Source organism: Nicotiana sylvestris, chromosome 1, assembly GCF_000393655.2.
Source record: "Nicotiana sylvestris chromosome 1, ASM39365v2, whole genome shotgun sequence".
In the NCBI taxonomy this organism is placed as follows: domain Eukaryota; kingdom Viridiplantae; phylum Streptophyta; class Magnoliopsida; order Solanales; family Solanaceae; genus Nicotiana; species Nicotiana sylvestris.
Genome location: NC_091057.1, coordinates 91498810 through 91570898, shown reverse-complemented (window position 1 = coordinate 91570898; position 72089 = coordinate 91498810). Strand labels below are relative to the sequence as shown.

At 37.7% G+C, this 72089-nt stretch overlaps 2 protein-coding genes across 6 annotated transcripts; one reads left to right on the top strand and one right to left on the bottom strand.

Annotated features, from left to right (window-relative positions):
* The first annotated feature begins 28296 nt into the window (after positions 1-28296).
* LOC104239699 (uncharacterized) lies at positions 28297-32475 on the top strand. Of its 2 annotated transcripts, none has more exons than XM_009794413.2 (5): positions 28297-28945; positions 29050-29601; positions 30319-30558; positions 30707-30798; positions 31416-32475. In XM_009794413.2, the coding sequence occupies exons 1-5, from the start codon at positions 28847-28849 to the stop codon at positions 32200-32202; spliced, it is 1770 nt and encodes a 589-aa protein (XP_009792715.1). In that variant the 5' UTR covers positions 28297-28846; the 3' UTR covers positions 32203-32475. The 2 variants fall into 2 exon arrangements, with proteins under 2 accessions (XP_009792715.1, XP_009792714.1); XM_009794412.2 differs by having other exon boundaries at positions 28300-28945; positions 30319-30576.
* A 222-nt stretch (positions 32476-32697) lies between these two features.
* On the bottom strand, positions 32698-42425 carry LOC104239700 (protein SOSEKI 1). 4 transcript variants are annotated; one of them, XM_009794414.1, is made up of 7 exons: positions 42345-42425; positions 39674-39816; positions 39456-39525; positions 38438-38541; positions 34579-35206; positions 33857-33961; positions 32698-33026 (listed from the first exon to the last, which is right to left on the bottom strand). In XM_009794414.1, exons 1-7 carry the CDS (start codon positions 42419-42421, stop codon positions 32858-32860), a joined length of 1296 nt encoding a protein of 431 aa, XP_009792716.1. In that variant the 5' UTR covers positions 42422-42425; the 3' UTR covers positions 32698-32857. The 4 variants fall into 4 exon arrangements, with proteins under 4 accessions (XP_009792716.1, XP_070019376.1, XP_009792717.1 ...); XM_070163275.1 differs by lacking the exon at positions 42345-42425 and adding an exon at positions 40388-40432 and having other exon boundaries at positions 39674-39819; XM_009794415.2 differs by lacking the exon at positions 42345-42425 and adding an exon at positions 40388-40432.
* Between the last annotated feature and the right edge of the window lie 29664 nt (positions 42426-72089).

Sequence of the window (72089 nt, the reverse complement as noted above, 5' to 3'; positions counted from 1 at the left end):
TCCGCAAGATTGTTCGTCTTCATGGTGTGCCCGTGTCTATTATTTCGGATCGAGGTATGCAGTTTACCTCACATTTCTAGAGAGCAGTTCAGTGGGAGTTGGGCACACGGGTTGAGTTGAGTACAACGTTTCATCCTCAGACGGACAGGCAGTCCGAGCGGACTATTCAGATTTTGGAGGATATTCTCCGAGCTTGTGTCATTGACTTTGGAGGCTCGTGGGATCAGTTTTTGCCTTTATCAGAGTTTGCCTACAACAACAGCTACCAGTCGAGTATTGTGAACACCTAATTTTTGACAACATTTAATTTTTTATCACTTCTTTTATGTAAATATTTTAGGGGGTTTTAACCTACAATTATTTTAGTTTTATTACACTTTTTATTATAGGATAAAAATACCAAAAAAAAATTAAAAGGTGAATTATCACTATTAATATTTTTTTTGTTTTTTTTTATATAAAAAAACCGAAATTATTATTTTTTAAAAAAAAAATAATTTCGGGATTGATTTAAAAAATAAGAAAAAGGGAAGTATTGAATAAAAAAAATATAAAAATAAAAATAGGTGGAATTCTCTTTTAAAAAAAGTAAAAGAATGTAGAAAATTTAAAAAAATAAAAAGTTTTGTGGAAATTTTAAAAAAATTAAAAAGTAAAAGAAGGTTGGAATTAAAAAATAAATATAAAGGTATCTGAAAATTTAAAAAATTTAAAGTAATTGAAAGTAGCATTTTTAAAAGAAAAAGAAAAGATAGTGGTTTGTTTTTTTAAAGAAAAGTTAAATAAAGTGAGATTCTCTTTTAAAAAAATAAAAAGTGGGATTTTAAATAAGATAAAAGTAATTAAAGTTGAAATTTGAAAAATAAAAGTAAATAAATGTGGGATTTCTTTTTTCTAAAAAAATAAAAGCAATTTGTAAGTGAGATTTCTTTTAATTAAAAAGAAAACAAATCTGAAAATTTCGAAAATTTTGCTATAAATAGAAGAGAAAATTTAGGAAAAAGGAGGTTCAAAAAAGAGGAGAAACTAGATAGAGAGAAGAAAAAAATAGGGGGCGGAGAGAGCGATATACACTCGATATACTTCTGGATACACTGGATATACAGGGACAGAATTCATTTGGAGAGAGTAAAAAAGATAGAACCAAATTTTCTGAAATATTGAGAGTGAAAGAACACCATAGAGAGTTCAAAGCTAGAAAAAAAAAACAAAGAGAGATTTTCGGATTATTTTTCTTCTCCATTTTTACTAGTTTTCTCCGTGTTGCTGGGATTTCTGGATTGAGGTGTTGAAGCTACTGTGTTGGGCTTTCTGCTACTGTATGTTGCTATGTTACATACTACTTTGCTGACCTTTTTCTTCTTGTATTGACAATACCAGGTACACAACTGTAACTTTGGCATATTGTAAGCTGAAATGTGAAACCATGAATACATATGAAGAATGGAACTTTGAAGTTTTAATTTAGCTTTTTCTTTGTTTCTTTTACTAATTGTATTTAGGCTATTTCATGTATTATTATTCTGTAAATTTCTGTCGCTTTGCATAACTAGACATCTTGTAGTGATGTATTAAATAATACTTTGCTTTAGCTTGATTATTAGGTAGTATATATTTAAGCATGCTCATTACTGTCAAACTGTTTAATAATTGGAATAAGAGGAAAATAACATAAGTTGGTGTCTTTAGTGAATCAGCTTGGCAAAACTGATTAGTTCACTAGCTATGAAGGTTTTAATATTGTCAACATTAGGTTAATCGTGAACATGTAGCTAAATTTAGTTAAAGCATGTAATTAATTAGGATTTTTTCTCTTTTATATTAGAGACGAATTTAATAGAAATATAGTCACTTTAGGATATCCTTAAAACAAATGAGGCGTGCTTCGCCAAAATAAATACAATATTGCGGGGCCCTCAATAATTATTTATTTTAAAATACTTAGACTTAGGGACGGGCCGTTTAGTCAATTTCACGGCCCTACCCAAAATAATGATACGCTAGTCGCTTTAGGCGCGTCTTTAATATTGTTATACTCTTAAATTCGGGTGCACATTTATGTGACCCAAATCCAAATCTCAACGGAGTTGAAATGTGTCAATAACCACGGGTACATTGATGTGACGTGGTTCAAGATACGTTTTTCACAATGTTATAATTCTCTGTTAAAATAATAATAATAATAATAAAAGCGGTAAAGAGTTTAAAGTTTGTACATAAGTTCATAATTGTATAAAATCAGATAACCAAGCCGAATATGACAGTTGAGCGACCGTGCTAGAACCACGAAACTCGGGAATGCCTAACACCTTCTCTCGGGTTAACAGAATTCCTTATCTGGATTTCTGGTGCGCAGACTATTAAATAGAGTCATTCTTTTCCTCGATTCGGGATTCAACCGGTGACTTGGGACACCATAAATCTCCCAAGTGGCGACTCTGAAATAAATAAATAAATAAATCCCGTTTCGATTGTCCTTTAATTGGAAAAAACTCCCTTCCGCGCCCCTTTGAGGCAGCGCGGGCGAAAAAGGAGGTGGGACAGCTCTGACGACTCTGCTGGGGAATCGAACCGAGAATCTCTGGTTCAGGATTCAGAATTCGAGCTTAGATAAATTGTTATATTTGGCTTTATCTGATTTTTTGTTACATGTTTGGGCCTAATGTGCTAAATGTTGCTCTTACCGCTTTGATATTATCTGAACTGTGTATAAACTGTGTCGAAACCCTTCTCTTCTTACCTCCGGGGAGGAGCTTGCTGGTCGAGACTCCCTATTCTGTTAGTGTCATACCTTGAAATAAGAAAGAGGTCGGACAAGTTACAAAGCCAGACGATCCCGCGGGTCCCCGGTACGTAGCCCCCTCCTCGACTCGAGTTGTCCACTCGGGTACACAGTCTAGAACAAATACCCAGGTTATGAACCTAGAATAACTCAGCTTCATGCCGGATCCCTAGTAGGAGCGTTTGTTTGCATCATGTGCATTTGACTTTGGAGGCTCAACACAAGGGTTGGGTCTGTCTAGGACAGGTGTACCAAAATGACAAAAGACCATCCTGCTGCATCCTGTTTGTTTTGCACATTTATTTGCTTCAGATCCGCATGCTGACCGGCTTCTGAAATCAGGAATTTTTTTTAAAAAAATAAAAAAAATATAGCAGTGTAGGGAGATAACTACTTATTTTTTAGAAAAATAAAACCAATGTCCAAGTAGTGTCAAAACCCTGCCGAAATTTTAAATTTTTTTTTAGTTTGATTTATTGGAAAGGAAAGGAGTATTGTTTACAAAGTTTAGTTTATATGTGGCGAACTACGCTGGTTTGATTCTCACCGGATGTGAGATACGTAGGCAGCCCTAATCGGGTCCAACCTCCCCTTTTGCTAAAATAGCCAAAAAAAATGTCAAAATTTTAATTTTTGTCATAAATAAGTCGGGTGATGTCCAACCTCTCCTTTGCAAAAATAGCCAAAAAAAATGTCGAAATTTTGTCATAAATAAGTCGGGTAATGCCGCTCATGTCAAATATAGCCAAGTGTCCCCAAAAGGGACGCCGAAAGGCTGACTTTGCATAAACGGCCACATTTGGTCATTCTTTTAGAATTTTGACCGGTTATCCACACAGCCTTAAATTCTTCATCCCCGAGGCGCTAAAAAAGGTTGTGTTTACCGGATCTTTCATTTTGATTTGAAAAACAGAAAAAAAAAAAAGAGTCATAAATACGCCGGGTGATGCCGTTTTTGTCAAAATTAGCCAAATGTTCCCAAACGGGACGCCGGAAAGCTGATTTTGCATAAACAGTCACCTTTGTTTATGTTTTGATTTTTGACCCTCACAGCCTTAAAATCATCGTCCCTGAGGCGCTGAAAGGCCGTGTTTGCAATACCGGGTCTTTTATTCTAATTTGAAAAAAAACAAGAAGAGAGTCATAAATAAGCTGGGTCACGCCGTTTTGTCAAAATTAGCCAAATGTTGCGGAAGGCTGATTTCGCATAAACAACCACCTTTGGTTATGTTTTGATTTTTGACCCTCACAGCCTTAAAATCTTCGTCCCTGAGGCGCTGAAAGGCCGTGTTTGCAATACCGGGTCTTTTATTCTAATTTGAAAAAAAAAATAAGAAAAGAGTCATAAAAAAGTTGGGTCATGCCGTTTTGTCAAAAATAGCCGAATATTCTCGAAAAGGACGCCGGAAGGCTGACTTTGCATAAACGACCATCTTTGGTCATTCTTTTGGGTTGTGACCAGTTATCCCGCACAACCTTAAAATCTTCGTCTCCGAAGTGCTGAAAGGTCGTATTTGCAAAACCATGTCTTTTATTATTTGAAAAACAAGAAAATAGTCAGTGGTCAAGTGAATACCGTTTGGTTTTTAGTTAAAATAAGCCGGCCCGACTTCGGTGATGTCTTAAAACCATTCTTGCCGAGATAGCCTTAGAGTATCTTTCAGTTGTCGAAGGGCTATTTTCGTAAAAGAACGAACAAGTTTGTGAAAGGTCGTAAAATAATCCTTCCCGGCCTTAAAATTCATGTGAAATTGAGAAGGGGCCACGTCTGAAAAACAACCATTTGGTTAAAATTGGCATATAGGGGAAGGAATCTGGCTATTTGTTTTTGAGTTTGTAATTCTTTGATTAGAGTATGCGGGTTATTTGATTTTCGAGACCGTTTGTTGTCTTTTGTCAAAGTCTGTTAGTATGGTCAGTTTTTAAACTTTTGTAATCAAGTTTGTTTTATTATGAAAATTGAAAATTCCAAAAAATATTTTATTATTATTTATCTTTTATTGGTCCGAACTACGCAAGGTCTGATTCATGCGGGGACAAGATACGTAGGCAATCTACATAAGGTTCGACCACCGCTAAAAAAGAAAAAAAAAGAAAGTGAATAAAAGAATAGAAAAAGAGAAAGAGAGAGAGAGAGAGAGAGAGAGAGAAAAGAAAAAAGAAAAAAAGAGGGAATAGAGGGTTTCCGAAACACTTGAAAAAGGCACAAATAAAACAAGTCGGGAGGATGCATGCGGTAGGAGAAAAAACATGTTAGAAATGGTTAACTGCCTAAGAACATTGCATCCCCCAACGTGCAATTGCAATATCTGTTAAAACTCTAACGCTAACAGGTTTGTTGTTTGTCCAATTCCAAACAGTTAGTTGTTAAAGCGTACTGGCACCATACCATTATCAAACAAGATCAAAAGGGCCAATACCAGAAAGCATGACTGGCTCAGAAAATAGTGTTGAGTCGGAAAGGACGACACATCAGATGTTGAAGGAGGCGATGGCCAATATAGAAAAAATGAGATTGGAAATACATGAAATGCAACAAGCCATGGATAAGGTGCAAAAAGGGCCCGGACCACTCGTCACTCCTACTCCCCCACCGGGACACACGCAGGAATACCTTTCCCCCGTCCTTTCAACAAGCTTCCCAAGCTACCACTACTATCAGGGGAGATATGCCTATGATTCCCAAGCTCCGCCACCCAATCAAAACCCTCCACCACCAAATGTTACTGTCTTTGTGCCACCTCTCCCAGCCACATTACAAAGATCGTCTAGTGAACCACTGTTCCAAGTTCACGACACCCAATATTTTCCTCCTGAACCCACTTTTAAAGCTCCTGAGCCATACACATATACACCCCAATTTGGGATCCTAGAGGAAGCTGAGAAACCGGTTAAGAACACAGAATATGAGGAGGTGATTCGAAAGGTCAAAAGCCTAGAGCAATCCTTCAGGAACATGCACGAGTTAGGCCACCAGGTCAGTGTGGCCTACAAGGATCTATGCCCTTTCCCTGACGTCCAATTGCCGGCAGGGTTCAAGATGCCCAAGTTCGATTTATACGAAGGGCATGGCGATCCTGTGGCACACCTACGGGGTTTTTGTAGCAAGATGAGAGGAGCTGGTGGCAAAGACGAGCTGCTGATAGCTTACTTTGGCCAAAGCCTAAGTGGGTCAGCACTGGAATGGTATACAAGACAAGATCCGAGTAGGTGGTACACCTGGGACGATCTAGCACAGGCTTTCGCAGGTCACTTCTAGTACAACATTGAGATAGTCCCTGACCGTCTCACATTGCTAAAGTTTGAGAAGAAGCCCGAGGAGAGCTTCTGGGAATTTGGGTTCCGGTGGAGAGAAGAGGCAGCCAGAGTTGATCCTTCAATGAGGGAAAACGAAATGGTGGACTATTTTCTGCAAACTCTAGAGCCAACGTACTTTGCTCACTTGGTGACGTCAGTTGGCAAATCCTTCAATGAAGTAGTGAAAATGGGAGTTATGATAGAAGAGGGACTTAAGTCCAATAAGATCTTGAGTTACTCGGCAATCAAGGCAACGACTCAGGCCATTCAGAGCGGCACGGGAGGTGCGCTTGGAAAGAAAAAGAGAGAAGAGGTCGCGACAATAGAGGCAGACAACTGGTCCAGATCGAGAGGTCCTTCCCCTTGCTACCAATCCAGACCCCATCACCCAAACTGCCCTCACACTCCAAATTACCCTCCACAACCCTACTACCCGCCACAATAACCACACTTCTCCGTACACCAAGACCAGACATACACTCAGCCTCCGGCTCTCCCGCAATGGCGCGCGCCGGCTCCCCAAAACACATATCCACCTCCACAAAATACTTACCCACCTCCACAAAACACCTATCCGCCGCCAAGGGCCTACAGGAACCCTCTAGGGGCAGGTTTCTGGGGAAATCAGGCTTTTAAAAATGAAAGAATACAGAGAACATTCACTGAGTTGGGAGAAACCTATACTGCCATGTTCCACAAATTAAAGCAGTTAGGCTTGTTGAGTCCTGTTGAGCCCAGATTGCCAAATCCCCTTCCCAAAAATATGGACCACTCGGTAAGCTGTGAGTATTGTTCGAGGGCTCCCGGACATGATACCGAGAAGTGTTGGAAGTTGAAACATGCAGTGTAAAATCTTATTGACACCAACAAGATTGAGATTCAGACACTAGAGGCACCCAACATCAATCAGAACCCGTTGCCGGCACACCATGAAACCCACATGATCGAGCTATTGCACGAAGGATGGGAGCTAAAGAAACCCTCACAAATAGTGATGATGATCCGTGCCGGTTCAAAAGAAAAGTCAACCAGTGGAAAAGCGGTGGTATAGTTGGAAAAGGTAGATGACAAGCCAGTTATGGTGTTGGGAAAAGGGTCCAGTGAGGCAGATGTACAATTTGTGGGGCTGAAAGCGAAAATCAACAATTGAATGACTACTCCTCTTCCTATACGAAGGGAGTCTTGGTAGTGGGCTCTGATTTTCTTTCTTGTTGTCTGGATTATTCCAGGGTTGTAATCCAGATTTCTTTTTGTGCTCGCCAAAGTGTGAAACCTTGCTATCCCGTATTTTAATAAAGTGAAAGTTTTTTTCCTCATTCCTTATTTTGTTTTATTTTTTCTTCTTCTTTTTCTCTTCTGAACAGTTCTCTTTATACTGGTTCTAATGACATGGCATGCACGACGAATCTTCAACCTAGTCTAAAAAAAAATCTGATTTCGAAATTATAGCACAATATTGTGATGATAAGTCGGAATACGATGAGGATGAAGCCTTCGAAGAAATTAGCAGACAGTTGAGCCAATTTGAAAAAAAAAAGAGTCCAACTCAAATGACACGGAAACCATCAGTCTAGAGGATGTGGATGATATCAGGGAAGCTAAGATAAGCGTCCACATTGAACCAAATATCAGGGAAGAACTAATCAAAGCACTTACTAAATTCAAAAACATTTTGCATGGTCATACGACGACATGCCGAGTTTAAGCACCAATCTAGTGGTTCACAAATTGCCCACTGACCCGGCATTTCCTTCCGTCAAGCAAAATTGAGGAAGTTCAAAACCGACATGAGTGTGAAGATTAAGGAAGAACTAACCAAACAACTGAATGCTAAGGTTAGTCGCTCGATATCCTGATTGGTTGGCTAATGTGGTGCCAGTTGTCGCACCTCCTTTTTCCGCCCCGCGAGGGTACAGGAGTTTTTTCCAATTAAAGGACAATCGAAACAGGATTTGTTTATTTATTTCAGAGTCGCCACTTGGGAGATTTAGGGTGTCCCAAGTCACCAGTTTAATCCCGAATCGAGGAAAAGAATGACTCTGTATTACAGTCCGCGAACCAGAAATCCGGATAAGGAATTTTGTTAACCCGGGAGAAGGTGTTAGGCATTCCCGAGTTCCGTGGTTCTAGCACGGTCGCTCAACTGTTATATTTGGCTTGACTATCTGATATAATACGTATTATAAACTTATGTGCAAATTTAACTTTTAAAAACCGCTTTTATCATTATTTATTTTATACAAAATTGCAACGTCGTGAAAACGCATCTCGAGCCACGCCACAACCAGTGCACGCGTGATTTGTTGACGCATTTTGACTTCGTCAAGATCGTGATTTGGGTTACATAAATGTACACCCGTATTCAAGAAAATAACCTTATTAAATATGCGCCAAAATACTACGCGTTATGATATTATTAGGTAAGACTGTGAATTTTACTAAATCGCCCATCTTGAAATCTAGGTATTTTCTTATATAAAAATAAATAAATAAATAAGATTGGAGGACTGCAATTTTTTGTATTATTTATATTTATTTATTTATTAGCGAGATCTTCCCTTATTTTATGAATACCCTTTAATGACTACATCTTTATTATTACTAAGTTTGTCCATAATTATGAAGTCAATCTCTACATACTTAAAAATAACATATTAATTACTAATTCAAAATAAATATTAATGGAAAGTAATATTACTAAAATGATAATTACGAACAACATGGAATTGCCAAAAAGTAAAAAAAACTAATTATCCCATAGTTGGATTAAAACATATTGTTAGTATGACTTAAGCTTATTGAAATTAATTATTTACAAATACTGAAAATTAAAAAAAAAACTTGATTACTAAACCATATTTCTAAAAGTTAAACAATTTAAACTTAACTAACCTTGTTTTAATTCACATCATGTCCTAATACTTGATTCGCAAACTAATTCATGTTTTAACTGAAATTAACTACATGATTCCGATTAACTTAATGTTGACAAAAAACCTTATGAATAAGGAATTAATCAATTTTTGCCAAACTGATTCAATAACGCCATTTTTTACGTTATTTCTTCTATTTTGATTATTAAACAGTTTTAATTAGTAATCCGTCTTGAATATATTTCCTAATAATCCGGTTAAGACGTTATTTAATATATCGCTATAACATGTCTAATTATGCCAAATGACAGTGATTGACAGAATAATAATACATGAATAATCTAAATACAATACAAAAAAATTAAAACTAAATTAAAAATTTAACACTCTATTCTTCATTTGTATTCATGCTTCATATTTCGGATTACAATAACCAGCGTGTCAGTTGTGTACCTGATATTGGAAGCAAAAGAAAATGAAGATAAGAATCAGCAGTAGTAATGACAATACAGTGCAACAACAAACAGTCCAGCAACAGTAACCCAGGAACCGAATTTGCAAATCGGTGGAGTAGTAATCCCAAAAACAAAAGCTTCAAGCTTTGATGAAACAACAATTAATTCTGATTTCAAATAATGAAAGAAAGCAAAAGATTTTTTTTTAGTTTTTTTTTTGAAAGTTTAAATATTTTTTCGGAATTTTCTCTCTCTTAAATGTTCAGCCTTTTTTCTCTCTCTCTTATTTTCTTTCTGTTCAGATTCGTTCTTTCTCTTCTGTATTCTCTCGTATCTGTTTTTAAATCTTGTTTCAAGACTTCCTATATATAACCCATCCCATAAATCTTTCAATCAATTAAAATCAATACTTTTTCTCTACCAAACCCATTATCTTCCCACTCATCCCCCATTACATTAAATAAACATATCACACTACCCCATTATATTTTGTCCCACATGCCTAACATAAACAAATACAAGATTCCCCCCACTAAATTTTGTCTTGTCCTCCCTTTATATTAAACAATTATATCACAACCCACCCCATTTCATTTTGTCCCCCATGCTTAACATAAAAAATTACAAAATGTTCAATTACCAAACTACCCCTCCGACCTTATTGCAATTACCATTTTACCCCTGAACGTACAACAAATTACCATTTTACCCCTGAACGTACAACAAAATAAAAAGGGTGGAATGGAGGGTTTCCGAAACACTTGAAAAGGCACGAGTAAAAAACCAGCCAGGAGGATGCACGCGGTAAAAAAAAACATGTTAGAAATGATTAACTGCCTAAGAATATTACGTTCCCCAATATGCAATTGCAATATCTGTTAAAACTCTAACGCTAACAAGTTTGTTATTTGTCCAATTCCAAACAATTAGTTGTTAAAGCGTATTGGCACCATACCATTATCAAACAAGATCAAAAGGGATTATACCAGAAAGCATGACTGGCTCAGAAAATAGTGTTGAGTCAGAAAGGACGGCACATCAGATGCTGAAGGAGGCGATGGCCAATATATAAAAAATGAGATTGGAAATGCATGAAATGCATCTAGCCATGGCTAAGGCGCAAAAGGGTCCCGAACCACTCGTCACTCCTACTTCCCCACCGGGACACACACCGGAATACCCTTCACCCGGCCCTTCAACGAGCTTCCCCGTTGCCCAATACTACCAAGGGGAAACTTCATATAATCCCCAAGCTCCACCACCCAAACAATACCCTTCTCCGCCAATCGTCCCCGTCTTCGGGGCACCTCCGCCAGCCAAGCTGCAAAAATCCTCCAGCGAGTCTGTGTTTCAGGCTCACGATACGCAATACTATCCTCCTTAGCCCACATTCCATGCACCAGAACCCCATACCTACAACCCGCACTTAGAGGTACCGGCAGAGATCGAAAAGCCGGTTAAAGTCCCAGAACAAGATGAGGTGATGAGGAAGTTCAAAAGCCTGGAGCAGTCCTTCAGGAACCTGCACGGATTAGGCAACCAGGTCAGCGTGGCCTACAAGGATCTATGCCCTTTCCCGGACGTCCAACTCCCGGTTGGGTTCAAGATGCCCAAGTTTGATTTATATAAAGGGCACGGTGATCCTATGGCGCATTTGCGGGGTTTTTGTAGCAAAATGAGAGGGGCAGGCGGCAAAGACGAGGTACTGATAGCTTATTTCGGTCAAAGCTTAACTGGATCGGCATTGGAATGGTATACCCGGCAAGATTCCAGCAGATGGTACACTTGAGATGATCTGGCGCAAGCTTTCGCGGGTCATTTTCAATACAATCTCGAGATAGTCCCTGACCGTCTCACATTGCTGAGGACCGGGAAGAAGCCCGGGGAAAGTTTTCGCGAGTTCGGGTTCTGCTGGAGAGAGCAAGCGGCCAGAGTTGATCCTCCCATGAGAGAGGGAGAAATAGTGGATTACTTCTTGCAAACACTGGATCCAACTTACTTTGGTCACTTGGTGACGACGGTTGGGAAATCCTTCAATGAAGTAGTAAAGATAGGGGTCATGATAGAGGAGGGTCTGAGGTCTGACAAAATCCTGAATTACTCAGCACTCAAGGCAACGACCCAGGCTATTCAGAGCGGCACGGGAGGTGCGCTGGGAAGAAAGAAGAAAGAAGAAATTGCCACGATTGAGGCAAGCAGTTGGTCCAGGTCTGGTAAACCATACTACAACCAACCCAGACCCCACAGACCAAACTACCCATACAGCCCACCACAGCACTACTATTCACCTCAAGAACCACACTTCTCCATGAACCAAGCCCAAACATACACTCAGCCTCCGGTTCGCTCGCAATGGCACGCGCCGGCTCCCAATAACACACATACACCACCGCAAAACACCTATCCACCACCAAGAGCCTACAAGAACCCTCCAGGGGTAGGTTTCCGGGGAAATCAGGCTTTCAGAAATGAAAGAATACAAAGAACATTCACTGAGTTGGGGGAAACCTATACTGCCGTGTTCCACAAATTAAGACAGTTAGGCTTGTTGAGTCCTGTTGAGCCCAGATTGCCAAATCCCCTTCCCAAAAATATGGACCACTCGGTAAGCTGTGAGTATTGTTCGGGGGCTCCCGGACATGATATCGAGAAGTGTTGGAAGTTGAAACATGCAGTACAGAATCTTATTGACACCAACAAGATTAAGGTTCAGACACCAGAGGCACCCAACATCAATCAGAACCCGTTGCCGGCACACCTTGAAACCCACATGATTGAGCTAGTGCACGAAGGAGGGAAGCTAAAGAAACCCTCACAAACAGTGATGATGATCCGTGTCGGTTCAAAAGATAATTTGGATTATGCGTAAAAGAAAATGTTGAGTTTCCAACCAAAAAGTAAACTGAAATTTAAACTAATAGATTTAAACGAGTAAAAGACATAATTATAATTCTGAACTTCATTTATTTGGCAATGTTGAAGCTTTCCACAGCATGAGTCTAAAATATATACCTGATATTGGAAGCAAAAGAAAATGAAGATAAGAATCAGCAATAGTAATGACAATACAGTGCAGCAACAAACAGTCCAGCAACAGTAACCAAGGAACCGAATTTGCAAATCGGTGGAGTAGTAATCCCAAAAACAAAAGCTTCAAGCTTTGATGAAACAACAATTAATTCTGATTTCAAACAATGAAAGAAAGCAAAAGATTTTTTTTTTAGTTTTTTTTTTGAAAGTTTAAATATTTTTTCGGAATTTTCTCTCTCTTAAATGTTCAGCCTTTTTTTCTCTCTCTTATTTTCTTTCTGTTCAGATTCGTTCTTTCTCTTCTGTATTCTCTCGTATCTATTTTTAAATCTTGTTTCAAGACTTCCTATATATAACCCATCCCATAAATCTTTCAATCAATTAAAATCAATACTTTTTCTCTACCAAACCCATTATCTTCCCACTCATCCCCATTACATTAAATAAACATATCACACCACCCCATTATATTTTGTCCCCCATGCCTAACATAAACAAATACAAGATTCCCCCCACTAAATTTTGTCTTGTCCCCCCTTTATATTAAACAATTATATCACAACCCACCCCATTTCATTTTGTCCCCCATGCTTAACATAAAAAATTACAAAATGTTCAATTACCAAACTACCCCTCCGACCTTATTGTAATTACCATTTTACCCCCCGAACGTACTACAAATTACCAAACTACCCCATCAGCTATAACAATCAATTAATCAAACTTAACCAAAATATAGACAATATGATCAATTTCTAACAATGTTTAAACAACAAATCACATGAACATGATTTCTTCAATATTTCAACAACAAATCACATGAACATGATTTCTTCAACATTTCAACAACAAATCACATGAACACAAATTGAACAACAAAGAACAACTAAAATTTGATTGAACAATATTTTAGCAACAAACAAACCTATTTTCAGATTCAACAACAACAATCAAACAAGTATATTTAGATTTCTAAATTCAATAATATTGAACTTAAAATCAACTCTAACAACATTACAACCAACAATTCCTATATTAAACTTAAACAAGATTATGAGACAAATTCAAGAAATAATCATAAATGATAAACAAGAAATCAAACTATACAAATTTCGGATTCAAGATCAAAGTATGAACATGAATGAATCCATTTTTTAAAACAACAAACATGACGGATTAAATGACTCAAACAACATTAATAATTTCTGGAAAATACATAACACATGAAACAAATTGAAGAAATAATTAATTAGATTTCAATTTGAATCTAACAAATATTAAACTAACAAATATTTATCTAAACAATACTACAAACATGAAAAACAACTAATTAATCTTTCATTTGAAATCTGAAAAATTAATTTAACAAAGCACATGAACAAACTAAAAAAAATTAATTCAAACGATATACATGAACAAAACAAACATTTGCCGATTTTAGATTCGAAAATATCGGACAAAAAATAAAATTCAAAATCTACTAACCGAATCGAACGACATACATACGGACTGTTTTGACGAACCTCGAATGGGAGTGAATCTGTCTGGACTTAACGACGAACTCAATCGACGAGCTCACCTCTCCTTTAAACTTGACGAACTCAAAACGACGCTCAACAAACTCAAACTAAAACTCGACCAAACAGTGTTGGCGATGGCAACGAAAAGAAGATGAAGCAAAGCAGCAGCTCGCATGCTGGGTCCGTTTGGTTCGCTTTAAGCTGAAAGCAGAAGAAGCAGCTACGGCAGCCATGGATGGAGGTCGAAGCTCGAGCTTTGACGAAGAACGAAGAAGATGAAAGCAACCACCATGGACGATGATTAACTCACCAAAAACGTGAGCAACAGCAGCAGTTTGTCGAGGAGATGGAGGATGCAGCAGCAGCAGTCTTGAAGTGAGGAAGAAGAAGCAGCAACATTGATGCCGGAGAAAGACGATGATGCAGCGGCGAGGGGTGGCTTCGAACCCACTGCTTCGACGGGCAGCAGCGGACGAGGCAGCAGAAGCGATGCAGCAGGAGCTTCGACGAGCAGCAGCAGCAGTCTTGAAGTGAGGAAGAAGAAGCATCAACGTTGGTTAAAGCTCGACGAAGAACGAAGGAGGAGGAGGAGCAGCCATGGATGAGATTTTTGAGCTCGACATAGAGAAGATGAAGACGCAACTGGATCGTCCATGGTGAGGGTGAAGATGAAGCTGTGAGGGGTTGTTTGGACGTGATAATGGAGGGTAAAAGGCAGCCATGGGAGGGGTGTTTGGATGCTTGGAGAAGAAGAAGATAGGGAGGGCGGCGGATGAGTTAGTATAATTTTAGGGTTTTCTTCTTCTTTTTTTGTTTTTGTTTTGTAAAAAATGAAAGACAAAAGGGGGTTTGGGTCTTTTGGGTTATGGACTGGGTCGACCCAGTTCGAAATGGACTGGGTCGTTTTTGGAAGATTGGGTATTTTTTTGGGCTTGTGGCTTGAATTTGAAGAAGAGGCCCAATTCCGATTTTTTGTATTTTTGTTTTCTTTTTTCTTCTTTTATTTTTTCTAAAACTAAATTATAAAAATACTTAACTTATTATTAAGAACTAAATTAAGTTATAAAAGCGCAAATTAACTCCAAATAACAATAAACGCATAATTAAGCAATAATTAAGCATAAAATTGTATATTTGGACATTAAATGCTAAAAATGCAAACGATGCCTATTTTTGAAATTTTTAATTTTTGCAAAACAAATTTAATTACTAACAATTGTATAATTAAATCCTACATGCAAAATGCGATATATTTTTGTAATGCACAGACAAACATACAAATATTTACACAAAATATCACAAAATATCACAAAAATTGCACACCAAGGAAAATTATTTTATTTTTGAATTTTTTGGGAGTAATTCTCATATTGGGCAAAAATCACGTGCTTACACCAGTGCCAAAAAAAAAGATGGAAAAATCCGAGTGTGTGTTGATTTTCGCAATCTGAACAGAGCAAGCCCAGTGGCGCTTTATGTTTAACAGATATCGAAGGGAAATGCGTCGACATGGCTATCAATTCTGACGCAGTTAAGAGATATTATGTATGATTTCTTGTAATTGTAATTGTTGTTTGTTTGTACTTAGCATTTATCGGAGAATGAAATGACAGGGGCAATTCTTTCTTTTATCCAAACACTTTAACCTTTGCTTACCCTTTTGAGCCTTATTTATTCTTTCATACCCCTCTTTTTGGAATCAGTAATGAAAATGAAAGAAAAAGAGAAGAAAAAAAGTAATGATAATAAAAACAAAAGAAAAGTCACAAGAAAAAAAACAAAGGAATTGGGAATTACGTTTGACCTGATTCCTCAAAGAAGGATAAGTAGGCGCCTCACGGCTCGGTCATAATGTAACAAAAAAAAATCCCCAAGCAAGAAAAACTAGGGTAGAAATTGCGTTTGTAATTTTGGGAAGAAAGTTCGATTCCAAGAGTTGTAATGTTTTACCCATCAAAATGATTTTTAACCCTCTTGATACCCCTTTTCTTTTGGTCATACACAAAAACCCATATTGATGTCCAAAAAAGACATCCCGATCAGTATCCGAGAAGTGCCAAGTCATGAAAACAGAAGTCGGGAACAACACTCTGATCCCCAGCAGAGAAGAGGATCATAAAACTGGAAATGAATTGATAGCCGAAAAGAATCCCCAGCAGAGAGAGTCATATCGGCAGCACTCCAATCCCCAGCTGAAAAATAAAATAAAATGAGAGAGTTTTATCGGTGAAAACCTTCACAGGCACCATAAGGCTACGAAAGATGAGAGAAATAAAACGAGAGAGTCTTATCGGTGAAAACCTTCACAAGCACCATAAGACGACGGGAGTTGAGAGAAACGAGAGAGTCTTATTAGTGAAAACCCCTCATCCGCCCTCGAATAGGATATTTTGGGTTCATCCGCCCTCGAATAGGATATTTTGGGTTCATCCGCCCTCGAATAGGATATTTTTGGGTTCATCCGCCCTCGAATAGGATATTTTGGGTTCATCCGCCCTCGAATAGGATATTTTGGGTTCATCCGCCCTCGAATAGGATATTTTTGGGTTCATCCGCCCTCGAATAGGATATTTTGGGTTCATCCGCCCTCGAATAGGATATTTTGGGTTCATCCGCCCTCGAATAGGATATTTTTGGGTTCATCCGCCCTCGAATAGGATATTTTGGGTTCATCCGCCCTCGAATAGGATATTTTGGGTTCATCCGCCCTCGAATAGGATATTTTTGGGTTCATCCGCCCTCGAATAGGATATTTTGGGTTCATCCGCCCTCGAATAGGATATTTTGGGTTCATCCGCCCTCGAATAGGATATTTTTGGGTTCATCCGCCCTCGAATAGGATATTTTGGGTTCATCCGCCCTCGAATAGGATATTTTGGGTTCATCCGCCCTCGAATAGGATATTTTTGGGTTCATCCGCCCTCGAATAGGATATTTTGGGTTCATCCGCCCTCGAATAGGATATTTTGGGTTCATCCGCCCTCGAATAGGATATTTTTGGGTTCATCCGCCCTCGAATAGGATATTTTGGGTTCATCCGCCCTCGAATAGGATATTTTGGGTTCATCCGCCCTCGAATAGGATATTTTTGGGTTCATCCGCCCTCGAATAGGATATTTTGGGTTCATCCGCCCTCGAATAGGATATTTTGGGTTCATCCGCCCTCGAATAGGATATTTTTGGGTTCATCCGCCCTCGAATAGGATATTTTGGGTTCATCCGCCCTCGAATAGGATATTTTGGGTTCATCCGCCCTCGAATAGGATATTTTTGGGTTCATCCGCCCTCGAATAGGATATTTTGGGTTCATCCGCCCTCGAATAGGATATTTTGGGTTCATCCGCCCTCGAATAGGATATTTTTGGGTTCATCCGCCCTCGAATAGGATATTTTGGGTTCATCCGCCCTCGAATAGGATATTTTGGGTTCATCCGCCCTCGAATAGGATATTTTTGGGTTCATCCGCCCTCGAATAGGATATTTTGGGTTCATCCGCCCTCGAATAGGATATTTTGGGTTCATCCGCCCTCGAATAGGATATTTTTGGGTTCATCCGCCCTCGAATAGGATATTTTGGGTTCATCCGCCCTCGAATAGGATATTTTTGGGTTCATCCGCCCTCGAATAGGATATTTTGGGTTCATCCGCCCTCGAATAGGATATTTTGGGTTCATCCGCCCTCGAATAGGATATTTTTGGGTTCATCCGCCCTCGAATAGGATATTTTGGGTTCATCCGCCCTCGAATAGGATATTTTGGGTTCATCCGCCCTCGAATAGGATATTTTTGGGTTCATCCGCCCTCGAATAGGATATTTTGGGTTCATCCGCCCTCGAATAGGATATTTTGGGTTCATCCGCCCTCGAATAGGATATTTTTGGGTTCATCCGCCCTCGAATAGGATATTTTGGGTTCATCCGCCCTCGAATAGGATATTTTGGGTTCATCCGCCCTCGAATAGGATATTTTTGGGTTCATCCGCCCTCGAATAGGATATTTTGGGTTCATCCGCCCTCGAATAGGATATTTTGGGTTCATCCGCCCTCGAATAGGATATTTTTGGGTTCATCCGCCCTCGAATAGGATATTTTGGGTTCATCCGCCCTCGAATAGGATATTTTGGGTTCATCCGCCCTCGAATAGGATATTTTTGGGTTCATCCGCCCTCGAATAGGATATTTTGGGTTCATCCGCCCTCGAATAGGATATTTTGGGTTCATCCGCCCTCGAATAGGATATTTTTGGGTTCATCCGCCCTCGAATAGGATATTTTGGGTTCATCCGCCCTCGAATAGGATATTTTGGGTTCATCCGCCCTCGAATAGGATATTTTTGGGTTCATCCGCCCTCGAATAGGATATTTTGGGTTATAAGTAAAGAAATACTAGAGGAAACACAAAGCAACAAGGTAGCAACAATCACATGACCAAGCTCAAGAATAAATCTTTGTAATTCATAGATCATAGCTTAGTACAACTTCTTGTTTTCTTTCTAGAAATGGTGTAATAAGGAGATCGAAAAGCAGTGGTAACAGCATGCAACAGCAGTAACAGTAACATTGCAATCCCAAGATAGTCCCAGCTACCAAAACTTTCTAAACTACACGCGACCTGATTCTCTTATAACCAAGAATATGTAGGATGTCCAAAACCAGGATTCGGTTGCGCCTTTCCTTTTTTATTTTCTTCCTCTTTTGAATAACGATATGATCAAAAATTAGTCGCATTGTTCACTTTATCTTTGCCCGAAATCTCTTCGTGTTTTCGAGCAAAGAGGGGCAGCTGTGAACACCTAATTTTTTACAACATTTAATTTTTTATCACTTCTTTTATGTAAATATTTTAGGGGGTTTTAACCTACTATTATTTTAGTTTTATTACAGTTTTTATTATAGGATAAAAATACCAAAAAAAAATAAAAGGTGAATTATCACTATTAATATTTTTTTTGTGTTTTTTATATAAAAAAATCCGAAAATATATATTTTTTTTAAAAAAAAAATTATAATTTCGGGATTGATTTAAAAAATAAGAAAAATGGAAGTATTGAATAAAAAAAATATAAAAGTAAAAATAGGTGGAATTCTCTTTTAAAAAAAGTAAAAGAATGTAGAAAATTTAAAAAAATAAAAAGTTTTGTGGAAATTTTAAAAAAATTAAAAAGTAAAAGAAGGTTGGAATTAAAAAATAAATATAAAGGTATCTGAAAATTTAAAAAATTTAAAGTAATTGAAAGTAGCATTTTTAAAAGAAAAAGAAAAGATAGTGGTTTGTTTTTTTAAAGAAAAGTTAAATAAAGTGAGATTCTCTTTTAAAAAAATAAAAAGTGGGATTTTAAATAAGATAAAAGTAATTAAAGTTGAAATTTTAAAAATAAAAGTAAATAAAGGTGGGATTTCTTTTTTCTAAAAAAATAAAAGCAATTTGTAAGTGGGATTTCTTTTAATTAAAAAAAACAAATCTGAAAATTTCAAAAATTTTGCTATAAATAGAAGAGAAAATTTAGAAAAAGGAGGTTCAAAAAAGAGGAGAAACTAGATAGAGAGAAGAAAAAAAGAGGGGGCGGAGAGAGCGATATACACTCGATATACTTCTGGATACACTGGATATACAGGGACAGAATTCATTTTGGAGAGAGTAAAAAAGATAGAACCAAATTTTCTGAAATATTGAGAGTGAAAGAATACCATAGAGAGTTCAAAGCTAGAAAAAAAACAAAGAGAGATTTCCGGACTATTTTTCTTCTCCATTTTTACTAGTTTTCTTCGTGTTGCTGGGATTTCTGGATTGAGGTGTTGAAGCTACTGTGTTGGGCTTTCTGTTGCTGTATGTTGCTATGTTACATACTACTTTGCTGACCTTCTTCTTCTTGTATTGACAATACCAGGTACACAACTGTAACTTTGACATATTGTAAGCTGAAATGTGAAACCATGAATACATATGAAGAATGGAACTTTGAAGTTTTAATTTAGCTTTTTCTTTGTTTCTTTTACTAATTGTATTTAGGCTATTTCATGTATTATTATTCTGTAAATTTCGGTCGCTTTGCATAACTAGACATCTTGTAGTGATGTATTAAATAATACTTTGCTTTAGCTTGATTATTAGGTAGTATATATTTAAGCATGCTCATTACTGTCAAACTGTTTAATAATTGGAATAAGAGGAAAATAACATAAGTTAGTGTCTTTAGTGAATCGGCTTGGCAAAACTGATTAGTTCACTAGCTATGAAGGTTTTAATATTGTCAACATTAGGTTAATCGTGAATATGTAGCTAAATTTAGTTAAAGCATGTAATTAATTAGGATTTTTTCTCTTTTGTTTTAGAGACGAATTTAATAGAAATATAGTCACTTTAGGATATCCTTAAAACAAATGAGGCGTGCTTCGCCAAAATAAATACAATATTGCGGGGCCCTCAATAATTATTTGTTTTAAAATACTTAGACTTAGGGACGGGCCGTTTAGTCAATTTCACGGCCCTACCCAAAATAATGATACGCTAGTCGCTTTAGGCGCGTCTTTAATAATGTTATACTCTTAAATTCGGGTGCACATTTATGTGACCCAAATCCAAATCTCAACGGAGTTGAAATGTGTCAATAACCACGGGTACATTGATGTGACGTGGTTCGAGATACGTTTTTCACAATGTTGTAATTCTCTATTAAAATAATAATAATAATAAAAGCGGTAAAGAGTTTAAAGTTTGCACATAAGTTCATAATTGTATAAAATCAGATAATCAAGCCGAATATGACAGTTGAGAGACCGTGCTAGAACCACGGAACTCAGGAATGCCTAACACCTTCTCCCGGGTTAACAAAATTCCTTATCCGGATTTCTGGTGCGCAAACTATTAAACAGAGTCATTCTTTTCCTCGATTCGGGATTCAACCGGTGACTTGGGACACCATAAATCTCCCAAGTGGCGACTCTGAAATAAATAAATAAATCCCGTTTCGATTGTCCTTTAATTGGAAAAAACTCCCTTCCGCGCCCCTTTGAGGCGGCGCGGGCGAAAAAGGAGGTGGGACAAGTATCCAGATGACTCTTTATGAGGCTTTGTTTGGTAGGCGGTGTCAGTCACCGGTTGGATGGTTTGAGCCGGGAGAGGCTCAGTTGTTGGGTACAGATCTAGTACAGGATGCCTTAGACAAGGTCAGGATTATTCAGGATAGGTTTCGTACAGCTCAGTCCAGGTAAAAGAGTTATGCCGACCGTAAGGTTCGTGATTTGGATTTCATGGTCGGTGAGAGGGTATTGCTTCGGCTGTCGCCTATGAAGGGCGTGATGGGATTTTGGAAGAAGGGCAAGCTTAACCCTAGGTTCATTGGCCCGTTTGAGATTCTTGATCGAGTGGGAGAGGTGGCTTATAAACTTGCGTTGCCGCCGAGCATACCAGCCGTGCATCCAGTATTTCATGTGTCCTTGCTTCGGAAGTATCACGGTGATCCATCCCACGTATTATATTTCAGCACTGTCCAGTTGGACAAGGACTTGTCCTATGAGGAAGAGCCAATAGCTATTCTAGACCGGCAGGTTCGTCAGTTGAGATCGAAGAGTTTTCCTTCTGTTCGTGTTCAGTCGAGAGGTCAGCCTGCTGAGGCATCGACCTGGGAGTTCAAGTCCAATATGCGGAGCCGTTATCCCCATCTTTTCCCCGATTCAGGTACTTCCTTCTTCTGTCCGTTCGAGGACGAACGATTATTTTAGAGATGAAGGATGTGATTTTAGAAATAAATCCTGTGTTCTTAGGCCTTAAAACCTCTTTTTTACCTTACCTCGATTGTGTGCATGGTCCAGACCTATATCCGGAAAGCTTTTATGTGAAAATATGGGACTTAGGCGTATGCCCGGAATCGAATTCCGAGGTCCCAAGCCCGAGAAATGATTTTTTGAAAGAAAATTATTTTGCTGAATTATTTATGAAATAAAGAAAAGAAATTATGTTTGAAACCATTAGTATCGGGCCCGTATTTTGATTCCGAAGCCCGGGGTAGTTCTTATATATGATTTAAGTTGAGCTTGTAAAATTTGGTAAGAAACAAACTTGAAATGACGTGATTCAGAACTTTAGTTGTAAAAATTTGGAACTTTGAAAGTTCATGAGATTTCCTTTGATTTTGGTGGTAAAATCATGGTTATTGATGTTATTTTGAGGATTTGATTGCACGAGGAAGTTCGTATGATGTTTTTAGGTTGGTGTACATGTTTGGTTTGGAGCCACGAGGGATCAGGTGAGTTTTGGATAGGCCGCGGAGTGAAATTTAACTTAGAAAAACTGCTGGTATTTTTCAGACCTGTAGGCTTCGCAATTGCGATAAACCCATCGCATTTGCGAAGACTGGATGGGAAGGGAACCTTCGCAATTGCGAAGCTTATTTCGCAATTGCGACCTTAGTAGGTATCGTATTTGCGAACGATTGTTCGCATTTGCGAAGATGGCATAGTTGGGCATACTTCGCAATTGCGAGTTCACATTTGCGAACGTCATCGCAATTGTGATATCTACGACTTGCAAATTCATAACTTAGCCGAAAGTCTTTTAGTTTTTAAACCCTTTCAAAACCAAAACACTCTTGGGCGATTTTTCTAAGATAACGTTTCTTCCAAATCGATTGTAAGTCATTTCTAACTCGTTTTCTTCAATTTTTAATATCTTTTTACTTGATTTTAACTCAAAATCAATAATTTTCATGGGAGAAATTGGGTGTTTTGGGTAGAACCTAGGTTTTCAAATTTTGGGGATTTGGACCTCAATTTGAGGTCCGATTTCAAAACAAATTATATATTTGGGTTCGTGGGGGAATGGGTAATCGGATTTTGGTTCGAACCTCGGGTTTTGACCATGTGGGCCCGTGGGCGATTTTTGACTTTTTGGAAAAAACTTTAGAAAACCTATTTTCATGCATTGAAATTGATTCATTTAGCATTTATTGATACAATTAAGTAACTTTTGGCTAGATACGAGTGAATTGGTGGTGGAATGAAGAGGTAAAGCGATAGTTGAGGCTTGAATTGTGTTCGTGGCATTGAGGTAAGTGTTTGGTCTAACCTTAGCTTGAGGGATTAGGAGTCGAGTCCTGTTTGCTATGTGCTATTTGTTGAGTATGACGTATAGTCATGGTAACGAGTATCTATACGTCGTTGTCAAGCATGCACATGAGTCTTAAATTGAAGTCGTTGTGTTCTTAATAGATACTACAAATGCCTAAGTTGTTGATTTTCTGTGTTGGGCAAGAATTATGATTATTCTCGTGGATATTGCTTATGGTTGAGTATTGGTGCTAGTTGAGGTTTCTTTTGTGAAGTTAAATGTTGACGAGTTGGGTTATAGTTGATTCTCTTGTCGGGACGTATTTACTTATACTGTCGATTCCCTTGCCGGGATATTGTTGTTCCCTTGTTGGGACTCTTTTGTGATTGGTGTTGAATTGTATATTTGGATCGGGTTCCACGCCGCAATAATATTATATTTGGATTGGATTGCACGCCGCAACAATATTATATTTGGATCAGGTTGCATGCCACAACAATATTATATTTGGATCGGTGTGCACACTGCAACAATATTATATTTGGATCGGGTTGTACCCCGCAATAATATTATATTTGGATCGGGTTGCACGCCGCAACAATATTATATTTGGATCGGGTTGCACGGCGCAACAATATTATATTTGGATCGGGTTGCACGCCGCAACAATATTATATTTGGATCGGGTTGGACGCCGCAACAATATTATATTTGGATCTGGTTGCACGCCGCAACAGTGATATATGATATGGATCGGGTTGTATGCCGCAATAGTATTTTTTTATGATTTGGATCGGGTTGCGCGCCGCAACAGTAAACGATAAAATTGGATATTGATCCGTTACTGTTTCGTTATTCTTTCTGTTGCGAATTTTAAATTGTTCTTTATGTTTTTTTCCTGAGTTACTGTTTGTAAATGATATCCCCACTGCATGTCCCCTTCCCATCTTTAACTGCTAGTTTCCTTTATTATTACTCGCTAGGTATATATGCTTTAACTGCACATGTTTGTTCAGTAGTCTGGTCCTAGCCTCGTCACTACTTCGCCGAGGTTAAGCTAGGCACTTACCAGCACATGAGGTCGGTTGTGCTGATACTACACTCTGCACTGTGTGCAGATCCCGGAGCAACAACATTCGGACCTTAGCTTGGGTGGCTGCCTTCAGTCCAGTCGGAGATTCTGAGGTAGTCCTGCAGACGTCCGCAGGCCTTGGCGTCTTCTCCTATCCTTTTAATCTGTTTCTTTTATATATTTCAGAGATAGTGTTGTAATAAATCTTTCAGACTTTTATTTGTAGTATTCCTAGACAGTCTGTGAAATTGTGACACCAGTCTTGGGTAGTTATTGTATGGATTGGTATTAGCATCTTTCTTAAATTATTACATATCAGTCTTCCGCTTATTAGATTTTCACTGTTTATCAATTGTTGATTATCAATTGTAAAAGGACTAAAACGGAAATAAGGTAAATAATTCAAATGGTTGGCTTGCCTAGCTTTCACTAGTAGGCGTCATCACGACTCTCGAATGTGTGAAATCCGGATCGTGACACCATTTAAGATATATGTCATTCCTAGCAATGCATAGATGTATAAAGATTAATGTTTTGCTTGGTAGCAAATTTGCTTATAATTTATGTTATACTCGATCTCTTTCGCCTATGCACATAATCACTCTGGTAAATTATTTCTAAATACTTATTGTTACCCTAAAAATCCTGTTTTATTTCTCTTGATGCAAGATGTGCAATATTAGCCTAAGCTTATATAATATGCTCAACTTGTCTAAAGTTAGGTTATTATTTGAATGAGATACGAGTAACAATGGACGAAGATGGACTGTCAGATTGTGCTAAAAGGGCTAAAAGAGTGAAACCCAATCAATATTTTATTTTGAACAAAACTAGTTATTACTAATTTTCGACATAAACTATCAAAAATATAGAATGGTGATGTTACTATGCTTTCCCTATACCGAAGATATATCTTCACAAGGTAGGAGTAAAGTTGTACACACACTATCCTTCTCAGACTCCACTTTGTAAGATCATACTTTTTTTTGGGTTGTTGTATCAAAAATAAAGAATGGAATAGCCAGATAGAGAAAAAAAATTGACCAGATTATCGGTAATCCAACTCACATCTACTTTTACTTGACGGTCTAAATTATATTCGCTATTGGTGTCAAGAAATTTTTACCCTGTTAATACAGTTTACTTTTGATATAAGATAGCTAACAATTTATTAAATTATTAATTAATGCTTATGGTTAAATTACCTATAAATATTTTATAAGTGACACGATTATATAAATATTGTTCTTGTAAGCTGTTTTTTCGAGAAAAAGAAGAGCATGAGAATGAAAAGCAAATACTAAAGGCTCAAGAGAGGGCAGTGCCCATTTAGAATGAAATGTTCTTATAATTACAGGGGCGGATCCAACCCTTTAGTTAAATCCGGTACTTTCATTGTGGAGTATAAATTTATGTGCAAAAATATGTTAAAATTATAATAAATAATAGATATGAATCCATAACTTAAAATATAATGGTTCAATGCTAAAAATCTTAAAGGTTGAACTATGAATGTTTAACGGGTGGGCTGGGCCGGGACGAGTTGAAAAAAAGGTGACCGACCGGTTTTCAATGCGGGTCGGTTACGGGTTATTCAAAATCGGGCTTAATAGATCCGGGCCTATCCGGGTAAAAAAATGAACCCTAAAGGGTTACGAGTCCAAGGGATCGAGCCGGGTTAGTGTTATTTTTTTTTTTTTTGTATTTTGTATAACTATCGTAATTTATATTAATATAGAGTAAAAATATAAAACATAAAAACAATCTTATAAAAAGAGTGTTTGAAAAAAAAGATGCAAAGGGTTTAAAATCTTTATATTTGAAATTTTAAATATTTTGTTAAGAATTTAAGATAATAGAATACAATGAAGATGGAAAAAAGTTGCACTTATAATTTGCAAGTTCTTTTTTTTATTTCAAACTTACAAATTAAAGTTTACATTTAACAACCACAAAATTAAGGAAAAAGGAGTAAAACTAAATTTTCATTGCATAATAATACTTCAAATTAATCTAACAAACTAAGACATTAAGCATAAATACGTCTAATAATTTTAAATAACACAAATGGTCTCAAATCAACTTAAATACGAATTTCTGAAGGACGTTCAAGACAACTCTTCATATGCCTCCTTAAACAGCATGTGCCCACCCACTTTAGATGAAGATTTAAGACTAGACTACAGTTCTTGCACTTTAGTTTGTGAACTTCTTCATTTTCTTCTACCACCTCAAAGTGTTCTTAAACATTGCGTTTAGTTTTTCAAAGGGCTAAATTAGTAATTGCTAAAAATGTTATTTTTTAAAAAATATTGCCCAAAAAAGGACTATTATTGCAATCAATCCGTTGGGCAACAATCATATGACATCTAAAAAAACAATTTCAGAAAATAGCCGTTGAACCGGTCCGGGCCAATTAACCGGTTCAACAGTATTTTTCATTGATCGGGTTTGACCATCCCGCTTAACCGATTTTTTTTAAACGGACCAACCCCCTAACCTAGCCCACCCGACTTCTTAATTACCGGGTCGGTCCGAGTTACAAACCGGTCTGGGCCGATTCAGAAACGGGTTAACCTGGCCCGTTAAACATGCTTAAGTTGAATCAATAAAATTTAGATCCTAGATCCACCTCTGCTTATAATACATGTATTACTACCATGAAATCAATTTATAAACTATGATGAATAGCTAATTGATATGAACCTTCGTTCTTTCTAAACAATTTGTTTTCTAATGGCATCGAAGAAAAGATTAAACTTTTCAAGAAGATGGTAAAATTGTAGTTTAGAAATTAAAAGGAAATTATATGATATAGATCATAGAATCGTATAGGGTTAAGAGATATGGACGGACTTTTTTAAGCACATGGGAATCATCAATATATTTAACTATTGCTAGCCTTTTTCCGATAATTAAGCTCTGTCTGGATGTAAATTTTGGCTACCTTTTAAATAAAAAAATTTAAAAACATTGTTTGTTCGAGGAAATTAGCCAAACTTTTGAAAAACATTTGAAGAAATTTTTTCAAGTTCCAAAAATTGGCCCTTCCACTAACAAAACTTCACAGTTTTTCAAGTATAATGCATGTTCAAACACAATTTCAACTTCTAAAAAGTATTTTTTAACATAAGTTCAAAAATTCTTTTTTGAGTTTCAACCAAATCTATGTTCAAATGCTAGCTAAATGTTTTTGATTTCTTTTCCTTCATGTTTGCTGGAAATGACACCAGGTAGCTATTTTTAAGCATGATGTTTAAAATATATCCATAATTTATAATTTATTTAAAGATTACTCAATTTTGCTCAAATTTCAGGACATGACGTCCTAGAGTACCTCAAAGCTCAAACTTCAGGACATCGTGTCAGAAAGTTTGAAAATTTTGTCCGAAAATTCGAATCTTATGTCCTGAATTTTAAATTAGTAGTTTAAAAATTCAGGATACTTATAGTCCCGAATTTCAAATTAGCAGCTCAAAAATTCAAGACACTAAGTTTTGAATTTCCAAATTTAGGATACTTACCTGAAATTTGAGTGAATTAACTAATCTTTAAATACATTATAAATTATGAATATATTTTAAATAATGGACTTAAAAGTGGCTATTGATGCACTTTGCCCTTGAGGCCGGAAAGGCCTATGAATAGAGAACGCAAGAATGGTAAAAGAAAAAAGAAATGGGAGGTGTATGCAACTTTTAGTAACTACTAGGGCCAGTTTCTTTAAACTACAACTTACGAACTGACCATCAAGAAGGCAAAAAAAGATTTCAAAATAGTACAAAAATCTTTTGCTATCAAAAACTTCCTGGTATGAATGTAAAAGGATGTCAGGTCACCACAATTGAAGAGTCACTATCTTGACTAGGGTCTATGGTTAAATTTTTTCTCCGTCTGTTGGATAAATCGTATCATGAGTGTCATTTATTGAAGTACCCCTTTGTCCTTTAGTTTGGTTTCATTTCTTATGGTATTTTCCAAAAAATATTTTCTGGCCAATTTGTCTCACTATCTAACTCGACTAAAAATTAGAAACTATTTCATGAATAATCAGAGAAAAACGTAAGTGGGAAAAGTAGTTTTTTTTCCTTTTAATGAAAAATAGTTTCCACAAAAAATATTGTGGAAAATTTTGGCCTAGCTAATAAGCAGCGGTGACTACTTACAAATACGAGTTGTCGCCAAAAAATGAACAACAATGCGCATTACGGCCAAGTTAATATAGGTTTTGCTTTGCTGACTTCAGCGTAGCGTAGTATGCTAGGTGGTGAATTGAAATGAAGAAATTCCTCAGTTTATAAAGTTTTTCTAAAATTGATCCCAAAAACTTAGGATCAAAAAATAATCACATTTAATAATTTAGGGAATCCAAAACCGTGCAGTTGAAACAAACAATAGTTGGCAATGTCACGTAGGAGCATACGACCTTTTTAGTTGAATCTTGTCTTTTACTACTGGGCTTCTGGATGTACTCTCTGATATCCGCGCCCATTCCTGATTCCCCTCTCCTCTCTCTTCTTATTTCTGCAACTCTCTGTCAGCTAAAGACCACATCCCCATTTGACACGTGTCCTTCAGCTCTCCCTCCAATGTCACCGTTTTGAGATTCCCCCTCTAAACTCACTCTTCCCCATACTACTCTCAAATCTTGCAGCTGCAATTCCATTTGTTTTCCCCCCGTTTACCCCTTTGCTTCTTACACTGCCATGTTTGTTACTCTTTCTTTGTTCCTTGTGCTTCAGTTTCTGAACTTTCTTCCTCATTGTAATATTAATGGCGTCTCTAACGCCTGGTATTTTGCTTAAACTCTTGCAACACCTCGATGATAAACAAACCAAAGTTGCTGGTGAACACCGCTCTGCTCTTCTTCAGGCAAGCTCCTTTCAAAAGAATAAATTTTACTATTAGGTTCATTTATACATATCTAACACGTTGTTATGGACATTTCTTGATCTTTTATTTAATGGGGGTTTCAGGTTATTAGTATAGTTCCATCACTTGATGATGATCCATGGAAAAGCAGGGGATTTTATCTAAGGGTATCAGATTCTCAGCATTCAGCTTATGTTTCTGTATCAGAAGATGATGTTGAGTTGATACTGAGTGACAAGATCCAACTCGGTCAGTTCATTCACGTGACCCGGCTTGACTCCGGTTCTCCCGTTCCAGTTCTCCGTGGTATCAAGCCGGTTCCCAAGAGGCGTCCATGTGTTGGAGATCCTAAAGATTTGATCTCCAGTGATTTTTTGACTGCCCGCAACCGACCCGACCCGAAAAGGGGGAAGAAGAATGCTGAAGTGAAACGGGTCGAGGCTAAAACCAAGGTTAACAGAGTGGTTGTCAGTGAGGATAGAGATACAAAATCAAGAAGGCAGTCCATTGGAAATGGGAAGATGGAGGGGTTAGAGATGAGGAGATTGAGTTTGGATTCAGTGAGAAAAGGATGGGACCGGAGCCCCGGTGAGAAAAATGGTGCTGGAGCTACACCTAGGTCCAACTCCAAAAGCGGTTTCTCGGGTTCGGATTCTGTAAGTTACCCCACTTGTAGGTTTTTGATGGACTTTTGGCAGAATGTGACTTCATTTATTTTAGGTTTGAGAAAGTTGTAAAGTTTTACTTTTTAGGTGTTAGTTTTGTGCTTTAATGTTGTTATCAACTGCATTATTATTATTATTACTGCTGCGTTTGTTAGGAGGGACCTTTTCTTTTTTCTTTTCCTCTTTTTAGTTCAATGCGCTGATTCAATTATTAAACCTAGCGCAGAAATGGTTAGACAATAATGCACTAGGTTAATTTCACTGTGCTTGTCTGGTTCTTGGTTTGGTTCTTCAAAGAGATCAGATTAATTAAGTTTGTATCTGGATTAGACTTAAACCCTAAAAATGTAGAGGTCTTTCAGTTTGATAGTGGATGGACGGATGGATTGGTTACTGGATCAATCTGTTCATGCTAAATCCTGATGTTGCAACACAATGTTGTAGCTCAAGTTACCTGGCTATTTCGTCACCTTAGAAATGCTAAGAACTGTATCCTGTAGTTACATGGCTTGCTCCTGTATGGCTTCTCATAGTATCTTATAGAATGCGGATAGTGAATTATCAAGAATCATGTTACTGGTGCTGTTTTTATCTGAAGAATCTGAAATTTTAGTTGGTTATTTTATATTGACCAAGTCCTTTAAAGAAAAATATCATGCCTATGTTGTGTTGATTGTGTTTGAATTGGATGAGTCTGATATTTTGCAGCTTCCTTATGTGAAAAAGCCTTCTTTTGACAAAGTTTCAACACCAAGGCATTCAACTGCAAGTATTTCACCACTTACAAACAAGAATATTATTGTCTCGCCAAGATCAGTTACCAAGCCCACTAGAAAAGATTTAGACCTTTTACAAGATGAGACTCTTCCGTGCAATCTGACTAAGGTGGCACTCAGTTTTAAGAATTGGTCTGACTCTAGGATTTCATGGAGTTCACTTCCATCAACGGTGCGTGATCTTGGCAAGGTACATAAAGAATGAAAGTTGTAGTTTTTTAGTCTACCTTGGCAAGGTACATAAGGAATGAAAGTTGTAGTTTTTTAGTCTATGTTAGTGCTTTGCTCGTTTATCAAAGTGCGAATTATAATCTCTTCAGGAAGTTACAAGTTATAGGAATGTCGTGTTTCTGTCTGCTATGCATGCACTAGAAGAAACTGCTGCTGCTGAAGGTGTAATCCAGTGCATGAGGTAAATGGTTCATCTTTTCTTTTTGATGTCTCTACTTACTTCACATGTATTTATATGGATACTTGACTTGAGACTACTGGAATGTAAGCTCTACCTTTTGAGCAGAAAATGAGATACATCATTTATTGGTGTGTATTCATAAATAAATTCCACGAAATGTCTTGTTTGCTTAGCTCTACTATATGGCTATGTGGCCCAATCTTGATTACATACTTTCATTTTCATTCACTACATTTTGCTCCACCCGAGTGCTCATGCTACAATCTTATCTTGCAACAGGTACATAGTTTATAGATGGGTTCCATGCAAGACTGTGTTATAGATGGGTTCCATGCAAGACTATGTGTTAGGGTCAATGTATACCTTTCTTTAATAGTTTCCCATTGGCTCGTGTTATGCACATGAATAATTACCCAAAAGTAGTCATCAGATTTTAAGGGAAACACTCTTCAGGTGTTGTTGCCAACGATTGGTTATTATCTGAATACTGTTTAAAATTGATATTTTGATATAAAATCTCCACTGCGGTGATAGCTTTTTTTTTTTTTTTTTGAATTATGTTCAGTCCTTTAGACATAAAAGGTAAGACACTTTCCTTACCAGCTACCTCTTTACAGTATGTTTGCAGAACTATGTGAATCATGGAAGAAAGTACCTGCTGGACAACTGGTGGAGCAATATTTGAACCTTCATGAAAACATGCAGAAAGCGGCAGCTGTTGTAAAATCATTGGTGATGAGAAGAACTCCTGAAGCAAAAGGCAGTGACAAGTTCTGTCTGCAGAATCCCTTTCCAGAAGTTTGCCATAATTTTACAAATAAGAATGCTGCCTCTTGGATTCAAGCTGCAATTGATTCCGAGCTTTCCAATTTCTGTTTGTTCATAAAGGAAGGCAAGAAGGGGGATTTAGATAATGAGAAGTCTCATTATGTCATATTAGAGAACAATCGTAAGAATAGTGAAGCAGAGAACCAGTCACCTAAAAACAAGCAAAGCCCTAAAACCAATGGGCCATCTGGTCCTGATTCCGGTGGAAGAAGATCAGTATCTCATTCGAAGCAGCGTTTACCAGCTACGAGAAGAACGAATACTGAAAGAGAACAATGGTCCAAAGGGAGTGGGCTGAAGGAGGCTGCAATTTTAGCCGAAAAGCTGCTTGCTTCGTCTCGTGCTTGGTTCTTGAACTTTTTGGAAGATTCTTTGAACAAGGGATTTGGGCTGAATACCGTGGAAGGGAATTCTGAAATTGCAGGTCTTCTTGGTCAGCTGAAAAGGGTCAATCAGTGGTTGGACGACATGGTTAAGTTAGGAAGCCGAGTAGATGAGAGGGTAGAAGGATTAAGAAAGAAGTTATATAGATTTTTGCTTGATCATGTTGACTCCTCCATTCTTGGAGGTAAGTAATCAGCGATGGTTTCAACTACTGATGCCCTTAGATTTAGATATTTCCTGGAAACATGAATATGGTCATTAACACAATACCTAGTTGATTGTCTCATCTTTCTGACTGCTGTAGCATTAACTCAGCAGAGGCTCTAAGAAATTAAGAGAGAGTTGATGTAGCTAGTGATTCAGTATCCAAATGTATAGAAGTTAGCTTCATTGCTTCTTTGAACTGGGGAACTCAACTTAAATCGAAGATTTTCCACATAGACAAGTTTGCTATGTCTCCAAATATTCATTGCCTCCTATGTACATTTGTTGCCTTCAACCATCAAAATTCATTTGTCATTTGGGAAGTTTGAGCTCTTTTTTCTTCTGTTTAACCATCCGGTATCCCTTATCCATCGGCTCGATTAATTTGGTTTGTATGTAGTAGTTTGAGCTTCAGCAATGAGTATAGTTTAGAACTTGAGATTAAGGTTGAAAACCAGAAATATAACTACTGAAAGCAAGTAAAGGAGACGTGACTTCTACATTCTTGAATTGCATGGAATTTTGCCTGTGGACCTTCTTGCTAAAAAATTTACATAGAAGGCTTGTCAAAGTTTTAATAAAAAACTTAATCTAATTCAAAAAGAAGTTGAAAAAGATAATTTAAAAAAATGAAAGCTGGCACTTAATGAGTCAAATAGGTTCCAGAAACAGAATCCACTTTTGATGCATCTTTGGAAGTCTTCTCAGTAGCAGAGGTAACAGAATTAGCACCCTTTGCCAGAGCTTTCATGCCTTTGCAGGATTTCATGTGGGTATGAAGTTTCTCTGGCTTGAATGGCTTTCCACATTGCCTGCAACCACAGTAATAAAATTAATACTGCTGACATATTCTCCTTTTGTCTTTTTTTTTTCTACACAGAAAAAAAAAAATCACATCCAAAGGATTATTTTTTGTCCAAGTGGACTGAAAAGGTCAAAAGTAAAACTAAAAGGTAGCTATTCTAAAAGGTTGCTATTTAAAAATTAGGACAAAAATGTTTGGAATTGTTATTTTTAGTTTAAAAATCCTGGACAAAATAAGAACTGACTAATCTCTAAATAACATCCCTTAGAACGGCTATAGGTGCACTTGCCCCATTAAGTTTTTTATTTAAGGAATAATACTTAGATGGAAGAAGTCTGCAAGATCACTCCAATCCTAGACAGGCAATATCATAAGAATTACAATTTTTCTTTGCAAGAACTAAACACGCAACTCAGAAAAAGCTAGTATGTGATTTTCTCTTCTATTTAAGACTTGGTCGGCAAAGTTGCTCTATATGTGTAAGTGGGACATAACAAATATTAGGAGGAATAATAAAAGTGCGCTCAAGCTATCGCATACACAAAAAGAAAAAACCTATGTAAACGCTTAAACTCAAAAATATTACTTTGTGTATAGCAATAAGTAGAATGTGTTATGGAACTTTGTGTATTTGTGCAAGAATTGTGCCTTTGTAGATTCACGACATAGAACAGAAAAGACAAGAGGTAAAAGGAAAACTACACGAAAAATGTCGTACTCTTCAATTCCCTATGTACGTCTAATTTTAAAGGCACTCAAACTTCAAAATTTTGACTATGATTTTCGATAATGTAATAAGGATATTTTGTTATGTATAGTTGTTGCCAAGGAACTTACGAGCAGTTGGGTCCATTGACTGGCTTGTAATTAGCAGAAACTGATCTACGACTACCAAATTCATTTTTGTTCTTTGACGAACTGTATACCCCATCACAACTTTTCCTGCAATCAAATTTTAAACCACAATTAATTAATGTTAAAGTACTCCATCATTTGACAAAACATTGATTTTTATAAAAAGTACACCCATATGTTATTATGCTCTCAACCTAAAAATATAATCTATTCATTTAAATACAGAAACTGCCAACCGACTACATCAATGTTCGGAAAGAAAAATATAATGTATGCGAAGAAATATGACATCAATGACAAGGATAATATCATTATTGTTCACGTACAATCGCCTTATACTAAAGTGTGCCAATTGACATCCATTCGTCGAAAAATTGCATTATTTATATAGGTAAAAAGAAAATATTTTTTAAGTATATATAATAGATGTTGAAAAATCTTATTTTTTTTATGTGTTTACTTTTTCATATTTTAATACCCTTTAATAAAACTTTTAGTTCTGTCACTGCTCACGATTTCAACTATGTATTATACATTTCGATGAGAGTCGTATTTTGTGATTATACTCTTTTTATATAAACATTCTGATGATCAAGTGACGGGAAAACATTTTTAATTGCACTTAATTAAACCAATCACTAATTACCATAAGAAATTAAAAAGGAAGTTGATACATAAGTGAAAATGTAAATGCAAAAGATTACCTTCCATTAGTATGTTGATGCTGTTGATTCCAAGCAGTGCCAAAAATCCTTTGAGATCCTCCAACTTTCTCAGCTTTACAAATCTCAGATGAAAAGCTCACTGCTTTTTCACCAGAACTACTAAATGAAGGCCTATTTTTTCGGATTGGAATAATTCCAGAATCATTAGTATCCACAGCTCCGCAAGTGATCAAATTCCTGAAAATACTTGAAGCTCCATTTGAATAGCTTCTACTCTTATCAAAACTTGGATTTTTTGATGGCTTTTCTGAACTAGGAGTAGTAGTAATCTTTTCTCCATTTTCTTTAACATGATCTTCTGTTTTCTTCTTGGTTTTCTTTGAGCCAAATGAAGAAGAAGAGGAAGAAAAAGAAGAAGAATTGTTCTCAAAGTTGTTAACTTTTTCTGGTTTCGTTTTGTTTTCTGAATCTTTTTCTTCTTCTTCTTGGAGTTTTGGTGAATCTGTGGTGAGTGTGGAAGTTTCAGAAGCAATATTTTGAGATTCTTCTTCAATCTCTGATGGGGTTTTCTTTGATGAATCCATGAATGGATCTTGAATATGATCTTCTTGATTGGTTTGATCCTTTTGCATGGTTGCTAGTACTCCTTTTTCACCACATGAAACATCTGCAAAATTTTAAAACATTTATAAAGAGAAATTCAGCTTATACTTTCTTGAATGGAAGGGAATTTTGTGAAAGGGAATTTTGAGATTTGACTTTAAGACTGATTGATTGGTCGACAACTATTCAATAAATCAATGGATTTGCATTTTTGGAAGTGATTGTAATAAGTAAAACACGTAAACTACTACTGATTTTGAATGCCTTTTCCAAAACTAAAATGAACTAAATATATGCTAAGCAATTCATTTAATGAGAAGAGATACAGGAGTTATTGTACTATGTGCTTAATTACATGTATCATGCTCCCATTACAAATTTTAATTCGATTAGGACTTATACATTCTGCATATTTGTACCCTTTGAAAACATTAGAAAATGACTAATTACAAGTGGGAAAAGGAAAAATGGTTGGTTATTTAGCAATGAAGAATGGGAAAATTGGGTGTGTGCGGGGGGGGGGGGGGGGGAGGGAATGTAACTTTTATCCGCTCCCAAAAATAATAGCGTACAAAATATATATTATTTTCTAGTTTGCTGAAACTATATATATATATATTTTATATACTTTTCAACTAGAAAATGCAATTAGTTTCAGTAAACTAGTCAGTTTTGTATTTAGTGATAAAACTAATCGAATCTACACAGTAATGCAACATGCAAGTGAATTTGTGATGAATGTGGAGAGGAAATGAGATGAAGAAGAAAACACTGTTTTATCGATCTAAGAAGAAGAAGAAGAAGAAATACACGTGTGGGCTCTTATATAAACACCCACTTCTAACCGCCTATAACAGCCTTTCCACATTAGGACAAAGCTTTCTAAAGCTGTACACTTAGGCCCCTTAACTTATCCTATATACAATTGATATGTATCTCAATACTCCCCTTCAAGCTGGTGAGTGAAACACATCAAGCACACCAAGCTTGGACAAGAGGAAGTGATGTTGTGCTAATCCTAGACCCTTGGTCAATAGGTTAGCCTGCTGTAAACTAGTAGAGATATATCGTGGTGCTAATTGTTCAGCTTTGATTTTTTCTCGAACAAAATGACAATCTATTTCTATGTGTTTGGTCCTCTCATGAAAGATGAGATTGGATGCTATTTGTAAGGCTGCCTTACTGTCACAATGCAGGGGAACTGGTTGATGAACATGAACCTGAAGTTCCTTTAATAGTCCCAGAAACCAAGTAATTTCTGCTGCTGCTGCTGCTAGACTTCTGTATTCAGCCTCTGCAGAACTTCGACTCACAGTCTGCTGCTTCTTGGACTTCTAGGAAAGCAGTGAATTCCCCAATTTGATGATGTATCCTATGATTGATCTTCTGGTATTTGGGCAGGAGGCCCAGTTAGAATTACAATAAGCTGATATGTTTTCGATAGGACCAGCACTTAACAAAATTCCAAGCCTAGGAGCTGATTTCACATATCTGACTACACGTAATGCTGCATTCCAATGGGATTGTTTGAGGTGTTGCATGAATTGGCTAAGCACTTGAACTGCAAAGCTGAGGTCTGGTCTAGTGATGGTTAAGTAGAGTAGCTTCCCAATAAGTCTTTGATAGCTTCCAATGTCTGCCAGTTCCTCATACCCTTTGACACCTACATGCTTGTCATAGTCAATTGTAGTCAATTTCTGATTAAGTTCAATGGGAGTAGAGATTGGTTTGACTGCTGCAAGGCCAGCTTCTGAGATCAATTGCAAAGAATACTTTCTTTGTGTGAGCAGTATCCCTTCCTTTGATCTCAGAACTTCTATTCTAAGGAAATAACGAAGTTCTCCTAAGTCCTTCACCTTGAAAGAGCTATGTAAAGTCTGTTTAACCTCCTCTATCAACTCTGCATTGCTGCTAGTTATAAGCAAATCATCCACATATACTAGGATTATAACAATGTCAGAACCTGTCTTCTTGGTGAATAGAGAGTGATCATGAGCACTTTGAGAGTATCCAGCTTCCAATAAAGCATCAGTAAGTTTAATGTTCCATTGCCTTGAGGCCTGTTTGAGGCCATATAGAGATTTCAACAGCTTGCACACCTTGTTCTCCCCTTGTTTCTGGAAACCATGTGACAAATCCATATAGACTTCCTCATATAGGTCTCCCTGTAAAAAGTCATGTCCTCTCCCTACTAGAATAGTGAGTGGTTTTCTATGAGTATCAATGACACCTAAAGACCTCTGACTTTCCTCTTGAGTTACTATGACATAGGCCTCATTAACAGTCACAACAGGCCTCTTAGCCAACACATTACTCCTTATGTTGCTATAACTTTTATTTAGTCCCATAAGGAACTGCAGCAAACGTTGAGATCTTAGGTGTTCTATTGAAGGTCGAGCTTCTTCACAGTCACATAAAGACAGTGGTACTAACACATCCAATTCATCCCACAAGTCCTTTATTTTTGAAAAATAGCTAGTGACAGAGTCAGTACTTTGTCTTAGGGTTGCGATGGCTGTCCAGAGGTGATAGATACTCATCAAATCTGATCGATCAAATCTCTCTTGGAAATCATTCCACACTTTTCTTGCATTTGAGGCATAAACAATGCTTGGCATCAATTCGCTTGACACAGTGCTCCCAATCGAAGATAACACGATTGCACTATATTTTTCCCATTGTTCAGCCAATTCTCCTTTGTATCTACTTTTTACACAAGTTTCGTCCACAAACCCTAGCTTGCCTTTTTCCCGGAGTACCAATTTCATTGCTCTACTCTATAGGGTATAGTTATCTGGTCCTGTGAGTTTGAGCGGTATTAGGACAAGTCCTGGAGTATCTGAGGGTTGTAAAAACAACAGATGATTGTGATCTAAGGATGCAACTTCATTTTCCGCCATTGTTATCTGAAAATCAGCTTCGTCGGAGCTACGATTTACTATATTTTGCTTGAATCTCGACAGATTACGATAACCGCTTTGATACCATGTTAAAACTAATCGAATCTACACAGTAATGTAACATGCAAGTGAATTTGTGATGAATCTGGAGAGAAAATGAGATGAAGAAGAAAATACTATTTTATCGATCTAAGAAGAAGAAGAAGAAATACACGTGTGGGCTCTTATATAAACACCCACTTCAAGCCACCTATAACAGCCTTTCCACATTTGGACAAAGCTTTCAAAAGCTGTACACTTAGGCCCCTTAGCTTACCCTATATACAATTGATATGTATCTCAATATTTAGCCTAAAAAATTAGGAGGGAGGGGGAGGAGGAGGGGGTGTACTTGCCTTTAGAAACTTCGGATCCTTTAAGGACATATTCATTGTCGGAGATAGGAGTAATGAGATCTTCATCCAACAAGTCTTGCCATACATATCCTGTCTTGTATTTCCTGCATCACATTTTTGACTTCCTCATTTTTTCTATTTTTAGGAAATATCATAACTTCCGAATCATACATATCTCTCCACGACATATGCACAATATTTTGTTAGATTGATCTAGAGATGCTGATTTTGATTCTCAATCGCATAAGAATCATAACATTAAATTTTAATTACTTGTAAATGAGCATTGTGCTTCAATTTTGATTTTTCTACGCAAGATACAAATATACAACTATACCACACAATAATACACTCAACACTAGCTGAATTCTTTTAACAAGGTACTACCTCCGCAGTGGTGGAGATGGAATATCTGCTAAGGGGTTCAAAATAAAAAATGTTAAAAAATTAAAAAGGAATATGACCAACGGGAAATTGAACTAACAACTTCAAGGAGATTTTGAATCCCCTTGACGATCACTGTGCTATAATTTTACGTTATGGCAAGAAGTTCAAAATATAATATAAAAGCACAAAATAAATTTTTCCTTATATTTACAATGTAATTTTTCGGCCTATTTATAAAAGTATTTATCTATACTACTACCATTTATCTTACTCTTAAATGTCTCACTCAATTAACATTCTACTAAGTGGAGCAGTAAGAATGAACTTGAAAAAGAAATAAATTAACGGTTGTAATTTTCTAAAATGCCATACTCCCATATTTTTTTATCAAACTCAATTTGGAAAAACGACGAATAATATGTACTGGACTAGTGGACTTAATATAAAAATGAATTCCGAGTAAATTAAAACACCTTAAAACTAATGACTTTTAAGTATGAAACAAAATGAAAAAGAAAAACCACGGGTGTTCATGTATTTTTATTTTGACAGAAGAACACTAAGTTTTAAGCTAACAACTCAACGAGCAATCAATTTTTCATGAGATTATATTATAAAACTTGCCACTAACCTCTTGTATGACCAAGCAAAAGATTCAGGCATGTCTTTTCCTCGCAATTCTCCCAACCATCTCTTAACATCTATAATTATCCAATCATTGAAGAAAACCCCATTAATCAAAGCTTATATATATCAAATCATTTTAATATGTACTCCTATCTTCATTTCGAGTGAAAAACAAAAAAAATTAAAATTAATTTATAGTATATAATTAATTATAGAACAAACCTCGGAGACGAATGCCATTTCTAGAAAAATGATGAACTCTGATAAGATGAGGATGTTCAATACGACCTTTTCTACTGAGAAAATATATGATGTGAAGTCTTCTAACTTCTGCACCTCCTTGAGTTTGTGCTTCCATTAATCTTCTGCTAATTTTACGTACAACCAAAGTTAAACAAAACAAAAGTTCTTCTTTCTAGGCATGCTATTATAATAATATTAAGAAATTCAAGAAATTAATAAATAATTAAAGTATCAAGAATATGAGACAAATCTCTGTCTCTATGCCGGCCTGCTCAAACAAAAGAAAGAAAAACAAAAAAGCGAATAACGAATTTTATCGTGCTTAACCAAGAACTTTAACTAATATAATAATTAAACATGTTGCAGTGCAGGCTTCGTAGTTTAATTTATATATTTATAGTATTTGAAGATGGAAAGTCATTGAAATGATGAAAATTCTTACACACTAATCAAAATGATCATTGGATTTGGAGATTACCTTAATGTTTTGTTTCTTTTGATTTGAAGAAAGAAAGAGAAAGAGTGGTGTGTTTTTGATGCTATGATCAATAAAAATAAAAAAATAGATCTAGAGCTTCTAAACCATATAGAAGTAGAAAAATTAGGTATTCCAAGAAAGTTTTTATCTGATTTCCCGCGATATGCTCAACTTATACAAATGAAATACATATATAAACTCATATATACACGTACTTGAGGGTGTGTTGAGGGGTGAGGGTGTTGCAGCTTTTGACCATCTTTTTGTTCTACCTAGAGAAACTTTCTTTTATCCATAATTTTGCAATGATATATATCATGACTACTAGTGTATTTTTGGTTAACAAACTTTTTTTGGTTCAATATTTAATTCCATATTATCCACGCCAAAAAGAACTTTCTTTTTTAAGATTTCCTATGCCTATGATAGGATTTGTGTATAAATTATTTTCTTTTCTATTTAAACTTTTTGTGTAAATCTTATATAGGACAATATCTAAATGAGATGATTTAAAATAGAAGTAAGAACATGGTCAAAATAATATTTATTTATTTTCTATTATGTGACACTATTTCATTTTAGCTAAGACCTTTCCTTATATAGCCTTTCTGTAAGAAATTCCTTGTATAGCTTTTTATCCTTCAGGATTTTGTAATTAATAATAATAGCGGAAAAGGATATGTATTAGCTTCGTGTTGTCAATGGAAAATCCTAAGGAATTTGGGGTTTCCTATGGTTTTATTTTCAGCCTCGTATTTAGGACTATGGGGATCTAATATTCTCTTTTTGCTTTTTTGTGGTTTGAAAATTAAAATGAAGATTCTGGTTATTTAATTAAAATGACCAACTAATTCTCTTCAACTACACCTATCTTTTTAAGTAGAAACCAAGAAAAGAAATAATAGAAAAGGAACGTACATAGAACAAACTAGAAATCATAATTAATAAATCATAAAGCCATTACCAGCCATTTGTAAGGTTTCTACACAAGTATGGGAAAAGTTAAAAAAAAATGCTTCCTTTTATATTAAATAAAATAGAAAAAAAAACAAAAGAAATCTAAATAAGCTAAACGATTGAGACTAAAACACTCTCGCTTGTTACGTAAAATAGCAAGAGTTGGGTAACCTAATTGACTTTTTTCTTAATGATGTGTAACAACATTTCCTTATATTTCTAGCTACATCTTTCTTTTTACATTATCTTCTAACTCATTAAATAATAAAATGAATTGTTCGTGGCCATTGTTTTTCTATAGGTTTCTAATGGTTTGTTAAATTTGTTATAATCTTAAATCAAGAAGAAATAATTAATGAGAGAGAAGTTCAGTGAACAACCAATCAAAACAGAAATTTTCTCTAATAAGAAAATTGAGTGTTGACTTTTTCATAATGTGGTTATCCACAAAAGCCAAGTCTTCTTCCATTAACTTCCTAAATGCAAACCATCCAATTTTATTTCTATTTAAAGATAGAGTTTTTCATTTTTATGCAAGAACTAACATTGGAGAGAAGGCTTTTTTGCGACTTCTTTTTCGTGTACGTATTTCCCATTTCCTCCGAATAAATAGGGAAATAGTTATATACTTATTTTACGCTTTCAAGGTTTGACAATAAACCAAAAACAAAGACTAAAGAGCTAATCTTTATTATGGCACATTGGAAATTCATAATACGTAAATTTCCTTATAAAGCCGGAGAACTCATATCCCAAAATTAGTTTTTTGTACATGTGGCAATGGTCTTAAATTATAAACGGCATTTCTTATACGACAAGCCAAAAACAAGAATATACTTCATTCCCTTCCAAAAAATCCGTCAAAAGCAAAAACACAAACCAGAAATGTCCCCGAGGGCAACTAAGATCTAAAGTTTATGGGTTTTGATTTTTCATATATGAGCTCGCAGTTAAATATTTTTATATATTTAATAAACTTTTTAGTACAAATATGGAATTTACATAGAGCCACTAGGTTCGTCTACTCGTATATTATATTCTAGCTCCGCCCCTCTTCCTCCACCCCCAAGTCCCCAACCCTCGGAAAATCAAAAGAGATAGCAGAAGGAACAAAGTTAACCTTGAGCAAAAAGGGTGATAAGAAGCATAATGAAAATAATAAATAAGTTAATATCTGAAAAAATAAAAACCATGAGTGTAACAGCTTATTCTTACATTTCTCTTTCAATTGTAGTTCCAGAAAACAAGAGCTTCTGAGCATGAATTGAACTTGAGGATATATGATGTTTCATTTTTTTATAGGCACCAATTAGTAGCTGTTGGGATGTAAATTATCATACCTTATAACTTATAAAAATTAAAGTGTCATTGTTTTCGGTAACTATGGGGACTCACTTGATGTTGAAACTTAATCTAAAGCTTAATTAGTAAAAGAAAATACATTAATTATAACGAAAACTAGAAGTCTGCGTGCCGTTACAGCTGAGAAATAGGGGTTGTTCATTGGGCCTTCTACTTTCGCTACGAAAACGATGTCGTATTGTAGAGATTATGTAGGTTTTGAATATAGGGATTATGATTATGATATCAAGCCATGTCATCTACCTTCATTATCTCTTTTTTAATTGGATTTTAATGTTAAGGTTTGGTTTGGTAGTTACGATTCAGATAAATAATTACTCATATGATAACAACTTAACAACAAATTGATGGGATTAGGCTAGCTAGGGTCTCGATGGAGGGAAGGTAAGCATTTCATATAGTTATACATTATTGCCTCCCCCCCTTCATTTTTATGAGAAATAGTTTTGTTTTGAAAATGGGTATTTTATGCTTTTGGTAGGGTTGTGTTTCTATGATATATTCCAATCTCAATTATTACATGCTGTTAGTACAGCCAAAAAAAAATTGTTGTTTCAATTCAAATTAGAGATAAAATGGGCCTAAAGAGATAGGGATCTCTTAATGGTGTGATGCTTTTTAGGGAAAAATCGTGTGGACTTAACTCAAAGCGGACAATATCATACCAGGTTAAGAGTATCATTGGGCCATTTTAGCCCAACAAGAATTATCAGATCCCAGGTTCAACGGAAAGAGTATGTCGATGGCAGAGTGATGGTGCGAGACTCGGTTTGGAGATACACACACATAAAGAAGCTAGTTGTGGACTTCGATTGCCCATAAATACTCTAACAATGATGTTGGCACACAGTGAATCTCGAAAATTGACCCGTGGATCGTGGTAATAGGCCACGTGGAACTGGTTTGAGGTAGAGACCCATGGATTATGGTAGTGGACCACGTGGAACTTAGTTCGGGGGGAGATAGTTAGGTATGCGAACAAAGTCCCACATTGGTAGCTGAAAAGAATAAGAGTATACTTATAAGGTATATGGCTCTCTTAATGGTTTGAGGCCTTGACACGACCCAAAACCAAACCGTCGTGATAGCGCCAATCATAGAACTAGGCAAGCCAACTACTCAACCATTTCAATACAATAAAAGCTTTGAAAAATACGGAAGCAGTTAATATTTAAGGAAAACCTATAAAAGTAGAATAAAATTTGTAACTCAATACAAATTCTCTCCCAAATCGAGGTGTCACCGAGTGCATGATCATCTATACAGGGATATAGTCTAATACAACGTCTAGAGAATAATGAATGAAACGTAAATGAAGATAGGGAGGGAGAGTTAAGCTCTGCGAATGCCAAGCAGCTACCTCGATAATCTCCGAAATCCGGATTCCTCAACTCAGCAACCGTCGTGATCGGAAGCACGTGGATCTACACACGAGGTGCAGGGTGTAGCGTGAGTATAACCAACTCAATAAGTAACAAATCTAACCTTTGGACTGAAAGTAGTGACGAACTCAACCGATACAGTTCATTATAGAATTAACAGTACAGAAAACGTAGACATGCTTTCAAGTTCAACAATTAAACTCAATACCAGTAAGGTAGATCAATTCTGAATGATATGAAGAATATAACTTCTATACTTCTACATGCCAATGCATATGTTGTATGTGATGCACCATGCTGAAAGCCTCGCGTGCTCACACTCTTGAAATGCTCAATCAATCAATATTGTATATGGCCAATCCGACCCCCGGAAGATCCATCCCGAAAATATATACATCAACTGACAGTCAGTCACTCAGTACTGAGTAGGGCCAATCCAGCCCATGGGGAAGATGTATCCCCAGGTATAAATGCTTCGGACATGATCCATGTCCAGGGAAGATCTATCCCTCAATATAAATCAACTGCACTCACTGGGAGTGTGTGTAGACTCCGGAGAGGCTCCTTCTGCCCAAGTGCTATCATAAGCCAGATCTGGGCATAAATCAGTAAAACCTACTACGGCGTGCAACCCGATCCCATAAATGTCACTCATAATCAGGTCCTCGACCTCACTCAGTCATCAATCTCTCCAATCTCTCTCTCTCTCTCACGGGCTCACAATGTCATGAAACTAGCTCAAAAATGATGTATGATGTATTAATAAATAGCAACAGAGATTGAGATATGATATGTAATGAATGAATATGACTGAGTACGGAATTTAAATAAAATTAATATGTCAACAGCAAGAAACGACCACTATGGGTCCCAACAGTACCAGCACATAGCCTAAGCATGATCTCTAGCATGATTGATAGCTCAATTATTTTATCGCATGATGAAAACACGGATATCAACAAGCTAAACCCACTATACAGTTCCATGGAATCGACCAAGTCACAACTCTCATGCTCGCACGCCCGTCACTTGGCATGTGCATCACCTCAACACTTATTATATAATACATAATTCAGGGTTTCGAACCCTCAAGGCCAAGTTTAGAAGTGTTACTTACCTCAATCCGAGTAAATCTCTACTCCAACACACCTTTGCCTCGCGAAACGGCCTCTGAATGCCTCGACTCTATCCACAAACAATTCGATGCAATCAACACGAGCCAAAGGAATCAGTTCCATAAGAAAATACGAAGCTTTAAATCAAAAGTCAAAAAGTCGGTCCCCGGGCTCACGTATCAAAATCGGGTAAAAGTCACAAAATTCAAACACCCATTGAACCACGAGTTCACCATATCAAAATTACTCAAAACCATACCAAAATCCCAATCAAAACCTCAAAATCTAGCCTAAGAACTTCTCTTAGGTTTTCTTAATTTTTCACCCCAAATCACAAATTTAATGATGAAATCAAAGGCAAAATCATGGAAATTAATCAAAACTAGGTAGGAATCACTTACCCCAAACACCCACGCGAAAATCTCTCCAAAAATCACCTTCCACCGAGCTCCCAAATCAATTTTTGTGTCATGAACTCCAACTCTCGTTTTGAACATTTAAATTTGCCCAGTTAAACCTTCATCGCGAACGCAGCCATCCTCCCGCGTTCGTATAGCACAAACCAGCCGGACCCTCAAACTTACTCTTCGCGAACGCAGTGACCTTCCCGTGAATGCATACCTTTTCCTCCTCCAAACTATGCGTTCATATCTCACCTCACGCGATCACAAAACACAAACGCGTGACGCCCAACTGCCCTCATCATCTCTTCGCGAACATGGCATTGCCCATGCGTTCGCGACTCACATCCTAGCCACACCCACGCGAACGTGGACCTTCATTCGCTAATGCATAGAGCAAAATACCACTGCCCCAAACAAGCCTACGCGATCGTGGACCTTCCCATGCGATGCATAGGAGGAAACCAGTAGTCTTCAAATGAAATGCCAAGTCCAAAATTGATCCGTTAACCATCGGAAACTCATCCGAGGCCCCCAGGCCCTCAACCAAGCATACCATCAAGTCCCAAAATATCATACAAACTTAGGCGAGCCCTCAAATCACCTCAAACAACATAAAAAACACGAATCACACATAGATTCAAGGCTAATGAACTTTGAACTTCCAATTTTTACAAATGAAGCCGAAACCTATCAAATCAAGTTCGATTGACCCCAAATTTTGCACACAAGTCACAAATAACACCACAAACCTAATCCAACTCTTGGAATCCCAATCTGACCCCGATATAAAATCCCACTCTCGGTCAAACTTTCCAAATTTTCAACTTTCGCCATTTCAAGCCTAATTCAATTATAGACCTCCAAATCACAATCCGGACACGCTCCTAAGTCCAAAATCATCCAATAGAGCTAACGGAACTGTCAAAACTCCATCCAGAGTTGTTTATACATAAGTCAACTTCCGCTCAACCTTTTCAACTTAAGCTTCCAACCTGAGACTAGGTGTCTCAATTCATTTTGAAATCCCTCTGGACCCGAACCGACTAACCCGACAAGTCATATAACAAGTGTAAAGCACAAAATGAGCAGTAAATGGGGGAACGAGGCTACAAATCTCAAAACGACTGGCCAAGTTGTTATATCCTCCCCCTTTTAAACAAACGTTCATCCTCGAATGGGTCTAGAAACATACCTAGAGTGTCAAATAGGTGTGGATATATGCTCCGCATCTCCCGATCGGTCTCCTAAGTAGCCTCCTCAATTAGCTGACCTCTCCACTGCACCTTCACTGAAAGTATATACTTTGACCTCAACTTTTGAACCTGCCGATCCAAAATGGCCACCGGCTCCACACCGTAAGTCAAATAACCATCTAACTGAACCATACTGAAATCCAAAATCATGAGACGGATCACCGACATACTTCCAGAGCATAGAAACATGAAATACTAGGTGGCAAGGCAAGTTTGTAAGCCACTTCTCCAATCCTCTAAAATACCTCAAATGGCCTAATATACCGATGGCTCAACTTGCCCTTCTTCCCGAACCTCATAACACCTTTCATGGGCAAAACCTTGAGCAAGACCTTCTCCCCAACCATGAATTAAACATCACGAACCCTCCTATTGGCATAATTCTTCTGTCTAGACTGCGCCGTGCAAAGTTGATCCTGAATCAATTTTACCTTGTCCAAAGCATCCTGAACCAAGTCAGTACCCAATAGCCTAGCCTCACCCGGCTCTAACCAACCTACCGGAGATCGACACTGCCTCCCATACAAAGCCTCATACAGAGCCATCTAAATGCTCGACATAGCTATGGTTGTAAGAAAACTCTACGAGTGGCAGAAACTGATCCCATGAACCCCCAAAATTATTGATACACGCACATAGCATATCCTTCAATATCTGAATAGTACGCTCGGATTGTTCGTCCATCTGAGGGTGAAATACTGTACACAACTCAACCTAGGTGCCCAACTTTCGCTGCACCACTCTCCAATACTACGATGTAAACTACGTGCCCCGATCTGAAATGATGGACACTGGCACACCATGAAGGGGAATAATCTTGTAGATGTAAATCTTGGCCAACCTCTTTGAAGAATAAGTAGTCCTAGCTAGAATGAAATGTGCCGACTTGGTCAGTCGATCTATAATCACCCAAATAGCATCAAACATCCTCGAAGTCCGTGGAAGCCCAACTACAAAATCCATGGTGATCCACTCCCACTTCCACTTTGGAATCTCTAGCCTCTGAAGCAATCCGCCTGGTCTCTGATGCTCATACTTTACTTGCTGACAATTAAGGCACCAAGCTACAAACCCCACTATATCTTTCTTCATTCTCCTCCACCAATAATGCTGCCTCAAGTCCTGGTACATCTTCGCGGTACCCAGATAAATGAAATACCACAAACTATGGGCCTTCTCAAGAATCAACTCACGTAATCTATCTACATTGGGCACACATATTCGACCCTGCATCCTCAACACCCCACCATCCCCAATAGTAACATCACTGGCATCACTGTGCTGAACCTTGTCCTTGAGGATAATGAATGCAAGTCATCATACTGGCGCTCTCTGATGCGATCAAATAAGGAAGACCGAGAAACCACACAAGCTAGAACCCGACTGGGCTCCGAAACATCTAATCTCACGAATTGGTTGGCCAAGGCATGAACATCAACTGCAAGTGGTCTCTCACCAGCATGAATACATGCAAGGCTACCCATACTCATTGCCATTCTACTCAAGGCATCGCCCACCATATTGGTCTTTCCCGGATGATACAAAATAGTGATATCATAGTCCTTTAGCAGCTCCAACCATCTCCGCTGCCTCAAATTTAGATCCTTCTATTTGAACAAGTGCTGGAGACTCCAATAATCTGTAAATACCTCACAAGACACACCATAGAGATAGTGCCTCCAAATCTTCAATGCATGAACAATGGAAGCCAACTCCAAATCATGAATAGGGTAGTTCTTCTTATGGGGCTTTAACTAACGTGAAGCATAAGCAATAACTCTATCCTTCTTCATTAAAACACACCCAATACCAACCCAAGAAGCATCGTAATATGTTGTATAAGAGGTTGAAGCTGAAAGAAAAACTAGAACTAGAGCTGTGGTCAAGGCAGTCTTAAGCTTCTGAAAGCTCTCCTCGTACTCATCTGACCACCTGAAAGGAGCATCTTTTTGGGAAAATTTGGTCAAGGCAATGCAATAGACGAGAAATGCTCCACAAAGCAATGATAATAACTAACCAACCCAAGAAAACTCTGAATCTTCGTAGCTGAGGATAGTCTAGGCCAACTCTGAACTGCCTCTATCTTCTTTGGATCAACCTTAATCCCCTCACTGGACACTACGTGCCCCAAGAATGCCACTGAACTGAGCCAAAACTCATATTTGGAGAGCTTGGCATAAAGCTTCTCCTCCCTCAATCTAGGCAACACAATCCTTAAATGCTGGGCATGCTCCTCTTGGCTACGAGACTATACCAAGATATCGTCAATGAATACTATGACAAACGAGTCGAGATAAGGCTGAAATATACTATTCATTAGATGCATGAATGTTGCTGGGGCGTTGGTCAGCCTAAAAGATATCACAAGGAACTCATAATGACCATAACAGGTCCAAAATGTTGTCTTTAGAATATCTGAGTCCCGAATCTTCAACCGCTGATAACCAAACTTGAAATCAATCTTAGAGAACACCCTCGCTCCCTAAAGCTAATCAAATAGATCATCAATGCGCGACAAATTATACTTGTGCTTGATTGTAACTTTGTTCAACTGCCTATAATCAATGCACATCCGTATAGTACCATCCTTCTTCATTATAAACAGAACTGGTGCACCCCAATACGACACACTAGGCCTAATAAACTCCTTATCAAGAAGTTCCTAAAGCTGCTATTTCAATTCCTTCAACTCAGCTGGTGCCATACGATAAGGAGAAATAGAAATGGGTTGAGTTCCTGGCATCAAGTCAATACCAAAGTTAATATCCCTGTCGGGCAGCATGCCCGACGGGCCTACAGGAAACATATCCAAAAAATCTCGCACCATTGAAAAAAAATCAATAGTAGGGGTATCAACACCAATATCCCTCACAAAGAACAAATAAGACAGACATCTCTTCCCAACCATCCGTTGGGACTTCAAATATGAAATCACTTTGCTGGGAGAAAAGTCTAGAGAACCTCTCCACTCGATCCTTGTCAACCCTGGCATCGCAAACGTCGTGGTCTTAGCATGATAATACAGAATAACAAGATACAAAGACAACCAATCCATACCCAAGATCACGTCAAAAACGACCATACTAAGGAGAAAAAGATCAACTCTAGCCTCTAATCCCCCAATAGTCACTACACACAACTGATATACACGGCCTACAATAATATCACCTACCGGCATAGATACATGAACAGATGAAACTAAGGACTCACGGGAATATCCAGATAATTAGAAAAATACGATGACACATATGAATAAGTGGAACCAGGGTCAAATAATATAGAGGCATCCCTGTGGCATACTGAGACAATACCTGTGATCACTGTGTCTAAAGCAATGGCATCTGGTCTGCCAGGAAAGGCATAGAACCTGGGCTGGCCGCCACCTGATCAGCCTCCCCCTCTAGGGCGACCCCTAGCTGCCTGAGCTCCACCCCAAACTGGTTGGGCGGGTGGTGAAGTAACTGGTGCTAAAGTCGTAGTCTGACTCCTCTACTGAGCTGGACCTCCCGAGAGGCAGAGACAATGCCTCTTGATATGACACAAATCTCCACACTCAAAACAACCTCTCCCTATGAATGACGGTGAGTACTAAGACGGACACCGAGAACCAGAATAACTATCAAAAGGGCCTGGTACAAATAAACCCTGAGCTGATGGTGCATGAGATGAACTTTGAGCTAGAAGGGCACTAAGAGATGTGTGGCCCTGATGTGCACTGTATGAACCATGGTCGGATAATGCTTCACGGTGAATTGGACGATCTATCTGGGTATGCCTATATGGACATCCCCTGCTGTGGTAGAACTAACCCCCCAGAAGGAACACCGCTCAAATCCCCCGATCCACGAGGCCTCTTGGCCTCCTTCTCACCTCGGTCTTGACTACAAACCATCTCTATCTGCCGAGCAATATCACCAACCTAGTCAAAAGTAGCACCAGATACCCTCTACCTAGTCATAAGCAACCGCAGTTGATATGTGAGGCCATCATTGAACCTCCTGATCCTCTCCCTATCAGTGGGAACTAACCAAACTGCGTGACAAGCCAACTTAGAAAACCTCATCTTGTGCTGCATCACAGACATGCCATCATGGCGTAGCTGCTCAAACTGCGGTATAAACTTCTCCAAAAAGAGATCGGAGAACTCCTTCCATGTAAGTGGTACTGCACACTACTAGAAAAACGCTAATTTCCGACTGAAATATTTTGTCGGAAATCTCCGACGGAATTCGTTGGAATTTTCAAAAAAATATTTCATATATATTTTTAAAATTTTTTCGATCACATTTCTGACCAAATCGGTCGCAAATTTTGGCGGAAAAATTATTTTGACTGGTTTGACTTTATTTCCGACCGATTTGGTCGGTAGTTTTTTAAAAAAAATTAAAATAATAATTCCGACCGAATCGGTCGGAATTCTTTTTTACAAACCCTACAACCCCCTCCCCAAAAAACAGAAGCTTAGTTTTCATTCTCTCATATATCCCTCTCGTCCCCAAGGTCTTCTCATTTTTCTCCCCCCTCCCAAGCTCGTATGTTTGCCCTCTCTCTCGTTTTCTCCTCCATTCTCCCTCTCCTTCCTCCTCCCTTTACCTCTTAATTAATTATTTTTTTCTTTGTTTTGCAGGTGCAGCTCGCGTGGTCATCGTCGGCAGCGGCGACAACAACTCCTCAGTCGATGTCTCCGACATCTTTTCCATCGAGGTAAGTGTTTCGTTGAACCACATTAAGTATTAGAAATCTCATTGTTTGATTGATAATAGAATTTGTTTGGTAATAATTATGAAAATTAGCATTAACAAAAACAAAATAATATACCTATAGAGCCTTTTTTAGAATGATATAAATGAGTCAATGAGTCTTTACTGTTATTTTTTGAGAGGTTGATATAAAATTTCACAAGTTCTTTAAAGGTTTTGTTATTTGATTTCTAGGAATTTTATGATCTTTGTGTTTACGTGTAACAAGTTTTCTCTATTGGTCTTTATTGCTGAAATATTTGCCATGTGTTATGCTTAGAATGTTGGTACGGGTTTTTCATCATATTCTTTGACTTTGATAGTCTTGTAATTTTTCGGCATTTTTAATTTCCTTGAATTTTCTTGTACATTTCCTAGTTTTATGTACTTTAAGACTTTAATCTAACCTTAAGGTTCTTTAACCACCTCCTCACTACAAAACAATTGTACTGATTTTCTAGAAATCTAAGAAAGGTGTGTGAAGCTGTAATTAACAGAGAATGGAGGTTTGTATAATACTGTTTAAACCGCTAGTTATAACTAGTTGATGGTAGTCAAACCATGGTATCATAAAGAACTTTCTTTTCGCCATGTCCTCTGATTCCATTTGGAGTAGCTGTATCCTTCTATTTCATTTCATTATTCCACATTGATAGTTGTAAAGATTGTGAAACTACATACTATGTGTAGGGATACTCTTAATGGTTTGAGGGCTTTCGAGGAGAAAATGACTGATGAAGATTAATTTTTCCAAAAATTATAATCAAAGAAACATATAAAATAATATAGTAATATTTCTATATTAACTTTTTAGAATGATATTAAATTTAATTTTTTCAATTTCAACATTAAGATTAATTTGTAAATTTGAGAAATCATTAATTAATTTGGATTATATGAACATTTAAAAAGCTATTCAAATTTAATTAGTATACTTAAAGACTTATATTATTTAGAATAGGGATTAATGTAAGATTTCGAGTGTTAAAAAATATTAATTTAAAAAATAAAATATATTAATTAAAGTACTCTGAAAAAATATAACTTTGTAACCAATTTAAATAAATCAAATTACTTTAAATATCTCATTTATAGATTTCTATTTGTGTAGATGGAATTTGTGCATCATACATGGATGTATAATAGGAATCATCCTAATCATGCGGGGTTGAGGGATGAATTTATTGAAGGGGTTGCTGAATTTATTGCTAAGGCTCAAACACTTGATGATTTTCTTATTGGAGGAAGGATTAGGTGTCCTTGTGTGAAATGTAAGTGTGTTAAGTTATTGAAATTAGACGAAGTTATAGTCCATCTCTACAAGAAAGGGTTTGTAGAAAATTTTTATATATGGACTGCCCACGGGGAGAATCATGCTAGTTTAGATGATGCTAACTTTCATAATTTTTTGGTGGTGAAGGTAGCCCCATTGCGGAGCATAATGTTGAAAATTCTCGATACAATGAAATGATGAAGGATGCTTTTGAGACATTTACTGGGGTCCAATCCGAACCAAATGATGAGGCTAAGCGTTTCTATGAACAATTATTAGAAGCTAGTCGTCCATTGTATGAAGGCTCGGTACATTCCAAGTTGTCTGTTGTGGTTAAATTGCTAAGTATTAAATCGGATAGTTCTATTTCCCAAACGGGCATAGATTCTATTATTGGGCTTATGAATGAACTTAATCCGAGTAACATTGACTTACCAAAAGATTTCTACACTGCTAAAAAAATAGTTTCTAAGTTGGGTCTTTCATCAGAGAGAATTGATTGTTGTGAGAAAGGTTGCATGTTATTCTATAAGGATGACGCATCTCTAGAGAACTGTAAATTTTGTAATCAGCCTCGTTTTAAGGAAGTCACAAATGCCAATACAAAAAAGAAAGTTCCAGTTAAAGCGATGCATTATCTATATATATGTTAACTTTAATGCAGGTTTTTGCCATCCTTTCAAGCTACACATTTGGTTACAGATTCTATGAAGCCATTTTATCATGAGTTGTGAACTTCTTGGAGAAAGATGCCATACAACATCAGAGAGCAAATGTTGAATCAATTTAGGGTAAAAATTTAATTGTATTTATTTAATAATTATCGTCTTCATATAATGTTACTTTTTTATATTGCAAACAAGGTGTACATGTCATCCTTATCATCAAAATGCAATTAATAGTATTTTCGAGAAGAAAGCAGGTATAAGGATTAAAGATACTATGTGCGCTGCTCGGAACTCCGGTAAAATGCCGGATTGGTTAAGAGAAGATGTTTGGGATAAACTTCTTAAGAAATGGAATACCCCAGAATGAAAGGCAAAGAGTGAACAAGCAAAGGCAAACCGTGCCTCTAAATAATGTGGCTCGTTGCACACAAGAGGTTCGATTGCTTTTGAGGCCCATAAACTAAGAATGGTAATTATTTATAAAAAATTTCTTAGTTTTACATATAGAATTTTACGTTTGTAAAGTCTAACTCATACTTTTTCTTATGAAGGAAAAGGAAAGAGGGCGAGATGTGAGTCACGCTGAGGTCTTCGAAGAGTTGCATAAGAAAAAGAAGAAGGATGGTACAAGAGAATACTAGGTGGAGACGCGTGCGTCAAACACATATGTAAAATTCTAACTACATAATTATTTATGGTTTATTAATATTAGTTTGTTTACATAATAGTTATGTTTTTCATTTCACGAAGATTATCATAAAAGGTTGGAAGAATGGCAACAAACCTAGCCTCCTTCAACTCAACCAACACCTGATGATATGACTTCATTGTGGACAGAGGCAGCAGGTGGAGCAAACAAAGGCAAAGTCTACGGGCTAGGAGTACGTCGACCTACAGGTCATCCAAACTCACTCTTAGCCAATTCTTCTTCTCCTCAAAATCAAGAACAAATGGAAGATATGATAAACAAAATTCATGAATTGAAGCAACAACTGGACTCCCAATACGGAACATTTGTTAAGATGCAGAAATTCATGCGTAAACATGGGTATGATTTATCTGATAATGAGGATGAATAAACTGAATCCGATGTGTAGTAGTTTAGTTGTGATGTTTTGGTTGATTGGTAAACTTGATTGTGAGAGACAATTTTATGTATTGCTTTTAAACTTGAAGGTGGTCTACTATTTGGATATTTTTATGCTCAAAATTGTTAGGTTTAAAGGTTGGTACTGTTGGTTTAAGTTGTGTTAATCGTTGGCATTGTTAGTTTAGAATTTGTTAATGTATTGCTAATTTAGATAGTGTTAATGTATTGTCGGTTCGTATTATTGTATTAATGTGTCGTTGGTTTATATTATTGTTAATGTATTCTTGGTTGGTATTTTTTGTTTGTGATAGTTTGACTGGTGGTATAGCTCGAAATTGGGCAGAATTCTGCCCAGTTTTATACAAAATTCTGACTGAATTCCAATAAAAACGGTCGAACAGCTCCCCAGATTTAACCATAAATTCTCAGATTTTCGACTGATTCGGTCGGAAATGTAAAAAAATAAATTAATATTCAGAAATTTTTGACAGATTCCATCGGAAATTAAAAAAAATTGAATTTTAAATTATTAATTTCGGACTGATTCGGTCGGAAATTCAACAACAAAAAAAATTAATATTCAACAATTTTCGACGAATTCCGTTGGAAATTAAATAAAATTTAATTTTTAATTATTAATTTTACGTATATTATTACGACCGATTCAGCCGGTAAATTTTGACCACTTTAGTCGGAAACGTGAATTATTTCGTTGTCTGCCCTTTTTGAAATTTGCGACCACTTTGGTCGGAAATCACTGATAGATTCGTTCGGAAATTGTTTTCCGACCAACATTTTTCCGACCGACCAATTTCGGTAAGAAAGTAGTCAGAAATACGTGATTTCCGACCGTATTCTGACTGTTTTGGCCGTCGAAAATCTGCCATTTTCTAGTAGTGGCATCAACCGGCCCGCGCCTCTCATAAGCCTCCCACCATCTGAAGGCAGACCCAGAAAACTGAAAAGTAGTGAACAAAACCCACTAGTCTCCAGAATACATGTTGTACAAAGAATTCGCTGACACTTGTCCAAGAAACCCTGGGCATCCTCTAACTCTCACCCACTGAAAGATAGAGGTTGGAGCCTCCCAAACCTCTCTAGTCTCCTCTGCTCATCATAAGTCATAACAGGAACCACATGGTCTTGAGCAGCTACAACCGGCTGGGCTAGTAGTGCCCCTGGGGTCTAAAGTCCCTGCATCACCTGCTCTGGTGTATGGGCGGTGGGAGTCTAAGCACCTTCCCCGGCCTGAGAAGGGGCTGCTGCAACCAGAACTGAGACCACCTGAGCAAGGCTGGTGCACATAATCAAAATCTGAGCCAAATCCTCCTAAAGGCCTGGAACCACAATGCGCGCAGCTGGTGCCTGAGCTGACTCCACTGTCTCAACTGTATCTAGTACCTGCTCCTGAGCTGGAGCAACTGGTGGGTTTGCAGGTGCTGCCCTAGATGCTATACGAGCTGTACCACTTCCCCTACCGCGACTCTTACCGCGCCCTCGCCCTCTCGTGGCCGTAGCTTGTGGTACTAGTGGCTGTCCTTCCTGCCCGGTACCACGTGTCCTCACCATCAGTGAGTGAATAGAATAAAAAGTTTAGTTATCGGAATCAACATATCCGCAGACAAGAATACAAGAATGTGAAGTTTCCTAAGGGTTCGGCAGCCTCTCGAATATAAGTACAAACGTCTCCATACCGATCTTCATGACTCTACTAAACCTGCTCATGATTCATTAGACCTATGTAACCTAGGCTCTGATACCAACTTGTCACGACCCAAAACCAAATCGTCGTGATGATGCCTATCATAGAATTAGCAAGACCACAACTCAACCATTTCAACACATCAAAATCTTTCAAAAATACGGAAGCAATTAATATTTAAGGAAAACCTTTTAAAAGCAGAATAAAATTTGAAGCTCAAAACAAAATCTATCCCAAATCGGGGTGTCACCGAGTGCATGAGCATCTATACAGGATTATAGTCTAATACAACATCTAGAGAATAAAGACTTAATGTAAATGAAGATAGGGAGGGAGAGTTAAGGTCTGCAAACACTAAGCAGCTACCTCGATAGTCTTCGAAATTTGGACTCCTTAACTCAGCAACCGTCGTAACCGGAAGCACCTAGATCTGCACACGAGGTGCAGGGTGTAGCGTGGTATAACCAACTCAATAAGTAACAAATCTAACATTTGGACTAAAAGTAGTGACGAACTCAACCAATACAGTTCATTATAGAATTAACAGTATAGAAAACATAGACATGCTTTCAAGTTTAGCAATTAAACTCAATACCAGTAAGATAGATCAGTTCTGAATGATATAAAGAATATAACTTCTCCACTTCTACATGCCAATGCATATGTTGTGGGTGATGCATCATGCTAAAAACCTCGTGTGCTCACACTCTTGAAATGCTCAATCACTCAGTACTATATATGTCAATTCGGCCCTGGGAAGATCCATCCCGGAAGTATATACATCAACTGACAGTCAGTCACCCAATAATGAGTGGGGCCAATACAGCCCATGGGGAAGATCCATCCCCAGGTATAAATGCTTCGGACAAGATCCATGTCCAGGGAAGATCCATCCATTAGTATAAATCAACCGCGCTCATTAGGGGTGTGTGCAAACTCCGAAGAGGCTCCTTTAGCCCAAGCGGTATAATAAGCCAGATCCAGGTATAAATCAGTAAAACCTATTGCAGTGTGTAGCCCGATCCCATAAATGTCACTCATAATCAGGTCCCCAGCCTCACTTAGTCATGAATCTCTCTAGTCTCTCTCTCATAGGCTCACAATTTCATGAAACTAGCCCGAAAATGATGATATGATGTATCAATAAATAGCAACAGAGACTGAGATATGGTATGTAATGAATGAATATGACTGAGTACGAAGTTTCAATAAAATCAATAAGTCAACAGTAAGAAACGACCACTATGGGCCCTAGTAGTACCAACATATAGCCTAAGCATGATTTTTAGCATGAATGACACCTCAATTACTTTATCACATAATGAAAACATGGATATCAACAAGATAAACCCACTATACAGTTCCATGGAATCGACCAAGTCACAACTCTCATGACACACGCCCGCACCCCCATCACTTGGCATGTACGTCACCTCAACACCAATCATATAACACATAATTCGGGGTTTCGAACCCTCAGGGCCAAGTTTATAAGTTTTACTTACCTCAATCCGAGAAAATCTCTACTATAACACACCTTTGGCTCGTGAAATAGCCTACGAATGCCTCGAATCTAGCCATAAATAATTTGATACAATCAACACGAGCCAAAGGAATTAGTTCCATAAGAAAATACCAAGCTTTAAATTAAAAGTCAAAAAGTCGACTCAAAAGTCAGCCCCCGAGCCCATGTATCGAAATTGGGCAAAAGTCACAAAATCCGAATACCCACTCAACCACGAGTTCACCCATACTAAAATTACTCAAATCCGATACCAAAATCCAAATAAAAACCTCAAAATCTAGCCTAAGAAAAAAAAAACGTTTTCCCCAATTTTCCAACCCAAATCACAAATTTAATGATGAAATCAAAGGCATAATCATGGAAATTAATCAGAACTAGGTAGGAATCACTTACCCCAAACACCATGTGAAAATCTCTCCAAAAATTGCCTTTTAACCGAGCTCCCAAATCAATTTTTGTGTTATGAACTCCAAGCCTCATTTTGAACATTTAAATCTGCACAGTTAAGCCTTCATCGTGAACGCAACCATCCTCCCACGTTTGTATAGCACAAACCAGCCTACCCCTCAAACTTACTCTTCGCGAATGCGATGACCTTCCCGTGAATACGGACCTCTGCCTCCTCCAACCTATGAGATCATGTCTCACCTCACTCGATCGCGAATCACAAACGTGTGACACCCAGCTTCCCTCCTTATCTCTTCGGGAATGTGGAACTGCCCACACATTCGCGACTCATGGCCTAGTTATACCCACGTGAATAAGGACCTTCATTCACAAACACATTGAGCAAAATACCACCGCCCCTGAAACAAGCCTACGCGATCGCGGACCTGCCCCCGCGATCGCATAGGAGGAAACTAGTAACAGAAAACCAACAGTCTTCACCTGAAATACCAAGTCCAAAATTTATTCATTAACCATCCAAAACTCACCCGAGGCCCCCAGTACCTCAACCAAACATATCATCAAGTCCCAAAATATCATACAAACTTAGTCGAGCCCTCAAATCCTGTCAAATAATATCAAAAACACGAATCGCACATAGATTCAAGGCTAATGAACTTTGAACTTTCAATTTCTACAAACGATGCCGAAACCTATCAAATCACGTCCGATTGACCCAAAAGTTTGTACACAAGTCACAAAATGACACCACGGACCTACTCTAACTCCCAAAATCTCAATCCGACCCCGATATCAAAAAGTCCACTCTTGGTCAAACTTTTTGAATTTCCAACTTTCTCCATGTCAAGACTAATTCAATTATAGACCTCCGAATCACAATCCGGACATATTTATAAGTCCAAAATCACCCAACTGAGCTAACAGAACCATCAAAACTCCATTCTAGAGTCATTTATACATAAGTCAACATCTCAATCTTTTCATCTTTAGCTTCCAACCTTGAGACTAAGTGTCTCAATTTATTCCGAAATCCCTCCGGGCCCGAACCGACTAACCCGCTAAGTCATAATAGCTGTAAAGCACAAAATGGGTAGTAAATAGGGAAACGGGGCTACAACTTTCAAAATAACCAACCGGGTCATTATAGGCCTTCTGGGGAAAAACAATACAAGCTTGATCCAAAGCAGACAATATCACACCATGATAAGAGTGTCCTTGGACCGTTTTAGCCCAACATAACCTAATGCCAGTGTAATTCAGAATCAAATAATAATTGGGTAATTAGATACGAGAGTCGTTATTGATAATGGGTGTATATAGACCGGGTTGATTCGGACTTTGCAATTACCAAACCAAACCAATTTAATCGGGTTCTTAAATTTATACACCAAACCAAACCAACTAAAGTTGGGTTTTCAATCTCGATTTTTCTCGGGTTTCTCCAATTTTTGGATTTTTTTCCCCGGTAAACTTCTGCTCCAAGTATTTCTTTAGTCCTAAATATGATTTTACCAATAACAACCATGTTTTTTTTTTGTATTTTTTAGCATTGACCTCAAATATGTTAGTTAATAGGTTATATGGTTCCAATCTTAGTTCTAATGTCATGACCAAAGTTCTCCCTCCGTGAACTGTCGTGACGGCACCTAGTCTTTACGACTAGGTAAGCCTAACAATTGCGGAAAAAGGAAATGAAATACGAAATTGGCAAGTTACGGATAAAACATAATAAAAGAGTCTAAAAATGCTGCTCGGCATATACAATACATACTCTCAATACTGAATCAAACTCCCAAAACCCGGAATCTCATGAAATCACAAGCTGTAGAAAAACTATATAGTGTTCTAACTCAAGAATGTATAATCAAAGTACATACACGAGGTCTAAATCTAGAGATGAGAATAGATAGGGACTTCTGGATCTGCGGACGGGACAAATATACCCCGTAGTCTCTGATATCGCTCGCCTCATTGGTAGGATGGCTGAGTATAAGAACCTGGATCTGCACATAAAAAACATATGCAGAAAAGGGCATGAGTAAACAACAGCAGTACCCAGTAAGTGCCAAGCCTAACCTCGATTGAGTAGTGACGAGGAAGGTCAGGGACCTACTGGATATATACATAAACAAGGTAAAACAATATGAAATGAGACAGTATAATTAAAATACTAACAGTCGATAAAGAATAAATCACAGAAGAAATATAACTCAGTACACAGAAGTAACAACAGGGAATCTCCCAAGATATCGTCCTGTAATCCCAAAAGTAAATGTGTAAAGGATCTCCAGGGATATTGTCCCGTAGTCCAAATCATATATATGCAGGGGAATTTCCCAGAATACCAATCCGTAGTCCCAAAGTAAATATCCAGTATAGGAGAAAACTCCTGGGATGTCATCCTGTAGTCCCAAATATAAATGTGCAGGGGGATCTCCCGGAATATCAATACTTAATCCCAACGTAAACATGCAGGAGGATTTTCCGGAATATCAATCCGTAGTCCCAAAGTAAACATACAGGGGGATCTCCCGGAATACCGATCCGTAGTCCCAAAGTAAACACACAATAGTTATAAGAAGGAAATTTACAATTTTATTCGAGGATAAATAGGAATTTCTACCCTAAACATACTGCACAGAATCCACGTAAGCAGTTAAAAAGGTAAGGAAACTAGGTCACATAAGTATGCTTTTCCTAAGCTAAAGAGGAGGCTCCAAGTACAAGTATTGCTCAATTAAAAAAAGCACAGATATTTACTTGATAAAATGGGGTTTTTCAAAAATTAGCACGTGTACGCACTCGTCACCTCACGTACACAATATTCATATAACAACAATACCAAATCCTAAGGGGGGTTCCCCCACACAAGGTTAGGCAATCCATTTATCTCGAATCAACTAAAAATCAATCTAAAATCACTCTCTTGCCATGAGTATCCAACTCCGAGTGGCCTAAATCTAACCAAATCAATATCATAATGTAAATATAACTACAAACAACGAATTTAGCTAAAAGAATTGGAGCTAAGGTAAGAAAATAGAAAAACGCCCAAAAATCTCCTTGGGCCTGCATCTCGAAATCGAATAAAAATTACGGATTATGAACACCCATTCACTCACGAGTCTAGCCATACCAAAATCACTCAAATCCGATACCAAAACCTCGATCAAAATCCCAAAACTCGATTTAAGAACTTTTCCTCTTTTCTCCCAATTTTCACCCCTAATCCGAAATTGATTGATGAATTTAAGCTTAGATTAATGGGATACAATTGAAAAGGGATTAGGAATCATTACCCAATGGTATTCTCTTCAAAATCCTCACAGAATCGCCTTCTCTCGAGCTCTAATTTGATTTTTTCAAGTTATGAACTCAAACCCTCGATTTTTTATATATCTGCCCATCGATTTCTGCTTCTGCGGTCATGGAGCCACACCCGCGGTACCGCACCTGCCTCTAGGGCTCCGCATTTGTGGAATTTCATTAACTCCACGCTCACCGCACCTGCGGTCCCTTCTCCGCAGATGTGGTCTGCTTCTGCAGTTCTTCAGCCGCATCTGCGGTCATTGGCCCTTGTGCCCAAAACTGCACCTGCGACCTCTTCCCTCGCTTCTGCGGGCCGCACCTGCGGACTCCTCACTACAGGTGCAAAAATACCAGAAGTAGCAAATTTCAGAATAGCCTAAGTCCAAATTCAACTTCCGTTAAGCATCCGAAACTCATATGAGTCCCTCGGGACCTCAACCAAACATGCTAACCAATCCTAAAATATCATACGAACTTAGTCCAACCCTCGGATCACATCAAACAATGCTAAAACCACGATTCACCCTCCAAGCTAAGCCTAAAGATCTTGAAATCTCAAGAATTCTACAACCGATGTCGAAACCAACCAAACCATGTCTGATTGACCCCAAATTTTGCATACAAGTCACACTCAATATTACGGAGCTATTCTAACTTCCGGAATCGGATTCCAGCCTCGATATCAAAATCTCACTATAGATCCTGAAACTTCAAAAACTACAGACCTCCAAAACGCAATCCGAACACGCTCGTAAGCCCGAAATCACTCAATAGAGCTAACAGAATTGACGAAATTCCATTTCGAGGCTGTATTCACACTGCTCCAACTACGGTCCAAATTCTAAATCTTAAGCTCTCATTTAGGGACTAAGTGTCCTAAAACACTCCGAAACTCAAAACGAATCCTCCCGGCAACTCACAATAACATAGACAAACACGGGGAAAACAGCTAATAGGGGATCGGGGCGTCAATTCTTAAAATGACTGGTCGGGTCATTACGTCATCCCCCTCTTAAAACATTCGTTCATCCTCGAACGAGCATAGACACATACTTGAAGTGGTGAAAAGATAAGGGTAACGGCTGTGCATATCCTGCTTGGTCTCCCAAGTCACCTCCTCGACCGGCTGACCCCGCCACTAAACCTTCACTGATGCGATGTTCTTTTACCTCAACTTTAGAACCTGCCTAACTAATATCGCCACTAGCTCCTCAATATAAGATAGATCCTTGTCCAACTGGACTGAACTGAAATCTAACACGTATGACAGATCACCGTGATACTTTTGGAGCATCAAAATATGAAATACCGGATGAACTCCTTCCAAGCTGGAAGGTAAAGAAAGCTTATAAGCAACCTCCCCAATACGTTGCAATATCTCAAAAGGACCAATAAACCTCGGACTCAATTTCTCCTTCTTCCCAAATCTCATAATGCCCTTCATAGGCGAAACCCGAAGCAAGACCCGCTCTCCAACCATATAGGAAACATCACGAACCTTCCGGTCCGCATAACTCTTCTGTCTGGACTGAGCTGTGCGAAGTCTATCCCGAATCACCTTAATCTTCTCCAAGGCATTTTGAACCAAGTCTGTGCCCAATAATCTAGCCTCAGTCGGCTCAACCAACCCACCGGGGATCTACATCGCCTACCATACAAAGCCTCATACGGTGCCATCTGAATACTAGACAGATAACTGTTGTTGTAGGCAAATTCTCCCAGTTTCAAGAACTGATCCCAAGAACCTCCAAACTCCATCACACACGCACAGAGCATATCCTCAAGAATCTGAATAGTGCGCTCGGACTGTCCATCCGTCTGGGGGTGAAATGTTGTGCTCAACTCCACCCGAGTACCCAACTCATGCAGTACAGCGCTCCAAAACATTGATGTGAACTGAATACCTCTGTCTGAAATGATGGAAGCTGTAATACCATGCAAATGAATAATCTCCAGTGATGTGAACTGAGTACTACAAAAGCTTCTTAATCATTAAAAACTATGCACCAACTTCCTTTTCTCATATTAGTTTTTCATTGTTGGATTACTCTATTATAACCTCTACTGAGTAGAGCAAAATTTAAATAAGTATGTCATTTAAGCTATTAGCTTAAACAGGGCCAAGTTTGAAAATAAAAAAGACTACAAGCAATTACTGTTAATCACTAACCTTTGAACTTACTGGAATTTATCTCTATTTATACCATTACTAGAAATAAGGAATTTTCATTTATAGACACATAATAATGAGAGAAAATGTGCATTATTCAAAATCTAAGGCAAGCTTTTAGCAACATGAAGGGGAATATATATCCTTAGGTGTCTGGGAATTACCCAGAAGAACCTCCTACCACCAAATTTAGAAAAAGTAAAGAAAAAACTAATGGAACCTGTTTTAATTAATTACTTTGAAGTAGTAAACATTTCAAAAATAATTGTGGAGTAAATTATAGTTAACTAGCCCTCTAACCTATCCTCAAAGTTGAGTTAGCATATTCTGAAAGAAAAGAAACAATTAACATATTTAATATTAAATAATATAAAAAATAACTATATTAATTAAGAATTAATTATAAATTATTACCTTCTTCAACTTGCTCAATTTTCTAGACTTCCTCTAACATGTCTTCAAACTTGTATTTCTTGGAAGGTGATCATATCCATTGTTGTGTGCAAATAAGAGCTATTATTTTTGGTGATAAAGAAATCCGATAAGAATCCAAAATTCGACCACCTGTACTAAAAGCCGACTCCAATGCAATATTTAAAATAGGAATAGAAAGAACATCTCTTGCAATCTTTGAAATAATTGGATATTTACTAGATGAAACTTTCCACCATGCTTAGATATTAAAATCCTTTATCTTCACATATCATCCATCAAGTATATCTCAAGATCGGATTTTTTTTAAATATTTCCCTCATCTTCCAAAAGTTTCTCCCACTTAGATTGCAATAAATCACCATCTTCACTCGTACTAGTATCGCCTCCAATATTATCATTAGTTTCCTTAGAAAAAGAATCATTGTAGCTATTATACAAGCGAGTCAAAATGCTTACCACATATCCAGACTTCAATCTTCCTAATAAAGAATCATATTCATCAATAAGAATGAAGTTCACATACTTTATCTTGTATCTAGGATCCAACACAACAACAACAAGCAATAACATATTCATATTCCTCGAATTTACCCCTTTATTTCTCAAACTTACTTTTCATCTTCCCCCCATATCATTCAAAATAAGATCATCACCTTTGATATACTTTATAATTGCATTTTGAAGATTGAAAAATTCATAGAAGAAAGAGTTGGAAGTAGCATATAAACTGCTTGAAAATGCCAAAGTTGTCTGATAGAAAATGTTGACAAACTTGATATAGGCTTTCACATTCTTCCAGTCAACTGCAGATGGATTTCCTCTTAAAGCACTTATTTCTCGATAATACTTTTGGTACTTATGGTCATCCACATATATTTTTGTAAAGGCCTTTTCAAATTTTACAACTGTAACAACATTGTATATGTGGAGTTCCATCTTGTTTCAATATCAAGACTCACAAGACCATGAGTATCTATCTTAACTTTCTAAACAAATAACTTGAAAGAAGCAAACCTTGAAGGAGAAGACCTAATATATTTTACCGCATTTCTTATACGAGAAATAGACTCAATTTGTTCATCTAACCCATCTTTTACAGTCAAGTTCAAAATATGAGCATTTACATTAACATGTAAAAACTCATTTCTAAGTATTACCCCTTTTTAATCATCAACACGCAACTTCAAATGCTTAATGACAATATTATTAGTACTTGCATTATCCAAAGTCACTACAAACAAGTTCTTATTACCCCAACCAAATAAAGATGCTTCAATTCCCTTAGCAATAGTCTCACCCTTGTGATTCGGTGTTGGAAAAAGTTCAAAATTTTCTTTTGTAAATTCCATTGATCATCTATCCAATGTGCAGTGATAACCATGTAAGTTAAGTTATAGAGTGATGTCCATGTATCATTAGTGAGACATACAGATTGGTTTAATAAGATTTTAAGTTTTTCCTTCTCTTCCTGATAAATCTCAAACAATGTCTAGCAACAGTTATACGAGAAGGTAATTCAAATTAGGTAAGGCTTTTGTAACGATCCAATCGATCATTTTGTGTAATTGCATCCCGTTACCCTTTTATTGCTTCACATATGTGAGTTTATGCTTTTATGAGTTGCAGAGTTGGTTAGTTTCATTCCGAGAAGCTTTCAGGTTGATTTGGGCCCTTAATTATATACTTAGAAGTTGAAATTTGAAAATATTGACCACACTTTGACTTTTATGAAAACAACCCCGAAACTGTATATTATGACTCCGATAGCTTCGTATCGTGATTTCAGACTTGGTTGTATGCCCGGAATTGATTTTGAAAGTCCATAGGTTGAGTTGAAAAGTTTGACCATAGGTTGACTTTTAGATATCGAGCTCGAAATTTGATTTTGGGACTTGGAATAGTCCCTTTATGGCATTTAGAACTTGTATACAAAATCTGGCATCGTTCGGAGTTGATTTGATAGGATTCGGACGATAGTTGAAATTATAGAAGTACTTGAAAATCTCTTTGAAAATCATGGGTTTTAGTGTTCAATTCATAGTATTAGATGTTATTTTTGTATTTTGATCATGCAAGCGAGTTTATATGATATTTTTAGACTTGTGTGGATGTTTAGTTTGGAGCCCTGAGGGCTCGGGTGAGTTTCAGACGCTTAGCGGAGTGTGGTTGGAATCAAAAGGTTGCTAGTTTCTGCACATGCCTCCGATTGTGAGGTTTGAGTTTAAGCGATTCGGTGGATGACTATTTTAGTTAATTAAATGGGGGAACTACCCCTTAGGATTGGTATTGTTTGATTCCATTGTGCTAAGTGAAATTCTTTTACGCAAGGTGACGAGTGGGTATATGGGTTGTACATAGTATTTGACCAACTTAGGCTACTTAGACTATTTCCATACTTAAATAGAAATGGCATATTGTTTTCCTCACCCTCATAGTCAAATTACCTTTAATTGTGTTAGAATATCATTAACTGCCTTAGTTGACTTGTTTAGTAGTTGTTCTATATTTTACATGCTAAATTGCTCCCATGCTTTAGTTGAACTTGTTGTCTCCTTTATTGTTACATGCTAATTCTTTATTGTTAATTATCATTGTTGAAGTAATTGTCCATGTTATCTGTTTACCTGTTGATTTTCATTATTTGAGACTCAATGTTGAATATTCTCTCTTTTACTATGAAGATAGTTTTATCTAATATTGTGGTTATATAAATTATATTCTTTCATTGTCGAGTTATTTGGTGTTGAAGTTGTGGAATTCATTAATACATTGAGGCGATGTTGGTTATTGTTGAAACGTCTATATTATTGAGTATTTTCCATTCATCGTTGTTGTTGATATTCTCGTATACGTCGTGTTGGAGCCATGGGCTATTATTGCGGAAATTTTGATGTTATTGTTGTTGGCAAGTTGTGATATATGGGTACTTGTAGTGTGAATTATTATTGTGATACGATCTTGATGCACATGCGGCAGTATAAGGATTGGATTGATGTATATGCGGTGGTATAAGGTGGAACTTATGTGTGTGTTTCTTGTGGGGGAACTACGTGAAGCCACGTGGCGACATAAGGTGGGCTAAAGTGCGTGTAGCTATTTCAGAAAAACTGTTTTCAGCGGCGGTATAAGGTGGAACTATGTTTTCATAGCTAGGCAGTACCTCGGTTGTGATCCTTGATTATGCAAGGCAGTACATCGGTTTTGATTTCATTATACACGAGGCGGTAACTCGATGTGAGTCTTGCTATTTATTTCATGTTGCAAAGTGTTTTGGTGGGAAATATATCTGTTGTTTCATTCCTTATTATTCTTTCAGTTGTTGTCCGTACATGATCATTGTAGTCCTTTAGTTGCTTATGTATACTAAATCTACTGTTGATTTTCCGGTATTAGATCATGCTATCATCTTGTTCCGTATTAGTTGCTTTTTACTTCCATTTTATATCCGTATTTCATTTTTATACTGCTTATTTATATCCTAGTAAGTGTCTCGATCTGGCTTCGTCACTACTCTACTGAGGTTAGGCTTGATACTTACTGGGTACCGTTGTGGTGTACTCATGTTATGCTTCTGCATATCTTTTTGTGCATATCCAGGTACGTCAGCTCGTGCCAGTCGATGGAGATTTCCTGCTAGCTGCTTTTACCGGAGACTTCAAGGTATGCTTGCTCGACGTCCGCAGGCATCAGAGTCACATTCTCTATTTCATTACCGTTGTATTTCCTTATCGGACAATGATATAGTAGTACTCTAGTTTTATTCTGTAGAGCTTATGACTCAGTTCCACCGGTTTTGGGATGTGTATTTGTGAGACTCTGCTTTTTGGAGGTTTTATCTATCGTTTTGTTATTTTTCTACTATTTATTAATTCATATCTGCTCAGTCTTCATTATTGTTAGAATTACCTAGTCATAAAGACTAGGTGCCATCATGACATCCTGCAGAGGGAAATTGGGGTCGTGACAAGTTGACACCAGAGCTCTATATTCATAGGTGTTATGAGTCATAAGCAAGTCTAGTAGAGTCTTGTGAATCGGTATGAAGACGTCTGTACTTATTTTTGAGAGGCTACGGACTATTAGGAAAATTTCACTTCTTTGATTCCTTATCGTACGAATTGGTTGATTACGAAAACTAAACCTTTGACTTTTTATTCTCTCACAGATGGTGAGGTCACGCACCGCAGGATCTGACGATCAGACACTCGCGCCCTCTGCTAGAGCCGCAAGAGGCTGGGCCTGGGAAAAAGCCGAGGACGAGCACATGGTGCAGCAAGAGCACTTGTCCAAGATGCGACATGGGAGCCACTAGTAGCTCCAGTCGGAGGTCAGACACCCGAGGTGCCTATTGCCGCCCCAGCACTGCAGGAGACTCCCACACAATATCTGAGCATGTTTAGCACCTTATCTTAGGCGGGGTTGATACCACTTGCACCAGCCACATCTCAGGTTGGGGGAGGAGCACAGACTCTCACGACCCGTACCCCAGAGCAGTGGGTCCAGGTTGATCAGGTCCCAGAGGTTATACTTGTACATCCTGTTACTCCAATTCAGCCCGTGGTTAGGGAAACAACATCTGAGGAGGAGCAGCTTAGGCTCAAAAGGTTCAAGAAATACCACCCTCTTAATTTCAGTGGTTTGGATTTAGAGGGTGCGCATGGGTTTCTTGAGGAGTGTCACCGCACTCTTCACAGAATGGGAATTGTGGAGACGAGTAGGGTTGCCTTTACTACGTTCCAGCTGAAGGGAGCGGTTTATCAGTGGTGGCAGAAGTACGAGATGGGTAGCCCAGTCGAGGAAACTTCACTATCATGGGATCGATTTTCAGAGTTTTTCTTGAAGGAGTTTGTTCCTTAGACCCTTTAATATTCTTAGCGCGCGGATTTTGAGTGGCTACACCAGGGTACGGTACTATGTCAGTAGCGGAATATGCCATCTGATTTAGTGGTTTGTCCAGGCATGCACTAGCCTTGGTTTCCACAGTCAAGGAAAGAGTCCGTCGATTCATCAAGGGGCTTAACTAGAGTATTAGCTACAGCATTGCCAGGGAGTGGAGTAAGACACTCCGTATAGGCAGGTAGTTGAGATTGCACGGAGATTAGAGGTTATGCAAGACCACGATAGAGATGATAGGGAGATCAAGAGGCCTCGTGGTATTGGGGGATTTAGTGGTGGTCATACTGCAACTTCAGCCCATCATGATAGGGTCTATGTGAGCAGTCCAGTCCACTCAGCACTTCCAGCTTCTAGTGGTGCTTCGGTTGTTCCGAGATCTCATACTGCACACTTTGCTCAGCCACTTTCTAGTGAACCTCCTGCACGGGGTTGTCACACCTCCTTTTTACCCGCGCCGCAGGGGCGTAGGGGAGTTTTTTCCAATTAAAGGACAATCGAAAGGGGATTTTACTTAAAGATTCAGAGTCGCCACTTGGGAGATTTATGGTGTACCAAGTCACCGGTTGAATCCCGAATCGAGGAAAAGATTGACTCTTTATTACAGTCCGCGAACCAGAAATTCGGATAAGGAATTCTGGTAACCCGGGAGAAGGTGTTAGGCATTCCCGAGTTCCGTGGTTCTAGCACGGCCGCTCAATTGTCATATTCGGCTTATTTATCTGATTTTAATACATGTTGAACCTATGTGCAAATTTTAACTTTTTACCGCTCTTATTACTATTATTATTTTAAAAGAGAATTGAAACGTTATTAAAATACGTTTTGAACCACGTCACATCAATGCACCCATGATTTTGGACACGTTTTAACATCGTTGAGATTTAGATTTGGATCGCATAAATGCGCACCCGCGTTTAGGGAAGTAATATTATTAAAGGTGCGCCTAAAGCGACTAGTGTATTATTATTTCGGTAAAGCCATGAAATTTTGCTAAACGGCCCATCCGAAATCCAAGTAATTTTACCAACACATATAGAGGGCCCCATAGCTTGTGTACTTTTGTTTGTCGAGGCTCGTCTCATTCATAATTTTTAAAGGAATTTGCAACATCGTGGAAATGCATCTCGAACCACGTCACAATCAATGTACCCGTGATTAGAGACACATTTCGACTCCGTTGGGATTTGGATTTGGGTCACATAAATGTGCACCCGAATTTGAGAAGGTAATGTTATTTAAAGTACGTGCCTAAAGAGATTAATGCGTGGTTATTTTGGGAAAAAGGCCGTGAAGTTCACTAAGCGGCCGATCCCGAGTTCTAAGTAATTAATACATACATTTGTCGAGGGCCCCGCAATCTAGGTGCTTTATTTGGCGAGGCTCATCTCTTTTATTTTAAAAGGACAATCCTAAAGTGACTACATTTCTAATGAGTTTGTCTCTAAAATAAAAGAGAAGAAGTCCTAATTAGTTAATATTATAAAAGCGGGCTTCGAGTTCAAGTTCGAGTCCAAACAAAAGGACAGACCTTTTAATTTGAACCCGCTACCTAACTCAAAGCCCTAAACTTATTGTGTTAACAATATACTGAAACCTTTAAATCAGGCCCAAATTAAATGGGCCAACTAATTCTACTTGTGAATGAACAACAACCGGTGGGCCTTGAGGCAAGCCCAAAATCGAATGGGGCGTGCCAAGCTTCGTAGGAGAGATCGAGGGATCGAGCTCCTGAAGTCAAGCATTTACTTATTCATTTGCATGTCATTAGGTAAGCATCCTGATTTTATAGTGAAAGCAGTACGTCGTTCTATTTGGAACAACTTGAACAAAATAACTACAACACTCTTTATGGGCAAATTTTAACATGCCATGATGTAGCAAATAAACAGTCCTATTTTAGTACAAAACATATGACGACCATTACTAAAGGTTCATTGCAATGTGAATCACTTTCAAATGACTTCACGAAACAAATTACCAAAACTAAAATTAATCTAACTATCCTATTAACCTAACATAAAACTAAATACAACCACTGCTCGAGATCACAGGCTTATATACATTCAAGACATATCGAGTGATAATCTAGCTAATAAAGAAACAGTTTCAGTTTATTTATACAGTCATGTCAAATAGAACTAACAGTTGCATTTCCATTTCATCTCAACTTCAACTTCAAATTCGAGCTTACATCAACACATATTTTTAGAATGTGTACCTGGATAGGGAATACAATGGAGAAGAAGAAGGAGTGATCAGCACAATAGATAGCACAGCACAACAACAACAAACAACAACACAGTGACAGATTTAAAAGGAACCAGCAAAATTCCAGAAAACCCAATGAAATAGTAGCAAATAACCAATAGCAAACATAAACACCTAGCAGAATTCCCAGCAATACCAACAGAAATACAAACACCCAGTAATTGACCCCAAAAATAGCTTGATAGCAGCCAAATATCAATCAAAACACAAGCAGAAACACCCCTGGAATTCAGTAATCAAGAAAAACTCGAAAATACAACTCCACAGTTAAAACTGAAACTCTTTTTAGTTTCAAATGGGATAGCACTAGTTGAACTAGACTAGCTCTTAGAACTCTCTTCCAGTTTTCAGAATGTTCAAACCCTTAAGATTTCACGAGTCTTTTCTCTTCTAAATTCTACCCCAAAGAACAGCCAGACCAGACTAAAAAAGGATCCCCTCTAATTCTGTCCAGACCCTTTTTTTATACCCAAACCTCACTCGAATTTGACCATCTGATGTAATGTAGAAGGCACTGCTTTGGCAGCGTGGATCCAGGGTCGCCCCAACAGAAGATTATATGACACTGCCACCTCTAGCACTTGAAACTCCATGGTGAACTCGACTGGACCAATTATTAATTCAAGTATGATGTCACCCACTGTGTCTGTACCACCACCATCAAACCCTCGAACATAGATGGTGTTCTTGTGAATCCTGTCACTATCGACCTTCAGTTTGTTCAATGTGGCTAAAGGACAAATATTGGCACTGGACCCATTATCAATTATTACTCGAGTGACTACCGAGTCTTCACATTTCACAGTCAAATAAAGGGCTCTATTATGTTCTGTACCCTCCACGGGCAACTTGTCGTCTGAAAAAGTGACCCTGTTGACCTCGAAAATCTTGTTTGCTATTTTCTCCAGATGATTCACAGAGATCTTATTCGGAACATGAGCTTCGTTCAGAATTTTCATCA

Excerpts from the sequence above, each read along its gene's own strand:
- LOC104239699 (XM_009794412.2), top strand. The coding sequence starts at position 28,847 with ATGGCGTCTCTAACGCCTGGTATTTTGCTTAAACTCTTGCAACACCTC. Across the intron at positions 28,946-29,049 it reads ACCGCTCTGCTCTTCTTCAG|GTTATTAGTATAGTTCCATC; the intron begins GCAAGCTCCTTT and ends TGGGGGTTTCAG. Across the intron at positions 29,602-30,318 it reads GTTTCTCGGGTTCGGATTCT|CTTCCTTATGTGAAAAAGCC; the intron begins GTAAGTTACCCC and ends GATATTTTGCAG.
- LOC104239700 (XM_009794414.1), bottom strand. The coding sequence starts at position 42,421 with ATGAAACATCATATATCCTCAAGTTCAATTCATGCTCAGAAGCTCTTG. Across the intron at positions 39,526-39,673 it reads AAATGGCATTCGTCTCCGAG|ATGTTAAGAGATGGTTGGGA; the intron begins GTTTGTTCTATA and ends GGATAATTATAG. Across the intron at positions 38,542-39,455 it reads TTTGCTTGGTCATACAAGAG|GAAATACAAGACAGGATATG; the intron begins GTTAGTGGCAAG and ends AATGTGATGCAG.